Source organism: Mauremys reevesii, linkage group 5, assembly GCF_016161935.1.
Source record: "Mauremys reevesii isolate NIE-2019 linkage group 5, ASM1616193v1, whole genome shotgun sequence".
Lineage (NCBI taxonomy): Eukaryota > Metazoa > Chordata > Testudines > Geoemydidae > Mauremys > Mauremys reevesii.
The window spans coordinates 122,415,415-122,487,503 of NC_052627.1; the positions used below are offsets into that span (position 1 = coordinate 122,415,415).

The 72,089-nt window shown below is 45.1% G+C and overlaps 1 long non-coding RNA gene across 2 annotated transcripts; it reads right to left on the reverse strand.

Moving 5' to 3' along the window:
• Positions 1 to 1,465: 1,465 nt before the first annotated feature.
• On the reverse strand, positions 1,466 to 58,526 carry LOC120406574. 2 transcript variants are annotated; one of them, XR_005599367.1, is made up of 3 exons: positions 58,356 to 58,526; positions 4,904 to 5,131; positions 1,466 to 2,911 (listed from the first exon to the last, which is right to left on the reverse strand). It is a non-coding gene; the product is annotated as an uncharacterized LOC120406574 (long non-coding RNA). The 2 variants fall into 2 exon arrangements; XR_005599368.1 differs by lacking the exon at positions 58,356 to 58,526 and adding an exon at positions 11,134 to 11,148.
• Positions 58,527 to 72,089: the final 13,563 nt, after the last annotated feature.

Below are 72,089 nucleotides of genomic sequence, written 5' to 3' on the forward strand. Positions count from 1 at the left end.
TCTTAAGAGAGGAGGGAATGTGGTGTTTAGAGGTTGCTTGTGATTATTAGAACTGGGAGCACTGGCTGTTGGGAGTCTGAAAGGACAGGAAACAGGAAGAATGGGGGAGGAATTGAGGCGGCAGAGTGAAAGTTACAGAGGGTGCAGCAGCAGCCTGGTAAAGAGGTTTCCACTTTAAAAATAAAGTACTGTTGAAGTTTGTTAGTACCTTGCCTGGTTGATACAACAATAATGCTGCATGCTTCTAATTTACAATGTCACCAGAAAGTGAGAACAGGTATTTTCATGGCACTTTTGCAGCTGGTGTTGCCAGGTATTTACATGCCAGATGTGCTAAACATTCATATGCCCCTTCATGCTTCGGCCGTCATTCCAGAGGACATGAGTCCATGTTGATGATGCTTGTTAAAAAAAGAATGTGTTAATTAAATTTGACTGGACTCTCTGGGGGAGAATTGTATGTCCCCTGCTCTGTTTTACCTGTATTCTGCCATATATTTCATGTTATAGAAGTCTTGGATGATGACCCAGCACATGTTGTTTCCATGATCACTCAGCTTTTTCCCTACACATTTTAGATAGGTGCATAAGGCACCAATCATCCTGTTCCATAGCATGATATGGTGGTCTATAGCAGACACCAACTAGTACCCCCATCTTGTGCTTCATCTGTTTCTCTCAGCAATTCTGAAAGTCTGGCCGCCTAGAGTAGGACTTCACTGTAGAGTTAGCCTGCACTCTGACCTGGATGTTGCCCCTAATCCACCCACTCACACACACACAAAAACCTCTCACTTGAGTTAATAGTACTTCCAAGCCAGGCTAGCTTTTATTCAGAGCTGGTAAGCTGCCCACTTTGCAAAGAGGATGCAGGTTATCACTTGAATGTTGATAGTTCTCCAAAGCCTTCCTACAATTCCCCTGTGTGCCCAGAAAGACAGAAATTCTCCCACAATTCACTGGAAAATAATCATAAAGTGTCTCAGTTTATCACAGCACAAAGAAGCATGAAGTCCTGGTGCCACACACTGGGGAGTGCAGCACCAGTGAGGACCCAGTGACAAGGTATGGCTTTACAGAGCGAGGCTAACCCACGTACTCAGGCCCTGGTGCCGATCACCTGGGCTAATTCGGGATGAAAGATATATCTCTACTTAGGGTCCAAACGGGAGCTCAGCTCTTGAAATTCTGGCTCTCAAGTGCTAAATACGACCAAAACATGTTGAATCCTGAAACAAACTAACTGGAATGGAAATACACACAAATATAATTCTTTTCAAAGTACTCTCTGTGCCACAGGTTTTACTATTTGCAGTACCATAGCACCCGCAACCCACAGTCATGGTCCAGGACCCCACTGTGCTAGGTGCTGTACAAACAGAAATAAACACAGGTTTATGTTTCATCCTGTATTTTTGATCCACTTTCCTTTACATATTCTTCCCACAGACTTTAATGAGCTTGGACAAGTATGACTGTGAATGTTTGTGGATGCTGTTTTTACTTTTTTTTCCCCCAAAGATTGTGTTGCATAAGAAGTGAAAGAGTAAAAACAGTCACTTAATATAATTGCGGTTTTTACATCCTGCATCACAGTTAATTCATCTTTCCACATGAAGCTTTAATTCAGTTGTCTTCAGTGGATGAGCTACTTTGTGTCCATATGGCTAATAAGTGTTATTCTGCATTCAAGCTAAAGGGAAAAGAAAAAGTATTTTAACAGTGCAGCTGATCTAACAAAAAACACATCTGAGAAGGATTTTAGCATTTCAAAGGAACTATTTGCTCAAGTGAGCTGCCTTTATTATGAACTAAAAAGGAAAAAAAGGAACCTTCAGTAACATTTGTATTATGGTAGCTTAGATACTGGAAGTGAACTAGACTGTGTTGAATAGAAAAAATTCTCAGTTCTTGCGCTCAGAGATAATTGAAACTACTTTACCATGTGTCAATGATAACAAATGCAAAACTGACAGAGATGAATGATAATACAATGCTGTAAATACATTTTGGCAAATAAAAATATTGCTTGCTTTAACCATGGCATGTGAGAAAAATGATTTACCACAGAGCTTACATTGCAGGCTCAACTGTATCAGTATGTTTTTATGGAAGACATATGGCTTGTTCTCACTTCTCGAAAATGTGCAGCTCTTGTATTAGCCAATTGTTTCAGACAGAAAAACAACAGCACAACTTTCTCTTTAATTTAGATGAAAAACATGTCAAGTTCCCCGTGCCAGACAAGCCAGTTATTTTTTAATCCCTATTTCCCTCTATTTTTTTAACTTTGCTCTGCTTACAGCTGTTCCCTAGCTCTCTCCATTAGATGAGGAGGGGAAGTGGGCACCTGCTTGCACAATCAAAGCCAATGTTGCTCCTCCCAAGCCAGCTGGCACAGGGTGCCATGCATCCAGCATTTACTCCTTCCTCTCCAGAGATCAAATGCATCAACTGCACAGTCTCTATTACCCCAGGACCCGGGCCTGCAATGCCACAGCTGTGGGATCTGGCTATGGAATATCCTCTCAGCTACTTGCTTCAGAGCTGTGGACAAGAGCAGCCCCCAAGACTGAGGGGTCAGGGCAGCAAGCACTACACAGACTACCCAGACAAAACCTGTATATTCTGGGACTATAGGAAGTTAGGTGCTTAGATGCAACAGTGATGGAAGTCATGTAAGTACATAGATAGAGCCGGAACCATTTCAGCTGCTGGAGTTATTGTTAAGTCACATGTATGGTGCTTTATGGATGCATACGATGACAACATCCCCCCCAACTACATTTTCTGTTCTTAGTAACTCTACGCTCAGCTGCTGTCAGTTCAAGTCAACAAGGGCTCCGTGTATGGATCAGGTCATTAGTTTTTGTCAGACTTCCTCTTGGTCTTTTCAGCAGGACTCTTGATCCTTTCAACGAAATGAAAAACAGGAACAATGAAGAAATACATGAAATATTACAACTTTCCTGCCCTCAGTGGAAAAATCTCCCTCTCTCAAAAGCAGAAAACCCATCCCTCAGTTTACTATTGTATCTCATCGTTTCCATCAGCATGGTCTGTTTTCATAATCTGCTGTTATCTGCTTACTTTAGGGGACATATTCTACTCTCAGCTACACTCCAGTTTGAAATTCAGGGTACTTCAATTGACTTCATGGATTTACTCTGGATTTCAAGCAGAATTTAGTCCACTGTATTTATACAGCCCTAAAGTTTACAGTGCCTAAAGTTAGCCTTCCAAGTACATATTTAGGCACCTAAATCAGTGATCTGATTTTCCAAAGTGCTGAGCATTCAGCAGCCCCCACTGGAATCAATAAGAGCTGCTGGGTGCTCAGGATTTTGGAAAAGCAAGTCATTTATATGCCTATATTAGGATTAGGGCTCTGAGTCAGTAACATACCTAAGCACATGCCTAAATTTAAGCATGTGAATAGCCCCACTGAAGTCAGTGGGATTGCTTGAGTGCCTAAAGCTAAGCACCTGTTTTGAAAGCCTTGGCAGTAGGCCACAGAGCACATCTTCCTACGAATACATTAGAGGAGGAGAAAGGTTTTCCATAAATAGGATGTAGCTGTCAGTCGTGTTTCTACGTCAAAACATTTGGTTCAATTTCCAGTCGTTGGACAAAGGGTTCCAATAAAGTGTCTTCTTCCTTATGGATCATTTGGAACAAATTCTCATGATTCCTCTCTGATTAGAACTCAGTTGTGGCTTCCAGGAGCAGCCCAGAAAGCAGATTGTGACTCAGACCTCCTGGGTTGTCCAGAACAACTCCCCCACCAACTCCAGAGGGATATACCCTACCCCAGCCCTATACCTGGTGCAATTTACATCCTTCCAGCACACTGCTGTGACTGCGCTGGCTGGCATGTTGGGGGGTGGGGGTGGGGAGAGGGAGCGGAGATAGAGTCAAGGCTCTGTCCATCGATTGTTTCTTTCTGCCTACATGCATGTGGCATGTGGATGGGGGATGTAGCAGTTTCACACAGTCCATTCTCCCCTGCATGCTGCTGTCCATAGTGGAGTGAGCCAGAGCAGGGAATCAAGGAAACACTTTACACCCATCTTCTCCCCTGTGTGTTCTGGATAGGCCACGAACTGGCTCTGAATCTATACCATACTGAACTCTGGATGACCCTTCAATCTGATGCAAATGGTTTCCTCTGCTACTCTACGTCCTCTCCAACCTTGCTGCAACTATCATATCAATTGCTATTGAGTGTTTCTGGGTGTGCTTGGTAAAATGTATGACGAACTAGTCTCTTCATTCACCCCGGCATCTCTCATAGGCTCCACCCGCCTGAAGGCATTAGAAGAGCCATTGAGGGCTGTGAAAGCTAGGCTGACAGGAGCCACAGCAGGGCTTGAAGGGCAGTCAGAGTTCTGTAGATATCTCCTGATCTTCACAAGCCCAATAGGGACTGTAGGGTTAACTGGGCAGCTTTAGACTAAAGAATTAAGATTAACTTGTAAAATAAACAAATACAATAAAATACAAATACAAGAAGTTGGCAGTGTGGCCTAGTATGGCTTCAGAGCAGAGAGGCAGGCACCGATTTGAGCCAACCAAAGAGTATTTCATTTACTCTGCTCCTACTCACACAAAAATGCAACGGGGGGAACTTGTACTTCTGGTTTCAGACCTGATGGGCTCCATTTCTTACCTGAATTAGAAGTAGGCAAATAGTGAAAAAAATGCATTCATCAATTTATTAGAAAAAAACATCAACATTAAATAATTGACAAATATTATTTGACTAGCTCTAACCAGATCTGCGGCTATGGTTAGATGGAATTACGCTTTTTTGTTTCTTTCGAGACCTCCATACTCTTAACATACCATGAGTTTGGTCAATTTCAGCATTTTATTAGTTATTATTAATCATGTGAGCTCCCACCTGTGTGTTACTCAGCACCTGGATAATCCAATTCTTCTTCGCTTGCTCTCATGTATTCATATTGGGCCTGCTCCTGCAGTCAGTAGCAATTCTCCCATTCACTTTAATGGTGCAGGCTCTATCCATTACTAATGACGTTGCTGGAGCTATTCCAGGTTTAAAGTACTCCTGTTTTTTTTTTTACTGCTAAAACTGAGAGCCTAATTTCATCTGTGACCTACAAAAAGTCTGAAGGCAAAAAAGAAAAAAGCGTGTGGGAGACTATAAATGTATTTATAGCCAAATTACATAAAACAAAATTAAGCCCCTGATCTTGCTACTGACTGACTGACTGAGCACAAGAGTCCACCCAAATGGAATTAGTTGTAGGGTGAAGACCTTAGTGATCACCTGGCATCCCCAGGGCTCTCACTGTGGGTTTATGCATCCTGGGCAGAGAGGAGGATCTAGAATTGGTTACCCTTTTTATGTACCTATCATACCTTGAAATGACTCATTTTTTCCCCTTTAGATGACTTAGATGTTCAGTGTCTGATCTCATTGCATCAATAATTATTATTCCTACAACAGCACTAAGGGTATATCTGCACTGCTATTAGACATCTGCAGCTGGCCCACGCCAGATGACTTGGGCTCAAGGGGCTATGGGGCTCTTTAATTGCAGTGTAATCATTTGAGCTCAAGACTGAACCCCTGTGAGGGGGGAGGGTCCCAGAGACCAGATTCTAGCCCAAGCCTGAAAGTTTACACTACAGTTAAATAGCCCCTTAGCCAGAGTCAGCGGGCACAGGCCAGTTGCAGGTGTCTAATTGGAGCAAAGACATACCCTCTGAGGCCCCAGCTGAGATCAAGACCCCATTTTGATATGCACTGAAGGGACATATAGCAAAGGCAATCCCTACCCTGAAGAGTTTACAGCTTAACTGGACAAGACAAACAAGGCATGGGGAGAAAGAAAATAGCATTGTCCTCATCATGCAGAGATATCAAAACAAGAATATGCAGGAGTAACTATTAAATAGAAACAGAAGCTCTGGAAAGGATATAACCTCTCCTGGTTGAGGTCATAAGCTAAACTTTTACTATTATAGGTTTGATGAAGACTTCACAACCCATAAATGCCTAGATAGACCATTGGTCTGAACCACTATGGCAATATCTATCAATATTTTCACACGTATAGATTCTTCAGTGCTGTTTATGTAGCAACAGTTTCATAGACTGTAACTTTGTTAATATATAAACATCTGGATAATATCTTATATTGAGTCTCCATTAAACTACAAGTTGTGGTATTACTTCTAATATACTTTTGCATTTAAATACTTCTTTAAAAAATCAAATGCTTTCCCTTTGCAAATTCTTCCAACATAAGAATACTTTTCTGTTGTGGACTTTGAAATTAAATTAATCCCAAAGCAGTCATTTCACATTATCTTTTCTCTAATTTGCTTATCTTCAGTTTCTGTTAAAATATGCTGGGCCCAACTCTTAAGTCTCAGCAGCATAAATACAGACTCTGGGTTTACATTGGGGTAAACTGAGATCAGAATTTGGCCCATTTGTTGCATGTACTTCTTGCTAGTTTACTTTTGTTTACTTGTATTCTATCTGTATATTTATTGTATTTTAGTTACAGTATTCTTGCCAGCAAGTTAAAAAAGTATAGACTGGATGAATGGACTATAAGATGGATAGAAAGCTGACTAGATCGTCGGGCTCAGTGGGTAGTGATCAATGGCTCGATGTCTAGTTGGCAGCCGGTATCAAGCAGAGTGCCCCAGGGGTCTGTCCTGGGGCTGGTTTTGTTTAATATCTTCATTAATGATCTGGATGATGGGATGGACTGCACCCTCAGCAAGTTCACAGATGACACTAAGCTGGGGGGAGAGGTAGATACGCTGGAGGGTAGAGATAGGGTCCAGAGTGACCTAGACAAATTGGAGGATTGGGCTAAAAGAAATCTGATGAGCTTCAATGAGGACAAGTGCACAGTCCTGCACTTAGGATGGAAGAATCCCATGCACAGCTACAGGCTGGGGACCGACTGGCTAAGCGGCAGCTCTGCAGAAAAGGAGCTGGGGAATACAGTGGACAAGAAGCTGGATATGAGTCAACAGTGTGCCCTTGTTGCCAAGAAGGCTAATGGCATATTGGGCTGCATTAGTAGGAGCACTGTCAGCAGATCGAGGGAAGTGATTATTCCCCTCTATTCAGCACTGTTCCCTGACCGCCCCTGGACCTCCCACCCCTGAATGCCCCCCACCACCCCATACAACCCCATCTCTCATTCCTGACTGCCCCTGTGCCCCATCCAACCACCCCTTCTCCCTGTCCCCTGCCCGCCCCCCAAAATCCTGCCCCAAATTCCCCCCGCCACCCCATCAACCCTCCCTCCTTCCTGACTGCCCCCCTGGGACTCCTTCCCCCATTCAACCCCCCTGTTCCCTGACCCCTATCGATACCCCCACCCCCTGACCACCACCCCAAACTCCCCTACCCCCTATCCAATCCTCTGGCTCCCTGCCCGCTGCCTGGAGCACTGGTGGCTGGTGGCGCTACAGCCGTGCTGCCCAGAGCATCAGGACAGACAGCTGTGCCACCTGGCTGGAGCCAGCCATGCCACCGCACAGCACACTGGGGCAGGCCATGGCTCTGCAGCCGCGCTGCCTGGCAGGAGCTCGTAGCCCCGCCACCCAGAGGATTGCACCAGTGACGCAGTGAGTGGAGGCTGCAGGGGAGGGGGCTAACCTCCTGGGCCAGGAGCTCAGGGGCCAGGCAGGAGGGTCCCGCAAGCTGGATGTGGCCCGCGGGCCATAGTTTGCCCACTTCTGAGCTAGGCTGTTCTCAGTGGTGGCAGATGACAGAACAAGGAGTAATGGTCTCAAGTTGCAGTGCAGGAGGTCTAGGTTGGATACTAGGAAACACTATTTCACTAGGAGGGTGGTGAAGCACTGGAATGGGTTACCTAGGGAGGTGGTGGAATCTCCATCCTTAGAGGTTTTTAAGACCCGGCTTGACAAATCCCTGGCTGGGGCTGGTCCTGCTTTGAGCAGGGGGCTGGACTAGATGACCTCCAGAGGCTCTTCCAATCCTAATCTTCTATGATTATTAAGATTTAGGAGGCAGTGCCTGAGATGGAGGCCCAGGCGAAGATATGTGAATGGGTGTGTGTGGGCAGACTGTATATACACCCACACATATACAATATAAAATACACATTTAGAAAAATGAATGAAGGAGAATTCATGGTAAAAATAGACCTGAACAACCTATTTTCATTCACACCGAGTTCAGTCAACTTCAAAATGTTCTTAGCTATCTTTGGAATGAAGGGTACATCAATAGAATATAATGATTCTGGGCCTTTATTATGCCCCAAGGACATTCTCAATGCTATTAAAACCACTAGTCTCTTTCTGTTGAGGAGCCTGGTGTAAAAAAGTACTGATGTACTTCTAGGATGGCATTCTGACAGTTGCTCATTTGCAGCAAATTTGATACTACCATTCAAATTGCATTTCCAGCTTCCTGAGCTCTGGTTTGTCATAGTCGCTCTGTTGCAGACAGTTGAAGTTGGGGGATTTAAAACTGGTGTAGATTTTCCGCTAGATATGAGACATTTCAATGGCACAGACAAAAATCGAGTCACCTGCAGTTAAATACCAACACAATAGCACCGAACAGGTGATTAAATTATTTGGTAGCCCTACTGGACGTTACACTCTTTCCTGCTTTTCTACAGAGCTGCAATACCAGCTCTTTAATACAATGAAAAGAATAAAGCAATGCCAATTCCAATCTGCTATGCGCCCTGGAATTGACAAGACTCGAGTGCCTTGGTGCATCTTCCAGGCTTAAATCCAGTGGAAATGGATACCTCAAGGACTGCCCTTGTTTTTTCAAGATGACTTTTGGGGGGGGGAGGGCTCTGTTAAGCTTTATTCCCATGGGATGGGGGATTCCTGATAATAGGCAAGACCAGGACTGCAGGATTTGACCCACCAACATTTTACTTGGCATACACAACGGCTTCTTTGTTTTGTCTGATAACCTCTAATAAATACCATTTCTGTTATTCCTGTCACATGTTCTCTTTATTGAGGAAACCATGACCGACCTGGAGCTCTGTTAACTGGAACGGAGACCTTTGCCCCCTAGCAGAGTGACTATGAAAAGGGAACAGTATTGTTTCTGCAGGCTACAGCAACAAGCTGTGCATTTTCCCCTCTTCCTGCACTTATGGCAGGTGATGATACATTCTTCACCAAGCTGAAGAAAGTTCTGTTAAGGAATATTCATGTAGGTTTCTGTTTATGGCCCTCATCTATCACATTGCAAATGACTCCCTTAGTTCAACAGACTAGACGCACCATCACACAACGTCATCCTAGCTCCTTCAAAATGGGAGTCTAAGGCCTGGTCTACACTAAGAGGGGGGTTGAACTAGGGTACGCAAGTTCAGCTATGTGAATAGCGTAGCTGAACTCGATGTACCCTAGTTCAACTGACTTACCCGTCCAGACACGGCGGGGTCGAACTCCACGGCTCCAAGGTCGACTCCGCCACCGCCGTTCGCGGTGGTGGAGTTCCGGAGTCGACCGGAGCGCGCGGGGAGTTCGAACTATCGCGTCTTGATTAGATGCGATAGTTCGAACTCCGAGAAGTCGAACTCACCGCGTTGACCCGGACGGTGAGTATAGACCTACCCTAAGTGTTGTGATGAATAGGGCCCCAGGCGAGGAGTGAAAAGATCTGGGTTCTAGTTTTGTCTCTGCCAGAAGCTTACTAAGCAATGTTAGGCAAGCACATTGTGTCTCAGTTCCCCTGATACTTATCTTCTCTGTAAAATATTTACAGGTCTATGGAAGAAGAGCATCATATAGGAGCTAGGTTTTACTGTTAAAGCCATTACAATTGGGGCCTGAAATTCACCACAGGAAAAGCTGTTTAGATGGTTCTGTTTAGAAAGATTGTTTTCATTTCTGACTTGGTTAAAGTAATATTCTGCAATGCTTGTCATATCCAGACCTTCACAAACACAAAATCTGGTTGAAACAGAGGTAAAGTTACAAATATGTTTCAATTAATTTCATCTCATACTCCAAACCCATAGTACTTTCTTTGCAAAAATTCAACACTTTAAGTAAGAAGAAACCCCAAATCCCCGGAAACGAACAGCTAGGGGAGCCAGGTTGTTCTCCTTTGTTGAATAACCCTTTCTCATTCACCATCACTTCCCTTGATGCATACTGCCTCACCCACCAAAACATCACTTCGGGTGAAATTCTGGCCCTACTGAAATCAATAGCAAAACTCTCATTGACTCTAAGGGGGCCAGAATTCCACCTTAGGTGATTATAAACTCCTAGGGGGGAGGGCTAGCTCAGTGATTTGAGCATATCCCTGCTAAACCCCAGGTTGTGAGTTCAATCCTTGAGGGGGCCACTTAGGGATCTGGGGCAAAAATCAGTACTTGGTCCTACTAGTGAAGGCAGGGGGCTGGACTCAATGACCTTTCAAGGTCCCTTCCAGTTCTAGGAGATAGGTATATCTCCATTTTTTATTTATTATTTCCTGTTCAAGGGATTCATTTCCAATAATCACTTAGGGATCAATTGAGGAGTTACCTTCTGTAAGGGACACCTTGTAGCTTTGCTGCCCTGCACCAGCCCTGGGACATAATTATGATTTAGAGAGTCACGGTTTGGTGTCTGGTCTTCCATTGCTCCAGGGAGAAAGTAAGTTGTCCCATCCCTTTCCTTGGCACAGCTTACTTCCACTCTGTACTGGCTCAGTCGCACTGGCTGCTGCTTTGCTGCTGGCTGGAGTTAAGGCCCTGCACACTCCAAACCCCCATATGTGGCTCTGTGAAGACTATTTATTCCCCGCACTGTGGTCTGCGATGGGAATAGCCCACGCAGGGGCTTTATGACCTGCTACTTATGTACCATGGGTCACAATGTACTGAAGTGAATGGGGCTACCTGCGCGAGTAAGTACTCGCCAAAGACAGTAAGGGTTGCACATTCAGGATGCTTATAATTTGTTCCCACTAGAAATATGTTTAAAACTGACTCCGACCACATTTAGAAAGCATTATCAGACATGCTTTTTGGTCCAGACCATCCTCTGGAATCCTTGGCATTTAGCCTGTAGGTTCTTTGCATTTCTGCACTATTTATTTAACTACCTCCTTTGAAGTTGCAATACTTTAAGAACTTACTTTACCTTAATAAGTTTAAGAGGTACCTTGATCACAGGTTATAAGTACCTACACAGGGAGACAATATCTGCTAGTAGAGAGCTCTTAAATCTAGAAGACAAAGGCATAATCAGTTTTGTTGGCTGGAAATTGAAGTTAGACAAATTCAAATTAGAAATAAGTTGCACATTTTTTAACAGAGAGCGGAATTAAGCATTAGCAAGTATTGGTGACCTCTCCATCACTCATCACTTTTCAATCAGCATTGGGTGTCTTTCTAAAAAGACATGTTATAGTTCAGTTAAGGCCTGGTCAACACTAAAAAGTTAGGTCGACCCCAGCTACGCTGCTCCAGGGCATGAAAAATCCACACCCTTGAGCAACAAAATTAAGCCAACCGAACCCCTGTTGGAAGAATTCTTCTGTCATCCTAGTTACCACCTCTCAGGGAGATGGATTAACTATGCCAAAGGAAAACCCCTCCCATAGGTGTGGGTGGTGTTTACACCGAAGCACTACAGAGATGCAGCTGCCTGCAGTATTTTAAGTGTAGACAAGCCCTAAGAGTTATTGAGCTCAATGCAGTAATCACTGAGTGAGGTTTAACGGCCAGTGTTATGCAGGAGGCCAGGTTAAGTAATCATAATGGTTCCTTCTGACCCTAAAAATCTATCAATACGGCAACAACCCAAGCTATGTAAAAAGTCTGCCAAGATGCCACGGTGATGAGTGCCCTATAAATATTGTAATTATGAATAGTAATACATTGTATGGTTCCGTATTTCCATGCATTATAAGTATCTTTATTGTATATTTGGGAAAAGGCTCATAGCTCGATATTTATCTAATCGCTGAGGCAACTGATTCTTATAATCAGAGACGCAGTGGTTATGTCTATATTGCAATAAAACACCTGCGTCTGGCCCGTGTCAGCTGACTCAGTCTCCCAGGGCTTGGGCTGCACGTCTATAAAGTTGCAGCATAGACATCTGGCCTCAGGCTGGAGCCTGGGCTCTGGGACCCTGTGAGGGGGGAGCGTCCCAGAACTCAGGCCTGAGCTGGAACATCTTCATTGCGCAGCCCGAGCCCCCTGAAGCGGAGACAGTTGACATGGGTCAAATGCAGGTGTTTTATTGCAGTGTAGACATACCCTGCTATCTTCAGTTTATGGACTTATAAGAAACGTAATTGCTTGACTACTCAGTGTTACTTGTCTAAACATTTCCACACTGAAACCCTGGCATCTGCTTTCCTTTCTTTCTTTCCTTCTCAATTCACTCTCTAGACTGTTGAAAACAGATATTTAGTACACTGGGCCACACTACAAATGCTGTGAAAGGAGCACAGGATTTGCAGCTACAAGCACTAGACACCTTCTCATTTCAAACGCCCCCCAGTATAAATCTCCACAGTTTGATACACAGCGATGAAAGCAGACCCACAAGCTACCCACTGCCAAGGAGGTCCAAAATGCTAAATCCCTCCAGGCATGTAAAAACATTCTCATCAAAGGAGCCGTTCATAGAGCTCACGCTATGCTAGCACAACTTGGGTTTTTCCATGATTAATGGTAACTTTGGAGGAATGCAAAATTCACTATAGTCAGGGATAAACTGTTTGTCAGGCAAAATATATTGGGAAGAGGGCCAGCCGGGGCTGCTGGGTTACACATATTCATTTGTTATATGTCCTCTTCTTCTCTAGTTCCAGAAGTAAATGCAAAGGATGAGTGTATATGAGCCCTAGCAAAACCCCTTAAATAATAATAATGTACAGAAAGTCTATTTCCCCTGGCATAGAGCCCCCTATGTCTTCAGTAACACTGAAGGTCAAGCTTTTCTAAAGACATAATGGCTCTTCTTTTATTTTTACCACCAGTGTAAACTGAGCCTGATAGATTGAATTGCTGCGTTGTAATTTATACTCTTGCTTCACTTTAGGGCCCATTTATATTGCTGTTATTGCTTATTTCCTCTGCTATCCAGCTTCCTAGAGTTTATGCAAATGAGAGAAGTGGGATTATTTGTGCCAACAGTGGCTTTTTTATTGGAAAGTCTGAATTTGAAAAAGTTGTTTTATGTAAAAATCACATGTGAAGTCCCAGCCAGTTATGGTTGCAGTGCTGGAATCCTATCAGCTAGTAAAACCCTGCGGTCAGACCCTTGGCAGACATAAGTCAGCATAGCTCTATTAAGCTCTTCCATGGAGCTATGCTGATTTACATAAACTGAGAATCCGGCCCAGAAGACACTGTTATGCTCAGGTATCGCTATCCCTTTCCCTTTATGCTGTACAAAAGTATTCAGAGTGTAAACTTAATCCTGATAATATGCAACTGTGCTCAGGCAAAAAACCTGGTTTTTCACACTATGCTGTTTATTGGAGGGCAAGAGTGACACAAGGGTGAACTCCTGGCCCCAGTGAAGTAAGATGGAGTTTTGCCATTGACTTGGCTGAGGCAGGATTTCGCCCATTATCAGAGTTGTGGGAAGCCACCTCTCCCTTTCACTCCACAGCAAGGGACACATGCTGCAGACAGTGAACTTATTCACATGAGCGAGACATACAAGATTTAGCCCCAGTGGGAGGCTCTACGACCTTCATGCCAAAAAGCCAGTGGTTCCCTTGTCTAAAAACAAGGCTCGTCTCCAATTTACAAACCAGGTTGAATGGCACAAAAAGACTAAGAGGCCTGTCATATATAAATGGCCAGACTTTGCCCAGCCCATCAAGGGTGCAGTGTGGAGCTGCACGCCCAAGAGGAGCTCCAAGAGGAACTGTGGCTCAGAAAATGAGAGTAAAGTTCAGTTTCCACAACCTTTCAGTTTCTATTGCCTATTCAGCCATTGGTCTCTCTGCTAAGGCTGCCAACCATGGTGACATCTGTGATGGGGGTTATTGTGGTGTGGACACCTGTCTGCTAGGAACTGGGTTGAGACCCCTTGACCCATTTCACGAAAACCACCAACCGTCAGAGGATGAGAGCTTTCCTTACCTACCAACCTTTCTTGGTTTGTATTCTAACTGCTGACTTAGAGGTCTATGATCTGTGTCCCATTACCAGTTTTTCTAATTTCTCCTCCTTCCCGAGTCTTCTTCAGTTATTTTGATCACTAACATGTCTGAACCTTCTCTAACACAATTGACATTTCTCTGTGTATCAGATTCACATCTTCAACCTTTTGTCACCTGACTTTTTTTTTTGGTATGTGTGAAATATTCTTGATTGGAAAAAGCATAAGATAGATCAGACACCCCCCACCCCCCACAGAGGGCCTGCATGAAGTCTCTGATCCTCTTCAGACCAACGGGACTTTTGCTGGTCCTCTGGCATAGAAGTGAATTTCACCAGATAATAATTAACAAAATCAAACGCGGGAAACAAGGGTTACAATACCAGCAAGGGAGTCTGATAAGAATGTAGGTTTTCAACAAACCCCTGTTGTGGGATCTCAGTGTGGTATGTTTATGACATGACATATGCATGACAAATAACATTAAGCAGTAAGGGTGACAGATTAGATCCCTGCAGAAAAGAGGTATTTGTGAAAATCTCACATGATGTTTATGCGTCTATCACGAGAGGCTGCCACACTATAACTCATTGTTTGTCATGGCATATGTGACGCACACACACAATCATTTCATTATCGAGGGATAATACTATTATTGATGTGATGTTTCATCTTCAAAGCACTCTTCACACATTCACAAATCCTCCCAACACCCCATGTGAGGTATGCAAGTAATTATTATCCCCAAATTGGAGATGGGGAAAGCAAGGCAGAGAACTTAAGTGACTTGTCCTCAGCTAGAGAATGCATCAAAGTCAGAGCTGGGATAATAATTTAGGGGCTGCTGGTTCCCATGGCTCCCTCAGACTAGGCCCCCCGATGCCTTATTAATGCTTATCCCTACTGTATTCAAAACCATACATTGTCATTTAATAAGCTGCAACTTCTATAACATTTAATTACTTCACCCTGCAGATTTAAATTGTGAAGGGGCTGCAGAAAAAGGTGGCTTCTGTTAGATTTAATTAATTTCCCCGGTGCCTGGCTTGATAAAAAGCTTGCCTGCTAAACTAAGGCCGCTCCTACTGTACACTGGAAGGTAAAGACGACAGTGAAACAGAGGCCAATAGTCTCACGGCTGGGTGCCCCCTAAATATAAATGGCCTAATTTTCAGTAGTGCTGGGCCCCAGCACCCACAAGTGCCAGGAAAGTCAATGAGAGCTGAAGGTGCTGACCACCCTTGCAAATCAGGCCATTTTTTATTTACAGTAGACAGGTGAAAAGCTTGGAGAGTGGTTTATTAAGCATAATGTGAGCATTTGGACCCTGATTCAGCAAAGCACTTAAGCACATGCCTCACTTTAAGTATGTGAATAATGCCATTGACTTCAAGGGGATGACTCACATGCTTCAAGTTAGAATGCGAATGCACCTTGCTGAATCAGGGATGTTACTGTTACCATGGCCCTCCACTCATTCTTCCCCACTGCCACCCGTGGTGTCCTGTCATTTTGCCAGATGATGAACTCTCTGTGGCAGGGGTTGTTCTATCCCCTGGTTGTCTAGCACTTAGAACAAAGGAGCTCTGGTGCTGACTGAGGCTTTGAGGAGCTACTAGAGTGCAATTAATATGTGTCCCTACATATTTGAAGAACTTAACTTTAAATATCCATGTATGAAAATTTTGGCTAGCAGTTACCAACAAAGAGCAGCTTCCAAATGTAGGCCCAGAGGATATGCATATACACACTTATGCCTGAAATGTTGTAGTTAAACCAGAGCAACAGTCTTGGTGAATGCTAGCTGCGAGGGGGGAGTGTAAAGGGTTTGACTTGGATCCATGGACCCAAAATTGGATCTAAGATGGAGAGATTTCTCCTTTAGGAAATCTATTTACGACTTCCATTCCAATACCACGTATCCTCGCCCCCACCAGACAATGCTTTTTCAGCACAACCAGGCATGATTAAAGCATCCACTTCAGAAAATAATGAGGCACAGCAGCAAACTGGTTAATGAGCAGCCATATTAGGGCTACATTATTGTGCAGACAATGGTAGGCCACAACCCAGGCCCCTGCAGCAGTTGTTACAGTGCCTCATTCCAATCTGCCACCGCCAGCCCCCATAAAAGCCGCCATTGTTCAGCCCCTGCTTTCAGTTTCAAGGAGGAGGCCAAATTAAGGATAAAGAGGGAGTAAGGGTCCAAGATGACAGAAATACCAAGCGTGTGACATTAAATTGTTCTCATCTTTGCTCACAAATCAGCAACTGTGAAAAGAAAGAGTATTGGTTTCTATGCATAGGCGACGGGCACAGCAAAGGCATTATGTCCTGTGCAGACCTGCCCTCTGCAGGACTGAACAATGCATAGCTGAGCTAGGCTGAGAGCAAGACATTGCTTAAGAGACCACCTAAAAAAAATTGCACATAGACAAAGTCAAACAGAGACCTGTTAGATCTTCCACCCTCACTGCCATTGGAAGAGTGTCCCTACAGCACATTGTGCAGTGCTCTGTCCAGTCTAGTATTAAATGTCCCAAGCATTTGAGCTCCCACCAATTCATTTGGTTTTTTCCCCCCCATAACCATAGCCTATTGTAGTTCACCACCAAGGAGTTTCTCCTGATGTTTGGCTACATTTTCTCTTTCTTAATTTAATGTCATGAATCCTAGTTATATCCCCATGTTCTACCTTGAACATCTCTTCTCCTCCATTTTCATATGCTTCATATACTTGTAGATTGTTATCAGACCCGCTTCCCCATAGTGGTTTCCGAGCCAAAAATATACATTGATTCTTTTCATCTTTCCTCTTATATAATCTGTTTGTTTAAATATTGGGATCCTAATACCCAGGTAAAATATCCAGGTTTCGGATGTGGAATTACAAACAGGCTCAGGTACTTGATGCAGCATCACATACTCTCTCTCTCTCTCTCTCATAATCTAGCCCTAATGCGGTTTCAAATACATGATCTGGCTTCAGGCATGTGCAACTGGGTAAGGAGGAGTAAGAATTTCTCTTGCATGTTCCATCGGCCCACTGGGATGGAAAATGGGTGGAGCCTTTATATCAGTCTCTCCCCTTCCCAGCACACCAGCCAGCCCAGATGAGCCAGTGCAGGAGGTGTTCCAGTTTGCTGCTTATGTGGACCAGCAGCAAGTTACTACCTCTCTAGAGCCAGGGAGTAGCAGACAGAGAATTGTGCCTCAGACGATGTTTCTCAATCACGCCTCCTGGGGTCACTCTTGGGCTGGTGCCATGAACATACCACCCTTTGTGCCTAAAGACACAGTGTATGTTTTAAAGATTGCTGCAGAAGTAGAGGAATATGTATCTACTGGTTATTGAGCATATAAAGGAATATGTGACATCTTTCTAGTCTAGTGCAGGGTCTTCCATCACTTCAGTCCCAGTTACCGTTGTTCTTCCCTGAAATCCTTTCTGTGGTTCTGGAGTTCTCGGATATAGAGATAGTACTTGTTCCTGCCACAAGTGCTGGGGACTGAACTAGATGACCTCTCGAAGTCCCTACCAGTTCTATGATTCTGTGCCAAGAACTGAATAATAAACACAAGCTGGTTCCAGTGCAAAAGAAATATCGACTACTGCTTCAGAAGGAAGATCTGGATTTATCTGTGATGGTGTAAACATGTGTGTGTTTATTTTAAATGGTACTCGATTTGTTTTTGGGACAGAGGGCCACTTGTCTGAATGAAATAGTGGCCTAGGTTGGAATCTTCTTTTTACATTGGGCCCAGTCCTGCACCCTGAGCAACTGTGGGAGTGAATTTCAATTTAGGGGGGAGCTGAGGGTACTCAACACCTCACATGACTGGATCCCTAATGTTTACAGCTGCCAAATAACTGGTGACATAATGGACACTTTGAATCTCATCCTTGAATTTGGCTGGGAAAGGTTAGAAAAGCAGAGGAGGCAGGAACTGAGAGCTGCTGCATGTGCAGAATGTTTTTCTGGCACTGACCCACAGATGTCTGGCTCCTGTGTTATAAAAGCCAGGGGACATCTCCTCTGTACCTACCACATATACAAATACACAGGCTGTATTACAGATAGTGGCAAAGATGACTACTTACTGGGAAAGAGCTACTACTTCAGTACTGGGCTGGGGAAACGGCACACTTCACCAGAAGGTAAATTCTCCTCTTCATTCATGAGCGGTCACCAAGACAGGATAATGGCTGTGTACTTCTGTAACCTGTGAGTGCATATGAACTCATAACATAGGAAATTTCCTACGTCATTCATGAGTAAAATCATTCCAAAGTCACAATGTCTGTGTATGACACTCACTCCTCCTCTCCCACCAAATGGGGCCACACCTGCATATAAACTTTTCATAGAGGTTAGAAGGTACCATTAAATTAGGTCATCTAATCTGACCTATTGTTTATCACTGGCCATTACATTTCACCCAGTTACCCTTCAGTTTAGCCCAAAAAGCTTGGGTTAAACTAAAGCATTTTGCTCAGTAGACAAAATTGCTGCACGCCACAGGCATAGAAGAGGAGAGAAGGTGCCACCACTGCCTGAGACCTTTGCGACCGTAGGGGATTGATTAGGTGAGATATGCCCAACTGATCCTAGGATCTTGAACGATGAGAGCTCACTGACATTTTGGAATGATCCTACCCAGGGCCGTCCCTAGCTATTATGGTGCCCTATGCAGTCCCCCCATGGGGGAGGCTGTGTGGGGCCCCAGGCCTCTGTGGGGTGGGCTCCATGGAGGGGGTGGGGGGCTGGCTCCAGGCCTCCGTGAGGGACAGGGGCAGCAGGGGGGGACTGGCTGCTTCCTGCGGGACGTGGAGTGACCCAGTCCCAGCCTGCTCCACTCCGCTGGCTACCAGGCTTGGGGGAAGGGGGAACCGCCCCCCAGCACTTGCCAGTGGCACAGCTGGGAGCCAGGGAAGCAGAGCAGTCTGGGGCCTGGTCGCACTACTTACCGATGAGTGCAGGCCTGACCCTTCTGGAGTCCTCAGGGGAGTGAGGGCAGGGCAGGGCAGAGCAGGGGGCGGGACATGGGTGTGAAGAGGTGGGAGTGGAGCATGGGCGGGGCAGAGGCCCTGGGGAAGAGCTGGAGCAGCACACAGCTGTGCAGGGCACCAGGACATTTGGTGCCCCAAATCTCCTGGTGCCCTACGCAACTGTGTACTTTGCGTATGGGTAAGGACAGCCCTGATCCTACCCATGAATGCCACCAGGAATTTCATATTTATGTGTTCGTATGTACCCCATTTGTGAAATGATTGGATTGATTTAAAATAAAAGAGGATTCAGTTTCCTGTGATTGTCCCATCAACACATCTAGCTCAACAGAGGACAGCTGAGGATATTTTATCTAGAACAGAAATCCACAGCTGCTTTGACAAGTCTTCCATTATTTGGATTAACAAATCTAAGATATCCCTTTGCAAGGTCAAAGTTGAATTGTTTCTGATCTTGCACTACAGGGTAAAGCCAAACAATCATTTTAAACATAAGATAGATTGTTTGCATATTTCACCCAGCCAGGGCCTGGTGTTCATTGTTTAAAATGTTTATTTTATGTATTATAATATATCCATTGAAGCAACATTTGATTTCCAAGAAATAAAGCTCACATGATGGGATAGGTGGGGTTAGAATATTCTGAACTAATCTAATCATTGTTATAACAGAATGTGGAATACAGTTAATTTATTCTACTGCCAAATTACAATATGGCCCTTCATCTGTATGGCCCAGGCTAAGCTGTAGATAATTAAAGTGAAAATGGGAGTTGAAGGCACAAAGTACCTTTCAAAAAGCATTCAGGACATTCCAGAAAGAGCAACACTTCTGTTCACTTGGTTTTAGGCTACAACGCTTGAAACTCATCTATTTCTTTAGCTATTAGCTGGTTCAGTTTGCCACTTCATGATTTTATCATGAGTTTTGAGAGGTTTAGAGTTATTCTTAAAGCCCTGGCTCCTGGAGTCATGTGATTATGGGAATCTCAGCTTTCATTAAACAAAAAAGTTTCTGGCCCTCAGTTGCAGGGAAAAGCTTGAAAATGTGAATCCTAAAAGGCTCAAGAAACAGAAGGTAAATGAAAACCCAAGATTTTTTTTAAAATGTATGATTTTAAAGACAATCTCATGATGTTTGGGGCCTGACTTCAGATTTTTGAACGCTTGGGGGTGACAGTACTGTTGATTCACAGAGTCACACATGATGGAAGATGCCCAGATTTGGGCCTATTCTACATATTCAGGTGCACTAGAGAGCTGTTGTGTTTCACACACGTAGTTTCCATGCTCACCTATTCACATTTATTTTCCACAGGGATCGAGCAGCTGCAGATTTTATAAGTGTGACAGGCTTATGAGAGAGCTAAAAACCCAGACTTCCAGACAACAAAGAAAACTTTATACAGAAAAAGCCATGAGTTTTCCTATGTACTGAGGAGCTGTAAAACTTGGGGGAAAATATTTTCATTTATCGAAAGCAGGGCATGAAAGTCTCTGATATACACACACACACACACACACACACACACACACACACACACCATCCAATTCTACAGTTTTCATAGTCTGTATAGTATTCGTCTCTCTCTAAGATCTGAGCCTTGGCTCCAACAGCAGTATTTCTAGGACCCAATCTTTCACCACTGAAATCAATCGGGATTGTAACTTCGGGTATAACTTTACAGCAGCTGGGTGGTGAGAGTCCCAGCTCCAACAGACATTCCCAGCTCTGCTCCAGCTAGCACGCTAAAAACAGCAGTGTGGCCACAATGGCATGTCAGGTGGCTCAGGCTAGCCACCCAAGTACATACCCGGACAGTTGAGCAGCACTGTACTCATGCCACGAGCTTGAAGAGCTGCCCATGCTACCATGGCCACACTGCTATTGGTGTGCTAGCATATGTACATCTATCGGAGCTGGGAATCACACCTGCTGTGTAGATGTACCCATAGACTAATGACTATAGCATCAGTCCCACAGAAAGGCTACAACCCTCAATCTGCTCTTCCCTCCATGAGGATTATGATTCCCTAGGTGGACAGTCTCCTTTTTCCTTGTAGAAAAAGCTATTTCATTTGTGTGTCTATACAATTACGTTGTTTGCTAAGTGCGCCATTGTTTGGGTGCTGGCTCTATACCTAGGGGCTTTCCCATTGCTTGTGTAGATTATTTTCCCTTCCTTTTGCACGGCCCACTGAACAACATATTGTATCCTCAAGTCATTCCTGCTCAGTTCCACCGCCCTGTGGCAGGACCTTTAACTCACGGCATGATTTAAATGTGTTTTGTGTAATGCTGGGGGAGCAGGGGGCAGAATTGCAAGGGTGCATATCCCTAAAAGTATTTTCTAACTCTCCTCCTCCACCCTGAAAACATCTTTTTTTTTTTCCCAGTTATATGTATTGTGGCTGGGTCTAAACATCCCCCACTCAAGGATCAGAGGACTGAATGTGTGATGTGCTTAGCGCCTCCTTTAAGCGCTAAACTGGATCTCAGTCCAGTTTTACACAGGGATAACACCAATGTCAGTGAAATGACATCAGTGTATGAATCAGGAGTAGGCCCCTATGGACCTGAGGGAGTGAAGGACATTCAACACTTGGCATTGAGCCCTTCACATAACTTAACCCATAAACATACTGTAGAGCAATGAACACATTCTAAACTAACAGAACTTTCACCCGAAACTAGAATGGAACCCAAAGCAAGCTTTCTCCAGCCCACAAATATGTTAATTCTTCTGATCAATTATTATTACTAGTTATTCCTTTTCAAATGCTGGTAGTTCTTTTCTCAGCACTGTAGAGAGCAGGGTATGACACAGCCCTTGACTTAACGCCTTTGCAATTTACGGCCTTACATAAGCAAGCAGTGCTGTTGCTTTCAATGGGAACTATTCTCCCATGGAAAGTGAACACGACTGGTCATTAAGCTTATTTTTTCATGTCTCTGAAAGTTCTGGCTTTGTCTGGGAACAGAAAAGACCTGTTGAAATAATGGACCACACTAAAGGCCCAACTGGAAGGAGGAAATACCAGGAAACTTATGAGAACTATTCCTAAAATAACTGTCTCCAGCCCTGTCTTGTAGGCACAAGAGGCTCAGATACTTCAGATCAGATTTAAGTAGCCACATTTTTGGATACTTACGCAACCTCGAAGCCTCTGGAAGGTCACCTGCTCTTACCAGCCAAGCTTGCCTTTGCCTACTGCTCAGTTTTTCCTAGCAAAGCCTGCCTGTGAGCAGTGCCGGTGCAACTCTTTAGGTGCCCTAGGCAGTCACCTAGGGCACTAACATTTGAGGGGTGGTGGCTGCCCTGGTCGTTGGCAGTATTTCGGGGGCGGGACCTTCCACCGCCTCTGTTGGGGGTGCCATTGCGGGGATGGGACCTTCTGCCGCCTAGAGTGCCAAAAAAGCTGGTGGCGCTCCTGCCTGTGAGCGGTGGTCAGATATTCAAATTGACCACTCAACTCTCTTTTCAAATTTAGGAAGGGGACAAGGCTGAGTTTTTATCCCATAGTTTTGTCACTTAGCAATATTGCTATTTCCCCATTCCTTGATGGTATTTATTGCCCCATAATTAGCATCTGAGTGGGGGAAATGGAGATCATCTTTCAAGTACAAGGTCAGTTAGAAAACTGTTTTGCCAATTACCTCAGCCAGATCAACGTAATCCGGTGTCAGAACAGGGAAGAACTTGTTGTAACAAGCATTGGCCCAATGAACCCTACGTGGAAAACTTTTTGTTTGGTTGGAGGGCATGTCTTGTGCATGTGACTTCTTGAAACAAGGTCAGTAAGCCTCATGCGTTGATGGGGGATGAAAAATAGCGAGAGGTCAAGGTCTGTAAAAGAAATCAATTTCTTTAAAGAGAAGACACTTCTTGGAATCAAGAACCCCAGGGCTATGGTATAGGTCAGTTTTCACAAGGTTAGAGCTGCTACCTAGCATCTGGATTAAGCAGAATTTTTGCTTGTAAAATCTCTTAATCCAGTTGGTCGATGTTTTTCTTTCTCTGATGTCAGTGTGCTTGCTAATTCTTTTGGCAATGTTTGCTTGCAGTGCATCTCTGCTGGGCCTTTGTTTCATTTGGGGGGAAAAGTCAGGCAAACCAGAAAAATATATATGTTTAAAACAAAACAAAAACAACACTATTATAGCTTGTTCTGCTAACAATCTAAAATGAGGTTTTAAACAAAATTTTTGGGTGCGGTCTGAGAACCTAAACAGGACAGAATCCATTAATCAGTATTTATCAAAAGCTTTCACTTTACTGGAGGTCAAACAATAGAAGCAATTGCTTTGTCTCCAACTATCCCAGCCAAGGTTCTGGGGCAGTGGTTCTCAAACTTTTGTACTAGTGACCTCTTTCACATAGCAAGCCTCTGAGTACAACCCCTCTAATAAATTAAAAACACTTTTTAATATATTTAACACCATTATAAATGCTGGCGGCAAAGCAGGGTTTGGGGTGGAGGCTGACAGCTCATGATCCCCCAGGAAATAACCTCGCAAACCCCCTAAGGGGTCCCGACCCCCCAGTTTGAGACCCCCTGTTCTGGGTGACTCAGCAACTTGCCGAGGTGGAGTACCATGGAGTCAGAGCGCTCTATGTGCCTTGCCAGAGTGGACGCGTCGTGAGTTAGAGTGCACTGGGTGCATCTACACTGCAGCTGGAAGTGAGCCTTTCAGCCCACAGACTCACACCAGCAGGTCTTGAGGTAGCACTCTAAAAATAGCAGCAATGTTGTGGCCCTGGCAGAGACTAGGGCTAACCACCGAAGCTCAGACTCGGGGATCAGGTGGGCATGAGAGCTTAAGCAGCAATGTCCACACTGCTATTAACAAGCATCAGCTTGAACCCTACTAAGGAGAGTGTCTACATGCGCTGGGAGGTCACTCCCAGCTGCAGTGTAGACATACCCTAGATGGCCTATATTATGCAGGGAGGTCAAGACTAGATGCTCAGAATGGTCTCTTGGAGCCGTAGAACCTAAGAATTTGTTTTTCTATTTAATTTCATAAGAACAAATTTGTAATTTTGAGTGAAATGTGAGGCTATTCTTGTATCTGAACTGATCCGGTGACTGCTAATGCAAACATCACTGGCTTGATTTTTAATGGGAACTGCAGCTGCTCTGAAAAACAGAGCCACATGCCATTTACCACTTCAAATAGCACTAAGTTCTTTCCAGTACACAGACAATCAGTGGCGGATTAGCCGCCAGGTCAATAGAGCCTGTCCTCAGGGACCCCGGCCAATTGGGGGCCCCTGGAAAAATGGGAAACCCTGCACCCCAAGCCTGCTCTCCAGCTCTGCTCACACTGGGTGGGAGAAGAGGGCTCTGTCATTCCCATGCTGCAATGCCCCCACTCTCCTCCCCCACCGGGAGCAGACAGAGCAGCTGTGCTCTGGGTCCTGCCTCAGCAACTGGACGCCACCTCTTAGGTCCTAGTGCCCAGCTTCTTCCTCTACAACTGAGAGTGCAGGGGTCAGATCAAGGGAAGTGGGAAGAGGTGAAAGTAAGCTGGTCCGGGCCAGTATGGCATACCAGTAAGAGCCGGTAAACAGCCGACTGCAGCGGCCAGAGCCCCTGGCCCTTTAAATTGCCACCAGAGCCCTGGGGCTCCCAGCTGCTGCCACAACCATGGGTTTCCAGTGGTGATTTAAAGGGCCAAGGGCTCCCAGCTGCCACTACCACAGCTGGAGCCCCGGGCCCTTTAAGTCGCTGCTAGAGCCCTGGGGTAGCACTGGCAGCAGCAGCAGCTGGATGCCCCAGGCCATTTAAATTGCTGCTGCACCACACTAAAGGGCAGGCAGTGGGAGTCTGGCCCCAGCCCCGCCCCTTCTGCCTGAGGCCACGACCCTTCTGATTGAACCACCTTCCCCCCACCTTTCTCAGGACCCCGGCTGCCCTGAGTACCGGTAAGTCCCTTAAGTTACTTTCACCCCTGGAAGTGGGGTGAGGAGAAGAGAACGGGAGAGGACGGGGGGAAGGGATGAGGAAGAGAAAGAGATACAGGAATGGGTGGGGAGATGCAGGAGCCCAGTGTGTAGCATTCCCTGGGCAACTGCATCAAAGCAGGGCCAGCACTTCAGCTAGAATGTTTGCCAGTAGCAGCTGGGGCTCTGCTGGGGATCCCCCATTACACCATCCTGCCTCCCAACAGCCCAGGTACCACTGTAGGCGGTGGGAGAGACAGACAGTGAACCAAGTGGTTTGGCTTCAGTGTGCACGGGTGTGCTTTGTCCCCCCAGATATAGCAGTCACTATGGCTTTTGCAAGATTTCAGAAGCAAAAATTACAGGGTTTCACTTGCATTTACAGGCACCTGTTGGACTAGAAGAAGATTTACAGCCAAGGGTATAGAACAAGAGAGTTTATTTAAGGATTTTAGAGACACTGTGGTCTTGATACCTTCTCTTGTAGTCAGAAATAAACCAAGGAGCCATAGGCATCAAACTACACACATTTCAATGGCAGAGATAAGAAAACATCTGCTGCTTAGGCTATAGGTGGTAAGCACAGGGCTAAGGAGTTAACTTATACCATCTTGAGACCAGAGCTCAAATACAGGCACAGGGAACGTGGGGAAGTGCTCTCACTCTTGTACTGCACATCACATAACATGATTAGCAACCTATGCACAGGAAAGAACTGGGGCTCACATGAGAATACTGGTAATAAAGTCTCATGCTCGGGGACATAAAATGTTTTCCTCTAGACAGCACATGAGGTTCATCCAAATATTTGAACCAAATCTCCAAGACTTTTGAGGTTCAACTGGTGTAATAATAAAGCAAACAGATGTTTGATGTAAAGACACAGCTGACCAGGTTACGGCTATCAGAACACCTGAAGATTTCATTGACCTCAGAAGGTCGCATTAATATTATAAGTGGATTTGTTTGGCTGCAGTACAGTTTCTCATATGGTGGGAGTGACATTTTTCTGAGACAATGAATTTGGGCTCTAAGAATTTGTGGTAACAATCTCCATGCAAGAAAGCATATTAAACACAAAATGTCCCATAAAGAATTTGCTGTGAAGTATTTCCTGCTTTGACATGAGGTAATAGGGATGGGGGCTTTTAGAACTTCAAAAAAGCTCAACTAATTCAGAAAAATATTCTCTTTTCAAAGTCTTCCATGTTGCAAAAACTATGTTAGTCTTAGAAAAGCAGAAGGGCAGTGAAAGGTGTCCCCAGCCCACCATGCTGTTCCGTAAGGAGAGTAGCTTCCATCCTCAGTCAGAAAGTACAATAAAATAATGCTAGTTGCATATTCAGGTCCAAGATTCTCTTGGCAAAGGATGCAAGGGGAGGAAAGCCAAGGCGCCCTTTGCCAACTACCAGATTATCAGTGCAGGTCTGCTCTGGGGCCTGTTTCAGGCCCAGCCTGGGGGCCTCTGTCTATGGTCTCTAGAGGACAACATGCCAGTTGATAATTAGGTGAATGCAGATGCATTCCTCACCCCTTCTTGCCACCTTTATGCACAGATGGCATAGGAACAGGTTTTTCAGCAGAGAGCTCTGGCATGACCCTATGCCACTTGGAGACATGGAGGAACAGTGGATGTGCCATAGGCTTGTTGCATTATGCCAGCTGAGATGCCTCCTTGCTCATTCCTTTCCCCTCCTTCCCCCCCTCCCCAATTCTTAGCTGATGAGTTAGAACCATATTTGGCCATTATGTGCTGCCTGAATAGGGGGGGAGGAAGAGAAGTGGGAAAATTGCTTAACTTTGGTGTTGGGGACGGGACAGCTGCAGTACATAGCACCCCTTACTCACAAGCTAGTAGATTTGTAGTGAGTAACAATGGAGCTTCATATTTGAATGATTAATTGCTTAAATTGCAATAAAAAAAATCTTTAAAATGCTGATAATAGTGACCAGTCACTGAGAATTTTGCATTGATTTAGTTCAATCAGGCTCTTCCCTACAAACTGTTTATGAGAGAGGTGGGGAGCCAAGGGTCATCATATTCTTGCAGTCATGGAAAAGTATAGTGTCTTGAAAACAATCACACAGTGTAGCCTTTGGCTTCAGCAAATATCCCCAGACACCAAACACACTATCATCAACTTGCCTTTTCATACTTTGGAAAAAGGCTTGTTTTTCCTTCTTGAAAAAAGGAGCCCTGACCTGTCATTAGTTCCTTCCCCTAAAACATATCAAATCGCAGACAGTAAAAGTGATATTTTCATTCTAAATTCTGTGGGAAAAATACGGAATAGCCTTTCTATCAAGGAAATAACCTAACAAGACCACAGTGATTACAACAATTGGCTAGAACATATCAGAAAAATGCAATCCTTGCTCCAAAGCAAAGAAAGAAAATTCCAAGTAACATGTTTATATGCAGCTTATCATAAAAAAGCTGCTTTCTTGGTTCTTCAAAACCGGATCCTTGAGTGCTGTTGACAGAATATGTCCTCAATAAAATAAACCACATGTTTATAATGTTAAAGATCTATGTGTGGTTCTTCAGTTCCTTTAAACCATTTGATCAGCTTATCCAGCAGCAACTCATACAAATTCTCCCCTCCCCCACCCCCAAATAAAAGACAACCTGGAGATAGGCCAAAATTCTACCCTCAGGGCTTGTCTACACTACAAAATTAAGTCAACCTTATCTAATTCAACCTCAACCCTCCAAATTAATTAAGTTGACTGAGCATGGTGTGGCTATGCACATTGTCTCGATGGTGTGCATCCTCAGCAGCAGCGTCTGCATCGATGCACAAAGCAGTGCATCGTGGGTAGCTATACCAAAGTGCAACTTGCTGCAGTGTTTCAGGCAGTGCCTCATGGGACCAAAACATTGTTGCAGGGAAGAATGAGAACATTCTGTCAGCATCCCATGATGCACTGTGCTCCCTCCCTCATATCAACAGCAAACAACCCAGTGGTTTTCGCACCTTAAAACCACAGTGTGTACACCATAACCCTGGAATCATGGAGCCTGCTCAGCTGTGCACTCTTGCTGTGAGCATTTCAAACACCCTGTGCCGTCTCCTGCAGTATTTCCAGAGCCGAAGTAGGGTGTGCCGTGTGGAACATAGCAATGTCCTGCAAGCAGCCCTGCTGCAAGCCATTGAAAAAAATAAAATAAAATTCACAGTTGCTGCTAGCAGTCACGGAGCAGCTACACTCTGTTGAGTGCCATTTCTGGTCCTGTGAAACAAGCACTGACTGATGGGACTGTATTGTTTTGCATGTATGGGATGATGAGTGGTGGCTGCAGAACTTTTGAATGTGGCAGGCCACCTTCCAGGAACTTTGTGCAGCTTTCCCCTGCCCTGCAGTTCAACACCACAAAAATGAGAACTGCTTTGACAGTGGAGAAGCGAGTGGCAATCACTATTTGGAAGCTTGCAATGCCGGTCAGTGGGGAATCAATTTGGAGTAGGTACATCAACTGTGGGAGCTGCTGTGCTCCAAGTGTGCAGGGTCATTAATAGACTTCTGCTACAAAGGGCAGTGAGTCTGAGATATGTGCAGGACATAGGGGATGGTTGTGCTGCAGGAGGGTTCCCTAACTATGATGGGGCGATATATGGCACGCATATCCGCATCTTGGCGCCTAACCACCTTGCCAAAGAGTAATAAACTGAAAGGGATACTTTTCAATGATGTTGCAAGTGCTGGTGGATCACAGGGGACATTTCACTGACATCAACGTATGATGGTTGGGAAAGGTTCATGACACACATCTTTAGGAACTTGGGTCTGTTAAAAAAGCTGCATTCTGGGAATTTCTTTCCAGACCACAAAATGAACATTATAGGCATCTCAATGTCATCAGTTATCTTGGGGGACCCAGCCTACCCCTTGCTCTCATGACTCATAAAGCCATACACCGGCCATCTGGACAGCAGTAAGGAACGGCTCAACTATAGACTCAGCAAGTGCAGAATGGTAGTTGAATGTGCCTTTGGTCATTTGAAAGGGTGCTGGAGTAGTCTACTAACAAGATTGGACCTTAGTGAGGAGAACATCCCCATGGTTAGCGCGGCCTGCTGTGTGCTCCATAATATCTATGAAAAAAATGGAGGAAATTTTCCGCAGGGGTGAGCTCATGGCAGCCATTTTTGAGCAGCTAGACACCAGTGCAATAAGAAGAGCACAGCAAGGGTGCTGCATATGTGGGAGGCTTTGAAAAGCTGTTTCAGTAATGAGTCACAGTAATGTGAGCTGTGTGTGTGCGTGCATGGTGCTTTCCCAAACCTTCACCTGGCTTGAATCACTGTCTCTGTAAAACCAACCCTCCGCCCAAGCCCACTACTTCTACTCAAAGAACATTTATTTCTCGAATCTATTTACTTTAACATACATAAGTAGAGAGGGAGAACAGGAAAAAAAAAAGGGTAACCTTGGGCAAAAAGGGATTGTAAAGTTGGAACGGGAGAAACATTTTCAGCTGTGTAACATAACACCGCATTCCAGACCATCAAAGGTCTGAATGGGCACCTTCTGTTCCTCATATCCTCCCCCTGAGTTAAGTGAAAGGGATAATGGACTTTTCGCCTATGCCTCATGGAATGCTTTGGGGAGGGTGATTCTGCACCAGGCGCTGCTGGCTGGCCATCCACCAGGGTCTGTAGAGGGACTCTATTCTCCTGCTTCTGTTCCTGCCGTTCAACCAGATGCCTCAATGTGTCTGCTTTGTCTCTCATAATCCGAAGCATCTCATCCTGCACCGCACGCTCTTGCTCACTGAAAACTTTCCTGCTCTCCATGTCCATGTTTAACTTCACAAACAGTGCAATCCTCCATGCTCTCAGCTCTGTGTCAGCTGTCCTGGAGGTGTTCATTATCTCAGTGAACTTTTCCTTCTAATCAGGTGTTGATGAAATGCCAAAGGACACTTTTCCAGCTGCCAGTCATGGGAAGAATAAAGGGGCCATTATATGTGAATAAAATGTTTCCCTAGCAAGGCTGTTTGCATAAAAAAAACCACCCTTATTACACTAGGTGCAAGCCAGCCTCATGGCAAGGCCAGCCCTAACTGAGGCAGCTGCCTCAGGTGCCAGACTGTGGAGGGGCGCCACTAGGACCCAGAGTGTAGAAAGTTGTGTCTGCTGCTGGTGCATATGTATTCTCTGTGCTCTAGATGCACAGAGATGGGGGAGTGCTGTGCTGGAGGAAGGAGGGCACAAAAGACATAAGGTGGCAGGCTGGTGAAAAAGTGAGGGAATAACAGACAGCAGCAGGAGAGGAGGAGACAGCCTCTTATGTACCTCTCTAGCATCCCCAGGAGCCTGGACTGGTTAACACCAGCTTCTCAGGGACCTTCCTGTTTCCTGCTGCTTCCCTGAACCCACTTGAGAAGAACAGGCAGTCAACTGAAGTAGTAGGAGCCGGTTAACCCTTAAGATGCTGATATCTTCCCTCACTCAGGCCCTGCTATCAGCCTGAGTATTTGTCCCCTTCAATTGAGTGTTGAGAGCCACTATAGCTGGCACAGAACAGCAGTCATGAGTGAAAGAAGAAAACGCCCCTCTGGGGCAACATTCAGAAATGAAAGCAAGCAAAGGAAGCTTTTCTATTGAAGGAGCTCCCCTGAGATACATAGACACAAATGTTCACGGTGAGCTTTCCAGACCCAGTGAGGATGTGAGTGGGAGGAGATGCCTGATCTTCCAGTTAGTCAGAGTGCAGGTGACCTGGCAGCTACTGCAGCATCCATATCTCCATCTCAAATGGATGTAACTATGCACGTTCCTGAAGAAAGGTGTAGATCAAAGAAGAGTGTGGTGGAGGTGCAAGAAACAGCTGCTGCTGCTGAGTTTAGTTCCTTAAGTACTGCATGGGCCACAGCAAGTGAAAAAAACTTCATGTTCCCCAAAGACAATGAAAATAGAAGTTTCCATCCAACACATTATTGGAGTCAAATCCTCAGTGGTGACAAAATGGAGAGGCCAGGGCTTATGTACTCAAAAACCCAGAATGCTGCATACTGTTTCTGTTGCAAACTCTTCCAGTCTAATGTTCCAGTGACATTGGGTTCTACAGGAACAAAGGACTGGAAAGATCTACTAGAAATCTGGCATGCCATGAGATGGCAGCAAATCACCAGAGAGCATTCCATAGGTGGAAAGAGCTTGAGATGAGACTAAGGTTAAAGGCCACCATAGATGATCAGCATCAAGGGAAGACTGCATCAGAGTCTCTTTACTGGCAAAATGTTCTGAAAAGGCTCATTGCCATCATGAGAATGCTTGCTACCCAAAACCTAGCACTGCGTGGCACTTCAGATCAGCTGTATGTGCCAAACAATGGAAACTTCCTTAAAATTGTGGCGCTGATGGCTGAGTTTGATGCTGTGCTCCAGGAGCATCTAAGAAGAGTCACCACCCAAGAAATGTACACACACCACTACCTTGGAAAGAATTCAAAATGAGATCACACAGTTACTGGCAACAAAAGGCAAACTGAAGATTGTGGCAGATCTGAAGTTAGCAAGATATTACTCTGTTATTCTTGACTGCACACCTGACATCAGCCATATGGAACAAATGGCTTTAATGGGGTGTTTTGTAACAACAACAACAACAACAGAACCTAGTGAAAATGTCCCTGCCAATGGTGGCTGTCATAGCATTTTCTAGAATGTATTGATATTGATACTACAGGAGCTAGTATGACAAATGTGCTTCTTAAAATGCTGGAAGATATGGGAATTGCAATAGCTGACATGAGAGGTCAGGGCTACGATAATGGTGCCAACATAAGGGGAAAAAACAGAGGAGTGCAGACACAGATCCGAGAGTTAAACCCTCGAGCTTTTTTTGTCCGATGCAGTTCTCATTCATTGAACTTGGTGGTCAGTGATGCAGCATCAGCTTCTAGTGAGGCTGCTGAATTTTTTAATGTAAATTCAAAACATCTATGTATTTTTCTCTGCATCAACTCACTGATGACAAATTTTGAAGCAATATCTGGGAACATCCTCTGACACTGAAACCACTGAGTGCCACACAATGGGAAAGTCGAGTGGAGGCGATAAAGCCTATCAAACACCAAATTGGGAAAATAGATCATGCCATAGTTGCCATTATGGAGGATAATGCTGTGACAAGAACTGTTCCTGGGAGAACAGTCAGGGGAAATGGAATCACCAGAAACATACATAACTTCAAATTTCTGCGTGGCTTAGTGTTGTGGCATGACATACTGTTTGAAATGTTGTAAGCAAGAGACTCCAAGGTGTTGACCTTGATACATCTGGAGCGGTGGAACAACTGGAAAAAGCAAAGTCATACCTACAGTCTTACTAGTCAGATGAAGGATTTCAAAATGTTCTGAAGAGTGAACAGGAGTTAGCAAAGGAACTTCACAGTGAAGCTATTTTCCCACCCATTCAAGAGTCACCAAAGAAGAAGACATTTTGATTACGAGGCATGGAATAATCCCATAAGAGACCCCAAACAACAATTCAAAGTTGAATTCTTTAACCAGATGCTAGATTGTGCAATACAGTCGGTCAAAGAACATTTCATGCAGCTCAAGGAACACAGCAGTATATTTGGGATGTTGTATGATATTCCAAAACTCCTCAGTATACCTGAAGAAGACCTACACCAGCAATGTAGGGTACTAGAGACAGTGTTGAGACATGATGACATGCACAATATTGATGCGAGTGATTTAGGTGATGAACTGAAAGCCCTTTCAAGATACAGTTCAGCATGGTCAACTCCACAGGCTATTCTGAAATATATGTGCACAAAGAAGATGACTACCCTCTTTCCAAATGCTTTTGTTGCTCTGTGCATACTTCTAACACTTCTTGTAACAGTTGCCAGTGGAGAATGCAGCTTCTCCAAGCTGAAGTTAATAAAAACACATCTACGCTCCACAATGACACAGGAGAGGCTGGTCAGCCTTGCAACCATCTCAACAGAGCACGAGCTGGCCCAGACTGCGGACCTTCAGGAAGCAGTTCAAATCTTTGCAACCAAGAAGGCTCGGAAAGCACCATTTGATTATTCAAACAGATAAAAATGCCAGTGTTTACTATGCAGATAAGAAGTTAAGTTTCAAACGCCTGAACAGTGAAAGTGTTAACTTAAAATGCCTTGCTCAAAATTTTTAAGTTGTTCGTTCTCCTTTATTGGAGTAGGTAGCAGAGCAGTACCATAAGAAGAGTACAACAGGAAGGCAGCAGAATTGAGATCTTTCAAAGTTTGGCCCAAGCAAGGGGGCATTTGAGCTCCAAGCCTCAGGTTCCAAAATGTTGTGGGCCGGCCCTGGCGCAAGCCATAACAACCAGAATCTGGAACCGTTCACTGTGCTGTTTTGCTGCTCCAGCCATGATGAGTACCTCCCCCGCCCCAGGGTCATGGATTACTGCACTTTTAATGAAATTTATGGCAGGCTCATGTCAGGAGTAGAGGTAGCTAGTCAAACAATGGCCCTTCCCCATAGCACCACAGGAGGCTGTTTATGAACAGGGTGGGGGGCAGGAGGGGGAGAAACATTTTCACTCCCAAATTGTGTAATCTCTCATGTGAGGCCAGAGGCCCCTATCAGCTTTAAATTAAACTTGCCGACCCATGGCAAACACAGTAAAGGCACATTAGCGGCCGCATGGTTTGGCGATCCACAGGGGCGGCTCTAGGAATTTTGCCGCCCCAAGCACGGCAGGCAGGCTGCCTTCCGCGGCTTGCCTGTGGGAGGTCTGCGGAAGCCGCGGGACCAGCGGACCCTCCGCAGGCACGCCGCCAGAGGCAGCCTGCCTGTCGCCCTCGCGGCACCAGCAGAGTGCCCCCCCATGGCTTGCCGCCCCAAGCACGCGATTGGCGTGCTGGGGCCTGGAGCCGCCCCTGGCGATCCAGAATGTGTGTGTGTGGGGGGGGGTCTACATGTCCTTTTTCCTTTGTAAGAGCACTTTTAAATGCAAACTTCCCATTTCCCCTAGGCAATCCTATGTGAGATCAGTCTTCTGAGGGTAACAGAGGTGGAAAGGAAGGAGATGCTGCAAGCATCTGGGTATAGACCTGGTCCTTATGCTGTATACCACAATGATGCCAGCAGAATTAATTCAGGAGTTGCATGGGAAAGTGTCCTACCATGATGGAAGAAGTAAGACTGCCCTGCCCAGAAAGCTTCTGCGAAGGATTGCAGAGTACCTCCATGAAAGTTTCCTAGAGACAGACTGGGAATCCTCCATGGATATCCCAGCCCACATAAACAGTCTTTTCTGGGGGGGTCACCCTCTGCGTAGCTGGAGTGGCCTCTTATAAGCAGAGAGCCACAGCACCTTGCTTTTTCTTACAGTAAACCATGCAATACCACCAATTGTGTGCTCCCACTAAAGCTTAACTGGATTTTGATTGTAACTGTATACTCTCCAGAGGTGCCTTCCATGGCATCATGGTCAGGCATTGTGATGTCCTGCGACCCACAGGGCTCCAGGGTTAAAAAAAATACATCCTGGGGAGAATGGATCCACCACTCACCTGTCTTCCATTCTCCTCCTTCTCTTCCTCATCCACCATATCATTCTCCTTGTTCTCCCTAGACTCTCACACCTGTGAGGTGTCCATGTTGTTTGTGGGGATGCTGGTAGGGTCACCCCTGAGAATTGCATGCAGCTTGTTGTAGAATCGGCATTTTTGGGGTTCAGCACCAGAATGACTGTTCACCTCCCTTTCCTTCTGGTACACTTGGTGAAGTTTTTATTTTCTCACAGTACTGCTGTGTCCCCCTCAGGTAGCCTTTCTCCCCCATTCCACGAGCGATCTTTCCATAGGTGTCAGCATTTCTTCTGCTGGATCGGCACTCTGCCTGCACAGACTCTTCTCCCCACACAGCGATGAGATCCACCATCTCCTGTGCAGACCAGGCTGGAGTGTGTTTGGGACGTGTAGGCTCCATGATCAGCTGTGCTCAAACTGGCACGCTCCCAATGCTGATCAAAACAGGAAATGGGAAATCAAAAATTCCCAAGGCTTTAGCAGGGGAGGGGCTGTTTCCTGTGTACCTTGCTGCGGTGCAACAGCGTTGAGAATGAGCTCCAGAGCAGTCACGGATGAGCATTGTGGGACACCACCTGGAGGCCAATTAAGTCAAATTACACAATGCTGCATCTGCACTACCATCCAGGCCTAGATCCTCAAAGGTATTTAGGCACCTAACCCACACTGAACAGTGGGGGTTAAATGTCTGTATCTACCCAGGCTACAATACAGACTAATGAGTAGCAGTGTCTTCCCTGCCCTGTAACCTGGAGTGCCCTTTACAAGACTTTGCTCCTGTAGTCTCCAGTCTGGCCTGCTCACAAACAGCCTCCAGCATGCAAGTCACTCCCAGTGGGGTGTGTGTGCACACACACCGCAGCCTACACTGCAGGATGACCCCACCACACTCCCAGTCTTCGATTTCCCCCCAGAAATGTCTGTCTTGCATTTCCCAGCCATCTCTTAGACTAAGAAATAAAGTCCGTATTTCTAGTACTACAGATTCAAATAATGTGCACAGACCTTGTTACCCCAATTGGAGTTTCACAGACACTTCAACACACTGGATTACATATAACAAGTGTATTAGCCACAAAGAGCTTGAGTACAGGTAATGAGACATAAAAGTCAGAAATGTTTACAAGAAAGATAAAGATACAACTGGGGCTTAATTTATACTGTTTAAATTTAACACAACGTTCTCTCACCACATGCTCTCAGCAGTCTTACCTACCAAAATTCTTAGGTCAGGACCCTTTTCCAGTTCAATGGCTGCTTCCTTTGTCACTTCTGATGTGGTGACTTGAGAGAGAGAGAGAGAGAGAGAGAGAAAAAGAGGGGTGCTTTGAGGTGTTTGTCCTTCTTTTTTATAGTGTCAGTCCCCCTCTTGGAAAACATTTCCAGCTGAGATTCTGAAAAAGTCTATGGAGAAGGATGTTCCCTGCTCCTTTTCTTCACCTGTTTTAGGATTCTTTGCCTACCCTTCATGCTTGATGACTCTATTTACTACTTAAATGCAAACAAAGCAGAGCACACGATTCTTTGCTCGAGACAGACCTGTTTGCCAACTTCTGCTGTGGTTCGGAACATTTTATCCAGAGACATTTTAACTTCAAACAATGTTGCCACACCTCCTCAGGATAGTATCAACCAGTAAATTAGGAGTATTCAGAAGATCTCACACAAGGCATACTTTGGGCCAAGATTAATAGAACAGAACAGAGTGTGGACACAGAGGAACATTCTGTTAGTGTCTCAATATCTTTGAAAGCCAAGCTGGGGCCTAGATGTTCAAAGGTGTTGACGGTCTTCTTTAGCTCCTCCCAAAACCCATGGGAGCAGAGGATGCTCAACACTTTTGTAAAAAAGGTAGACACTGAAGTTTGAAACTAAATAAAACTTCTGACCCACACCTATGAGATACAGAAGAGCAATTTTCCATCACTGTGTCTAATGTATAGGTAAGCTGAGTAAATACGTCAGGTAGAGTCAGAGGACTATCCCCACATTGACTGTTACAAGTCAAGCCAAAGCCTTTTAATACCAACTGTTGATGCGATGTCCATAGAAGCCTAGAGGCTGGAGGGCAAAAGCTCCTTACTTCAAAAAGGGAAATTGTGTTTTAAAACTGGATCCATTCCAGCCCTCTCAACAGGACAGCTCTCTATTATCTCAGATACTTAACAACATTACAATTCTTGAGAGGCTTCTTCTTTTTACGGAGTTGAGTGTATTCTCCCCCGCCAGCAAATGACAAAGTTGAAAGAGACCCATAGGTTTTGCTATGGATTTAGAAGTTTGGCAAATCAAACAGCTCAGTAGATGTTGGGCTTTTGTGACTTGAAGGCTGTTCTAATCTGCAAACAAAGGAATCGGGGGTGAGGAGAAAAGGGCAAAAAAAGGCTTTTGTGGAAAATATCGACCAGAAAATTGCACTGTAGACAGTGCTTTGTCACTTTGCTGTTGAACGGTGACTCAGCTGGTTCGTTTAGCTCAGCAAGCTGGATTCTAATTAAATGCTGGCTTGTTGACAGTGGGTTCAACATTTCCTAAATGTGTGCTCCTCACGTCATTACACCCCTCCTCCCCCACACATACAGAAAAGCATTGATGTGGGGGCAAATGGCTGGCAGAAAATTGGGCTTGGCTGATTTCCTGTATAACACAAAACACACAACACAGCCACCCACCACACGCTAATTCCAACAAATGCCCTAGAATGAAGCGCCAGCAGGCTCCTACATGGGGTTTACCAGCTGAACAGAAAACAGTTTTACTGAGTTTCAACTGAGTTCTTGTTTTGGTGCCAGAGTAACAGCTGTAGCAGCTGCGGTTGCCTTTTACCACCCTGCAGGGGCACCTGCTGTGGCCAAGGAAGTGAAAACCCACAAAGATGCAATTTTCTTTTAATTACAGTGGTCTGTGTTTGGCACCCAGCCATGCAAAACAATGACTCTACTCTCAGATGAATCCCTCAGATGGGCTTTTTTTTAAAAAAAAATAATGCCCATGGGCAATAGGTTTGGGTGGCCCTGCTGTTATTGGGGGACAGAATGGGGCACCCTATATGTATGGTCACTGAGAAAAATAACCAAAAAGCCCCAACAGTATTTGTGACATGATATTTGTGTAGATTGGTTAAGCAACTTACTGTGCCTTTCAGAACAGTTTGGCCACAACTACACCTGCACCTCCATGGGTATAGCAGAGAAGTGGCCATATGGTCGCCTTCCCCACAGAGCATCCTCACAGAAGGCAGCCGTGAGTTGGCTCTGAGTATTTCAGTGTGAAGAGGAAGGTTAACTGGCTAGAGGTCTCTGACTGGCACGATGCTGTGGAAAGGGCACTGCTAGGTGGGACCACATCTCCATCCTCTGTGCAGTGGGATGGCTGCACCAGAGAAGCACTTGCTATGCCTTTCAAAAGGCGCACAATGCTTCCCCTCACCTGCCTCATACAAGCATAAGGTCCCCAGCACTGCCACGTGGGTAGTGCTCCTGCTCTCTCCTCACTGAGCCTCATAAGAGGTATTATTTGTCCCTGTAGGTCTCCTAACATACAGCATAGGTAGTGAATCAAGGTCTGTAGCCAAACTGTAGATATTGCGCCCCCTACTCCCTTCGCACCAGGCCTGACTCTTTGTTTTAACCCTTCCGGCCCAGGTTAAGATGCATCACCTGGCAATACAGATTGTGGTGGAAAGCTCAGAGGGAGGAGGCTCTCTCAAACGCTGCCAGCAGGAAACAGAAGAGCTGGTAGATCATTTTAATTTGCAAGTGCTTTAAAACAAAGTGGTGCAGTTTACACATCAAGTTACCTTCTGGTCCAAATCAGCAAAACTCCATTGAAGTCAAATTAACCCATTTATACCAGCAAAGAATTTGGCCCCATAAGCAGCTACCCAACTGCTTCCATCCACAGTGTTAGAGGAATGGATACATGGGACAAGCTAAGTAATTATCTAACAAAAAACCTTCAGTCTCTGTCCCCCACCCCTGAGCATAACTCACCCCCACCCAAAACCCAACATTATTTTATTCACTTGACTCAATCCTTACTGAGTCAAAAGTGCCTGGGATAAGGTCAGTTGGCTCAATCCTACTGTACTCATTCCATTCAATGGACAGCCAGGGTTCCTGGACACAGTTCAGTCCCCATCTGCATTACAAAGAGAACCTTGTCTACAACTAGATCCCCCAACATATTTTTCATTTATATTGTGGACATGCCCTGGAACAGTTGCAGTTGGTTTTGGCCTATGGAAAGGGCTGACCTAATTAGAGTGGGTAACGTTTCCAAAAGCACCTTAGTGACATGGGACCCTGAATTCTATTTTCTAAAGAGATTTATGTGCCTAAATACATTTGAGGATCTGGGCCTTAAGGATGTCAGGATTGCTGAAAGTCAATTGAAATTAGGAGCCTAAGTTACTTGGGTGACTGAAAAATTTTCCCCAGTCTGCTAAATTCTGCTCTCAACTTCACCTGTGAAACCCCATTGACTTCAGTAGAGTTGCACACCTACAATTGCCTGCACTCAGCTTTCCTACAAGGCAAGTAGTCATCCTGCATGGTGCTCGGCCCGTGTCCCCCAATAGGCAATGCTGGCACAGGCCAGTATTGGGGCAGTGGCAGAATTGTACTGCCACATGGGTGTTCCAGGAGGAATTGGGCAGCAAGAGGTCCAAGTCCTTCTATAGCCCCCCCGGCCCCCAAGGTGCACCATACACCTCTCCATGCAGCTGGCCATGTCAGCCAGCCTGTGCTGAGGGGAGGAATAGGAGCATGGATCTGCATCTGCCTGGCCCCTTCAGGGTTTCCTGTACCTGCAGGGGCATAGAAGGGAACAATTGTAAGCTGCCTGGAGTGCAGACGGATTATACCACCTTGCACAAGGGCCAGGCACAAGCAGGGAAGGCTCCTTGGGTCTCCCTCTCCCGAGAGCTCACAATGCATCCATGCAAGGGCCAGACAACCTGGCCCTCAATAGCCATTCCCTCACATATGGTCATATGAGGGATCATTAGCCTGTGCTGTAATGAGGGATATTCACTGCATTCATCAGCCTACCACAAAGACTAGCTTTCACCAGCCACTGACTGGATTGGATTCATGGGGCAACTGGATAGAAGAACTGTTATTCTCAGCACATTCTGCCCGTTCAATCGGCTGACACATCCACATCCTCTAGGAGGTGAGACAAGGGGCGTGTGCTGGATCCTCACATGCCAAAATGAGACCCATCAGTCTCCCAGTCTTCCCCACTGCCAGAAAGGAGCTAGTGTTGAAGCCAATGCAAACATCCTGCCAGTATTCACTCCACAGCCATGCAGTATCACATGAGATATGGAGACCCTGTACTCCATCAGCATGTACTGCTATGGGACAGAGAGAAACCACTGTCAGTGGACAGTGAGCTCTTGCTTGCAATGGCAACAATGACTATGTTTGTTCAAGGGAAACAAGTGGTGATAGAAGACGAGCTATAGAGAAAGCTTCTCGCTTCTTATGCTCAATAAATGAGAGGAATTATTCACTAACGACTGGAGCTAGACACTGAACTGAGTGGGCTTTTGATACGTCTGTAGCTATGATTCAGCTTCTGAAGAACTTTATTCCAATGAAATGTAATACACAGCACTGAACAGCACTCAGGGTTATTTTAGGAATGTAAACAGTGGATCTGCCTTCCTTCCTTTGGCGCAGTCATTACTGACTTCATTACAAATAATGTTTTCCATTCAGAATGCCTGCAGGATTGTTCATTAGCCATAGCTATAACAAGGAGCATCGTACCACCATTAATGTAGCTTTTATGAAGATAATAGGCCTAGTTCTCCTCCCACACTGGAGAAAGTCTATTCAAATCAATGGGGTAAATGAGGGGTGGGGGAAAAAGAGTCAAGGCCATTGACTTCAGTGGAGTTACTTCTGATCTACAGCACTAGAAGTGAGAGGAGAATCAGGCCTGAAGCACGATAGGCAAATTATCCAAATAAAAAGTCAAAAATTGGAAGACAATTTTATGGCTAACCATCCTATTCCTCCCTCTGTTGAGATATGTGAGGAGACGCCTCACACTGTGCAAAATGGCTGAAACACGTGCCCATGGGCACAAGGCATTCACCTAGCTGTTATCAGGCTTTGGACCAGGGTTGTATGTGTGGAGGGGGAAGGATATGGGCGATGAGGGAATGTATGGAATGAAACAGGTCTCAGTCTATATGATGCATCAACATGCTCACTAGAGGCTCAAAATTACGTTGTGAAACCTGGCCTCCTGGAGTGAACAGGCTGTGCAAGACAGAGCCTTCCAGTGCAGTCTAGCAGACCCTTTCATGGAGGTGGAAGTTTTAATATATTTATATAAATAAAAATAATTTCCCCTTTTTCCAAAAAAGGATAGCAAACCATTGCCTCATTCACAGTGCACCCTGCTACTTGGCTGATGAACAACAGCCCTGCAGAGAAACCAACAGCATTATGGAAGAGTACAGGCCAGATTCTTCTGGATGATGGGGCAGCTTTGCATCACTCGGCCAACACAAAGCTACCCTACAGCCAGCTTAGGCTGCAGCTAGAGAGAATTTTCCCAAGGCAGAGGCTTCTCAAGCAGCTAAGAGCTGACTGTCAGCTTCTACAGTCTCCTCCCCAGCCTCTGGCACAGGTGGCATGGCTAGGAAAAGGTGGCATGGCTTTAACTGGAGAGGAGAGACTCTCTAGCTGCAGAAATGTTTTCTTACTCTAATTTAGACAGGGGATTAGAAAGGCACTTAAGTGACTCCATGACTGGGAGCAGGGCATCTTTGCACTTCATCTCCTCAGCGGAGCCAAGCACTCCTCAGTCACAGCTGAGAATCTAGGCCTATATTGTAATGCACATACACCAGTGGGCAGAGTCAAGGTGACAAAGGCTACCTTAACTTTCGTGTTTCATGAGTTTTAAGTACTTTTTTTGCACGCAAGGTTCTTCAAATGCAGTTTGCTGCATACAACTCTGCATTATGCCTATTTGCTATCCCTAATTTTAAAGCATTACCTCCCCAGGTAATCCCACAACATTGTACTAAAAGTTGGGCCAAATTCTACTGTCAGTCACACACCCACAACCCTGTTATGTTCAGCACCAGCACAAGAGCCAAATGTGCTCGGTGTCTTTTACCCCATTCTCTCAGGGCTGTCTCCTAACCCTAGCACACAGGCTAAGTAGCCAGGATGCGCTTTAAGAAGTGCCTGGGGGAGCAGCAGGAAAGGAACACTTCCTATTCTGGCCTCTGTGAGGCCGCTACAATAATCCCTTGATTCAATAGCAACAAGCAAAGCAGCAAGCAGGCTCAGTCATGGGAAAGATCCTTACTGAGAGGCCTATGCGTGTTTGGTAGCAGCATGACCCAGCTTGCATGGTTGAGCCCTAGCATCATACCAAAGTCCCTTGAAGCCTGACTCTTTCAGACCATACTACAGATCCACAAGGCGAAACAGTCAGTAGATCCATGTAAAAAGAACAGGAGTACTTGTGGCACCTTAAAGACTAACAAATTTATTTTAGCATTGTTAGTCTTTAAGGTGCCACAAGTACTCCTGTTCTTTTTGCGGATACAGACTAACACGGCTGCTACTCTGAAAATAGATCCATGTAGTTGCAGATACATTAGCTCAACTCTTATCCCCAGCCCCACCCCCACATGGCAGAGGCAGGAACTGAACTCAGCCCCTGAGGCCCAAGGTGGTATCTTAGGCTGGAGAGGCCCTGTGGTGATTTGTCAGTTTCTTGTTAAAAGTTACTCCTCATAGGAGAAGCAAGGAACTTCCTTCTTTTCCTTCCATTAAAGTAGCATGTGTTGTAGATAACATCATAACATTACTTGAATATTTTATTCTCTCTAAGCATTTCCTATAGAGGGGCAGGAAACTCAGAGAACCTCAACTACTGAAGTAGCATTCTTTACTGATCATTCTTTACTGATCAAAACGGGATCATTTTTGAGAGCAACCAGTGTCTGCCAATACTCATAAGCATCAATGTTTCTGTGAGGGAGGTTAAAGACTGAACAAAAGGGTACATGGTACTGAGCCACAGTTTGAGCTGACTTTGGATTTAAGTGCAGCCCCCACCCACACACACACACCACTGCTGGTTAAGTGTAGTGTTGGACTTTACATTTAACAGATCCACAGTCAGCCAGCTCAGTCTTCATTTTGTTGACAGCTGCAGTAAGAGTCCCCTTGCATACAATAGCTGTGTGAGGGGCTGAAAAGCCTATTGACATGAGGGCTGTTCCTGAGCCAACACACTCCCCCCCACCCCCCTTCATAGTTCTGTTTAAACTACTCAGAACTCAGGCTTTGGCTCCAGTTTATTAGGGCTCTTTCCCCAAAGTGCGTGACTCTGGGTGACTCCCTGCTTCAGGCTGGACTCACCCCTCCAATAACAGCTGTAGAGTATTGGGATGCTCCCCAAATCCCATTTCCATCACAGTGGTGTGGAAATAGTACTGGGATCTCAATACAAAATGTGGGCAAGCACTGCATTTTCTTTTGCAAACAGATGCTGTGACAGCTGTTGGGGTACTTAGGTCTGAGAGTCACTCAGTCAGCCCCTGCCTTCAGAGAGATGGTGTCTTGTCTGTGATAGCTGGGTGTCAACTCCCCAACACCACCAGCCTTTCAGCCACTCAAGAACTCTCCTCTGGAGTATGTCAGCCATGTTGTTGCCTTGCAAGCTAACAGGTGCATCCTAGTCCCCTTGAAGTGTTCCCCCAGGATGTCTGGCCCCTGGCACTCTCAGAAATCCCATATCCTTTGGTCCTAAAAGGAGCAGTGTACTCCAGTTGAAACTTATACCATTTTTCCATATAACTCGCAGCACTTGTAATGAAGCAAAAGGTTTAAGAAAGAATAAAGATTCTACTAGGAAATGAGAAAGTGATGGAAACAAATGATAATGCAAAACAAAGTCATTAAACATGACCTAGGGGGAAGGGAAAGCTCAGTGGTTTGAGCATTGGCCTGCTAAACCCAGGGTTGTGAATTCAATCCCTGAGGGGGCCATTTAGGGAACTGCAGTAAAAATCTGTCTGGGGATTGGTCCTGCTTTGAGCAGGGGGTTGGACTAGATGACCTTCTGAGGTCCCTTCAACCCTAGTCTTCTACAATTTATCAATAGTTTACTAGTAAAGTAGGTTCCCCCACAAAGTTCAGTCTGTTGCAAAACTGCCTGGCTTCCCAGGAACCAGGATCCAACCTTTCATGAAAAAACTCCTGCCCCCAACCAACAAGCTGTCTCTTCAGTGAATGGATCCAGAGTGCCTCTTCCCACTCTGCTTCAGTGGGACAATCTTGTCTTTATTCATAGAGGATGATCCCACCTGTTATAGTGTTCCTGTTTTACATCCAAGTGGTTTCAATTGTTTGCAGCGATCTCTGTTGGTTTTCCCATTGACTGTTTTGGGATGAGGGAAAATGATAGACAATTGAGCCTGGTTAGCCAGTGATGTAATACAAGGGATTGGAAGTCACTCTCTCCTGCATTAATAGGCAATCACTAAGTACTACGATTCCCTGGTTACTCCTTTTTAACTGCAAGACCATACGAGCATCAACTTACTTAAGGAATAATGTAACTATATTTATCATCACCTGTACACACATCATGCCACAATTACAATCAAGTTGCAAGCTTTCAAGAGACCTTAATGTTACCCCTTTATGAGCACCTTGTAAGCAGTGCATTTGATGTAGTGAGTTTGTCACATCAGAGATGAGAGTTGTTTGCAAAGAACAGGGGACCCCATGCCAAGGGGCCTTTGTGTCATACTAATAGAGCAAAATCACTGATGAGACATGAAAACTCACCACAAAGAGCAACAAAAGGAGAGGGTGTGTACATCAACCTGATCCCACAGAGTGCTCCTGCTCCATGGAGCTGTACAAGTACCTGTCAACCAACTAGGCACCAAATCTAAGGAATTTACAAGTTATTTTGTTTTCTAAGACAAGTGTATTAGAAAGGTGCTGGAGTGACACAATGGAGAGTCATGTCTTTTGTCCATGGGACAGGTGCAATACAGGTTGCAGAAGGCCACTACCAAGAAATTAATGATTTCTACTGCAGTAATGCCTAGAGGCTCCTGCGGAGATAAAGATCTCCTTGTTCTAGGTGCCACATACACACACAGTAAGGGACAGTCCCGGCCCTGTGGAACCTATTAAGATTGCTATGCCCATTTTGCAGCTGAGAATTTAGGCACAGAGATTAAGTGATTTAGTCAAGCTCCATAGCAAGAGCCAGGAATAGAATCCTACTCTAAGACCGTGATCAGAACCATACCCATAAAACCATGTTTCCCCTGTCAACATGCCCTAACTCAGCCATGGATTCACCTCAACCTGGAGAGGCTACTTCAAGGGACTGAGGGCAGTTTTTCCATCCCCATTTAAACTATGGGGCCCATGACATGGCATCTAGTTCTGAGGCCAGATTCTGGTCCATGCTAAGGCTATTTTGGGCCTGGGATGGAGGATAGCAGTCACATGGGGTGAATGATGCCATCCTACAGTCTGGGGAGGGCATGTTTTGTTAAGGACACCAGAGAATAGCATTATACACCTATGAAAAGTGCAAGAGTGTATTTAATATCCAACATCACCCGACAAGAGTTTCATTTTAAAGGTCACTTTTTGTAAAGACATGAAGATTTAGAGATTAAGGCCAAAGGTGACCATTAGATCATCTAGTCCAGGGGTTGGCAACCTCTGGCACACAGCTCAGCAGGGTAAGCACCCTGATGGGCTGGGCCAGTTTTACCTGCCATGTCGGCAGGTCCGACCGATCGTGGCTCCCACTGGCCGCAGTTCAGCGTCCCAGGCCAATGGGGGGGTGGCGAGAAGCGGTGTGGGTGAGGGATGTGCTGGCTGTGGCTTCCCGCCGCCCCCATTGGCCTGGGACAGCAAACCACAGCGAGTGGGAGCCTCGATCGGCTGAACTCGCCAACGCGGCAGGTAAACAAACTGGCCCAGCCCGCCAGGGTGCTTACCCTGGCGAGCAGCGTGCCAGAGGTTGCTGACCCCGATCTAGTCTGACCTGCTGTCTAACAAAGGGCCACAGAATGCCACACAGTTACCCCAGCACTGAGCCCAATAACTTATGTTTGATTAAGGCATTTCTTCAAGAAAGGCATCCAGTCTTGATTTGAAGCCATCAAGAGACAGAATCCACCATTTCCCTTTGTAGCTTGTTCCAATGGTTACTCACCCTCACCGTAAAAAAAAAAAAAAAAAAGAGAAAGACTTATTTCCAAATTGAAAAGCATAGAGAGTAATGATTGTGAGGTTAATGATCTAGACAGCTGTTCATGAAGCATTAGGCAGATCTCCAAGTCGTTCCACAGAGGCCACAGGTGGTCTTGTGCTGTTCGTATTACATTGTTATCCAACCATGCATGGAACAGCTTTGTACGCTCACTTGCCACTTTTGCCTTTTTGAAAGAATTCCTCAGGTGCCCCTCTGACCTGACTGGCTAGTGCTGCACACTGCACACGCGCCACCCTAGTCAGATGCACCTCCTGTGTCTGGATTGCTTTCTGAGGGAGTGTATTCACTGTTACTCCACCTTCCTGAACACATCTTCCACATTTGTGCTGAGAGGAGTTGTGCACCATTTTGTGTACACGTGCAGACTCCCTCCTTACCTTAAGCCCCTCAATCAGATCTTCATCCAGAGAGAGAGAGAGAGAGAATGCCAAATTTCCTCAGTGTGTGTGCGTGCTCAGCGGTTTGGCCGTTACAGAGATGGGACCAGCCTACATCTCAAGCTGTCCGGGTCCAAAACAATTGACATACACCGACAAGCAAGGATGTACAAAAAGCATTCCTGCAAGACACTAACACTCTTCTCTTTAGCAGTTGGTAGGGTGCTTCCCAGAGTGGGTAGACAGACATATGCCAGCGCTCTAAAAATAGCAGCATGGCTGTGGCATACAGGCAGCGGCTTGGGCCTGCCACCCAAATACAATTCCACCTGAACATATTCAGGCAGCTAGCCGGAGCAGCCACCTGCGCCACCACAGCCATGCTGCTATTGTTAGTGCATCTGTCTATCTGGGCTGGAAATCACCCTCCCAGCTCTGTGCGGGCGCATCCTCAGGGTCAATTTATTTCAGTCTCATGATTCTTTATTTCTGATGTAAATAATGTTCAGTGATCAAAGTGAGAGGACACCACGTTTGTGTGGAACATAGGTAGCTGTGGGACTAAAACGAGTTGTGCCCTTTGGTATAAGTTACACTTGAAAAGACTGGGATGGAGTACAGTGGTTTGGATCTCAAGTTCCCTACGATGGGGGGAGTTTTGGTTTGTGCCTATATCAAAGGGAGTAAGCATCAGTTGAGCCGATAACAAGAAACAGGGAAATTGGGGCTCCCTAATTCTTTTACATGAAAATATGTAGTCATTCGTTTCACCATTAGGTGTCAGTAATGTTCTTTCCACTTTAATCCACAGAAGCAGCAGCTGAGCTAAATTCGCCTTTGGTTTTATACATGCCTCCTTTTTGAGATCACGACTGAAAAAGGCATCACAGCGCACTCCCCTGGCACGCTAGCTGAAGAGGTTCACAGCATGGTCTGACTGCCTGTTCTCTACCTACTGTACAGTAACTCAAGACCTGTATCTGTCCTATTTCTGATCTGTCTCCAAATTAAGCCAACCTGAGTAATCAGCTTGCAGGGAAGAAAGACAAATATTGGAGGAGCTGGTTAAGCAGACTTTAGCTTTTCACAATTTTTCCATCAAAGCAAAGGGCTGTCAATATTCTGTCACCTGACAATTACTGTATGTACATCCACTTGCCAACACAATTAAAAAAAAAAAAAGCCTTATAATAAAATCCCCTGCTAACTTGTAATGGCTCCTTTGGTAGAATACTGGGAATCAAAGAATCTCTTTGTAAGCAAAAATAGAGAGAGAGAGGATCTGGAAGGCAACATGCATACACAGAAGCCAGGAAGCAGCAGAGGGAGCAAAACGGCCAGGCCAATTGTTCTGGGAAGTCACAGACATGACAGGCATTGCACAGTAGAGGCAACAAAACATGGTCACAAGGTACAGTGGACATGTGTGTTTGTATACAGTCTCTACAATCCCCATCTCAACTATTCCTTCTCTTCAGAAGGACAGATACATGTGAGAGTACTGAGACCAGGCAAGTATAATATAGATGCAAAGGAGTATCAGTATATCCTCACAGCAGGGCTTTCATAACACTACTTTCATAATACTAGCCAAAGTTTAGCCTGGGGCATGGAACATATTAAATATACTGATTAGAGCCCCCCCTTCCCCTAAGCAAAGCACTCAAGCACATTGTAACAAAATGACCTTCCCCAAGACCCTCACCAGGTGTACTCTTGCCTCAGTTTCCCCACCTGTGGCCTAGGATACTTGTATCACAGCTTTGCCATACTTACCTAACAAGCCTCACACTTACATCACTTCTGCCTTAGTTCCATCCGGCTCTTTCCTCAATCCTACCCTCTCTCAGATTCAGCCAAGACCTTTGCCTCATATAGTCTCACGGGTAGTCATATGATCTCCAACCACATGACTCCTTAATCACATGCTTTACCTGATTACTTAAATTCCCCAAACTTTGGCCTTAAACCAATTATGGCTTACAGCTGAAAGGATCAACACCCTGATACACAGGTGCTTAATGTTAAGCATGTGAGCTGTCATAGACTCATAGACTTTAAGGTCAGAAGGGACCATTATGGTCATCTAGTCTGACCTCCTGCATAATGCAGGCCACAGAATCTCACCCACCCACTCCTGTAACAAACCCCTGACCTATGTCTGAGTTACTGAAGTCCTCAAATCATGGTTTAAAGACCTCAAGGTGCAGAGAATCCTCTAGCAAGTGACCCGTGCCCCACGCTGCAGAAGAAGGCGAAAACCTCCAGGACCTCTGCCAATCTGCCCTGGAGGAAAATTCCTTCCCGATCCCAAATATGGCAATCAGTTAAACCCTGAGCATGTGGGCAAGATTCACCAAGTAGCACCCAGGAAAGAATTCTCTGCAGTAACTCAGATCCCACCCAATCTAACATCCCATCACAGGCCATTGGGCATATTTACCTGCTAATAATCAAAGATCAATCAATTGCCGAAATTAGGCTACCCCATCATACCATCCCCTCCATAAATTTATCAAGCTTAATCTTGAGGGCAGATATGTCTTTTGACCCCACTACTCCCCTTGGAAGGCTGTTCCAGAACTTCACTCCTCTGATGCTTAGAAACCTTTGTTTAATTTCAAATCTAAACTTCCTAGTGTCCAGTTTAAATCCATTTTGGTGTCCACATTGGTACTAAGCTTAAATAATTCCTCTCCCTCCCTGATATAATTGCTCTTTATAAATATATCAGAGGGATTAATATCTCCCCTCAGCCTTCTTTTGGTTAAACAAGCCAAGCTCTTTCAGTCTCCTTTCATAAGACAGGTTTTCCATTCCTCAGATCATCCTAGTAGCCCTTCTCTGTACCAGTCCCACTGAAGTCTACAGAACTATTCATATGCTTAGCTTGGCTGAATCAGAGTCTAAATTACCAGGACTGGCAGTTTAAACAAAGCATATCAATAAATTCAAGAGACACTAAGACCCCAATCCACAAAGGTACCTAGGCACTTAAACTCCAGACTAAGTCCCAGTTCTAAACTCCCATCCAACCCTATAAGTGTTGAGTCAGTTTAGATGCCTACATTTCAGGGTAAAAGTTCCCTAGGCACCTACGTTTCTGCCTCCTGGCATATGCACTGCTGCCTTACTCTAGATGTCTGTCCTTCTAGCTCCTGCCTAAGACCCAGAGCAATTCACTTCCCGGGAGGTGATAGGTGATCACCCACCTGTTTCACATGCAGGCCTGAATCAGTACATACTTTGAGGTCACCTACCAGATTGGGACTCATTCAACATCTGGCTGCCAGAGGAAGAGCCCATGCTTTCTTTACAACTTTTAGCCCAGTGGTTAGGGCACTCACCTGTGTTGTGGGTGAGCCAGGTTCAAGTCCCCTCTCTGCCAGACGAGGTGAAAGGATTTGCAAAGGGGTCACCTACATTTCAAGAGAGTGCGCTAACCCCCTGAGCTATGGGATGCTCTGAGAGAGGGGAGCTTCCTCAACATTGCCTATTGGAGCTGTTCCACTGTGGCAAAATTAAGGGGCTTATGACACACACCCCTCTCATTGCCATCTCCTATGGGCTATCTTAGGTGGCTTCCTGCCTGGTGTGTTGGCTTTTGTGCTCTGCATTCTAAGGTGATTATCTCTCCCCATTTGTTGTATAGGGCATATAGGTGCCTAACTCAGGCACTGTGAATCACAAGTGTTGTTCCTGTGATTTTCTAGGCATCTACAAGTTAGCGTCACAGCACATAAGTCCCTTTGTGGGTCCAGGACTAAGATTTTATTTTTGGAGCAGAGGAAGGTTGAGACGTCTGCTAGTAAAAAAGGAAAGTGGGATTCCTAAATGGGGATTTAATCGCCAAAAGCTATTTCACGTCAAATCGATACACACCAGAACCAAAACCCCAAAACACCAATCAACCCCATGTGTCCTCCCTTCAGCAAGAAAGGGAAAAATAACTGGTTCTTATCAGCTGGAAGAAGAAAGAGATACAGCCAGTTGCAAGATGACCATCTCAGGACTGCAGCTACTTGACTCTCCCAAATTGAAAGGGCCAGCCCCAGAAAAGCAAGATGGGAAAAACTCCTGTAAGAGGGTATTTTTTATGAGTTAGTTGGGATCAGCTATTCATCACTGAGGTGCTGCTCAGGAAAGTGGTGGCCACTTTAGAGTTGTAAACATCATCCCTATACCACAGGTGGGAGAAGGAGTTCAGAATCAGCAGCGGATCTAGGACAGACATTCAGAACTGTCCCTAAAGGAACGCTGGTCCAGTGGTTAGGCACAATTCCCTGCTCTGTCACAGACTTCCTGTGTGGCCTTGGGTGAGTCACTTAGGCTGAGATTTTTAAAGATGCTGCTGTGCTCATTGTTGTAAAGTTTAACTGATTTAGGAGCCTAAAATCTAATTTTTGAAAGGAATTTAGGCACTTAGAAACCCAACAGACTATCCCACTGCCTAGTGGCTAGGACTATCTCTTGCCAGATGGGAAAACCCTGTTTGAAACCCCTTCTCCCCATTAGGCAGAGGAGAATTGAACCTGGATCTCCCACAGCCCAGCTGAGTCCTCTAACCACTGGGCTAAAAGTGATGGAGGGGCATGCTTGCCTCCTCCTCCATCCATTTAGTGTGGAGGGAGGCATGCACCTAACTCATTCTCCCAAGAAGCATCTTAGCCATCCAAGCTGCCTAACTCCAGGAAATGGTTCCCAGCTGTGGCTCACAAGCAGCGATAGGTGCCTCCCTGTGTCGCAGACTTGGGCATTGCATTCAGAGGGGCGGGGCTTGGGACATATCCCTCTCATTGGCATCTCCCATTGATTAGAATAGGCAGCTCTCTACCTTGTGTGAAGGCTTTTGTGGATCCCATTCTAAGGTGTTTATCTCTCCCCATTGATTGTAGAGGGAGCCCAGGTCCCTAACTCAGGCTTTGTGGATCCCATTGTTGTTCCAGGGATTTTTCCAGCCACTAAAAAGTCAGCCAAGTCCCTGTATGGATCTGGGCGTCAGTTCCCCCTCTGTAAAGTGGGAGTAACAGCACATTCCTACCTCACCAGCTGTTGAGGAAGTATACATTTTTAGAGTATAATGGGGCCAGACCAACATTTTCAGCCAAGCATCCTCATGCTCAAAGGTTCAAAATACAGATCCAAACTTTGCAGCTTAAAAGTCTCTCTAATGTCTAATTAACATTATTAGTGTGATTTAAATCCACAAACTCCCTCAAATTTCTGGTTGATTCTCCATGGTCTTGCAGCTCATGAGATCATTTGCATCTGTGCAAAATCAGTGCAAAACACTTCCACAACAGGATAGTAGCCTTTTGCACCCTTTTTACACAGATGTACAGAGCATACAGTGTGCAAGGCAATGAAGAATCAGGTGCTTTCTTTTGAACTCATTCCATTTGACTGCTGTCTGGAGACCTTTGCAACAGTGATACATAATGAGCTAAGTTAGGTTTCATTCTCTTCTCAGAGTCCTTTTGTGTTGTATATTTTTGTCAAACCTTGAACTAGATTCTAAGGCCAGAAAGGACCACTGTGATCACCTAGTCTCACCTCCGGCATAACCCAGGCCACAGAACTTCCCTGAACTGATTCCTGCTTGTATTAGGGCAGATCTGTTGGGAAAACATCCAATCTTGATTTTAAAATTGCCAGTGATGAAGGATCCACCATGACACTTGGTAAGTTGTTCCAGTAGTTAATTATCCTCACTGTTAAAAGTTCATGCTTCATTCCTGTCTGAATCTGTCTAGCTTCAACTTCCAGCCATTAGATCGTTATACCAATTTTCTGTTAGATTGAAAACCCCTCATTATCAAATATTTGTTCATCCTCATTTAAGTGCTTATTCTAGACTGTGATCAAACCATCCTTTAACCTTCTCTTTGGTAAGCTAAATAGATTGAACTCCTTGAGTCTATCACTATAAGTCATGTTTTCCAATCCTTTAATCATTCTCATGACTCTTCTCTGAACTCTCCAGTTTATAAACAACCTTTTCAAAGTGTGGACACCAGAACTGGACACAGCAGCAGTTGCACCAATGCCACATACAGAGGTAATATAACCTCTCTACTCCTACTCGGGATACCCCTGTTTAGATTTTTCGCTACATAAACTATATAATCAGTTATGTCTTTGATGAAAGAGTCCTTATGTATGTAGATCTTTTCAAACATATCAACAATTTTAAGCTCTTCTTTTTTAAAATAAACCATCACGTATTTAAAATATCTTTTAGATTAATTTACCATAAAAAATTCCTTTAAAAATCACTTGTGTTGGTTTTATTTTCAAGGAACTGACACTGGTTTTCCTAGCTAGATATTTTATTTGGGTTTTTCATTGCTTTTCCAGCTCTTAAAACAACAGAAATTAATTTGTCTGAGCTTTGCATAAATTCCCTTTTTCATTCTTGCTTAGACATGAAAGTAAAGTAGATGGATCTTACAGTGTATAAGTATCTTCTCAGGGAGCAAATACCATGTACTAAAATGCTCTTTAATCTAGCAGAGAAAGACATGACATGAATCAATTTATGGAAGCTGAAGCCAAACAAATTCAAAGTAGAAATTAGGCACAAATTTTTAACAGTTAGGGTGATTATCCACTGAAACAAGCTATCATGGGAGGTGGTGGATTCTCCATCTCTTCACATTAAGACTAGATGCCTTTGTGGAAGATATATGTTACCCAAACACAAGTTATGCTTTAGTCAAACAAGTTATTGGCCTCAGTCCAGCAGTAAGTAGGGGTTATTTAATGGTCTGTGATATAGAGTAGGTCAGGCTAGATAATGTAGTGGTCCCTTCTGGCCATAAACTCTAAGAAACTATGAATTTATTTATAAATGTATACAACCGAGAAATAAACAAGTCTAGTCAGACTAGGGGCTAGATTTGCAAAAGGACGTAGGCATCTAACCACAGGCACTGATTTTCTCATTTCCCTGGGGGTGCTCGACCCCCACTCTGCCCCAGATCCTGCCCTCATTCCACCCCTTCCCACAAGGCCCCACCCCTGCCGCACCTCTTCCCACCCCCGCTCCACCCCCACTCCTGCCTTTTCCCACTCTGTTTCACCCCCCTGCCCAAGTGTGCCCTACCCTAGCTCCACCCACCACCCAGCGCCTCCTGTCCGCTGCTGAACAGCTGATTTGCAGTGGGCGGGAGGCCCTGAAGTGGAGAGGGAGGAGCTGACCTATAGGGCTGCCAGTGGGTGCTGACCCTCCACTATTTTTTTTCCGTGGGTGCTCCAGTCTCAGAGTCCCCACGGAGTCGGTGCCTATGCACCTAACTGCCACTTACCGGGCCTAAATCCCAGAATCAGGCCCCACTGGGATTCACGAAACCCCAGCTGAGCTGCCGCTGAACCCTGGAGGCACCTAAATGTGATTGGCACCTAAATGTTTGCAGTGAAACTTCCCTAGGCACCTATGTTTCTGCCTCTGAGCATGTACATGGCAGCCCCACGCCAGGCATCTGGATGCCTAAGCCCCAGAGCGATGCATGAACCAGGGGAAGACAGGAGTTCCAACAGTTAAGTCACCTGCGGAGCCCAATCCAGTAAGTGTGCACAGAGCTCACCTACTGGATCGGTTGCCTAGAGGTGAGCTTATATAAAACAGATGAGGGGGGTATGAGGATGACTTCTCTTATAGCTCAGCCGTCAAGGCACTCCCACAGAATCTGGAAAACCCCTGGTTCAAGGCCTCCCTCCACCTGAGAGGGAGAAGGGATTTGAAAAAAGTTCTGCCACCTCTCAGATAAGTGCCTTAGCTAAGGGATATTCTGATATGATGTTCCCTCGGTCTCTCCTGTTGAAGCTGTTCCACTGTGGATAAATAATTTAAAAAAAGATACTGGAGCAAGGTGACCGGATCCCGGGTCTCCCAGGTGAGCTCGCCAAACACCAGGCTGCAGCCTCATTCTCATGCTTGCTTTCTCTCTTTCATTATATATGCACAGTGGAACAGCTTCAACAAGAGAGATGGACAGGAGGGGGAACTTGAATTGGGGGTTCCCCACATCTCAGGTGTGTATTTGAACCACAGGACGAAAGGTTATGAGGGAGGTCATCTTCAACCCCTCTCCCCACAAAAGGCCATAGGAGCCTAACCCCAAGAGAGGTTTGCAGCTGAGAACCCCAAGTGCTGAACTCCCTGAAGGGGTGGAGCTTAGGACACACCCTTCTTGTCAGCATCTACTACTGGCTAGATTAGGCAAGGAGACGCCAAGCCTGCTGGCTTTTGTGAAGCCCATACTGAGGCACCTCTCTCTCCTCATTCATTGTAGAGGGAGCCTAGGTGCCGAACTTAGACTTTGTGAACCGTAGTGATTTTCTAGGCACCTACAAGTTATGTGTGGTGACACACAGCACGGCCCTGCCTAAGTTTCTTCATGAATACGGCCCTATAAATTTCAGAATGGATTGAATTTTTAAGGACAGTTCCTCTACTGGTGTAAATCAACTTAGCTCCATTGACTTTGCACTTTACTGACTTACACAAGCTGAGGATTTGGCCATTAAATTTTATTCAAGTCCTACAACTCTCAAAAATCAAGTGTGTTCTAGGAACTGACTAACATGACCTTCCCCCAAGCTGCATCTGCAAACGCTGCTATAATAACCAGTTATCAAAAACAGAACATTCAAGCGTAGCTTCCACTGTTTAAAAGGTTTACATTGGAAGCTGGTTAAAACACTGGTATATGTTATTTTATCTGCTTGGCCTTTGCAGCTACATTTTGATAGCCTCCCAAACCAGGGGAGAAGACTTTACCTCATATATATGCTAATGGTATGACCTCAAATCCCTATTTGTAACAATAAGATCTCCACAGTATTTTTGTCCTTCAGACTTACTGCCACGTGATGGCACCAAAGAACACTGAAAAATCCAGCTCAGAGTGGGTTGCTGTTGGGGCTAGGTTAGGAATCAACTATCACTTCTGTTACCCTGCATCAGTGTTAAAATAGATGCATTATAATTTCAATCATCTATTGACAATTGGAAGCAATTTTTATTTTCTGGTTTTCAAGCCCACAAGGTAACAATCCTAAGGACACCAGCCTGCTATTAACCCAAACTTTGGGTCACACTGAAAAGTTACATTAATGCATAAAAGATCTCTTGGCTGGGTGAAACAAATCACAGTATTTCTGGACTGACACATCAGAAAGTTTTTCTTTTTCCTAATCTCTGTCTCTTGACCTCTCTTAATTCAATATTCAGGCAGCTTCTCTGTGGTGTGAAACAGATGAAGGACCAGATTTTAAAAATTCCCAGCAACTTTTGTGTGACAATTTGTGCTTGCAGAAGTGAAATGCAAGTGCAATCTACACCTGCAATTCAACTGCAAGTGAAAAATCGCAGATTGACATCTCATTAATTACCTGCAGGGTGCTTAGAGGTGCTGGTCATTTGATTTGTGACACCCTCAAACAGGGGTCTCAGCCTTTTGAAAGTATCAGTCTTCTGAAAATCTAATCCCAAAGCAGTTTACGGATAAACATCTCTTCCCATGCAAAAAACTACATGAAACTGTTGAGGAAACCCCTTGAGGTTCTGCTTGTGGAGATTCTTTTGGGTTAGGGCCTTGCAACCCAACCTGAACCTGATGGGACCTGACTAAAAGTGCTGGGTTCAGGTCAGGTCAAGGCTGAAAACCCCCCAGCCCTCTCGAGCTTGGGTTGTGTCTGATCATCTCCTCCTGCCTGTGGGGTGGGTTGGGGTAGGGTAGCTGTAGCTGCATGCCCTGTTCTTGCTGTCCACTGCCAACTCACTACACTCTGTGTGAGCTGCGGAGTGAGTGTGCTGACAAGTCAGGGAGCCTGGGGATCAAGAAGCCCGTAGGCCAAGTCTCAAGGATGAAGCGGTGGTGGTGATACAGTGGGAAGGGTTGGGGTCAAAATGATTCAACAACACTCTCTGAGTCTGGGTCACCTGTGCTCAGCTTGGGCATAAAATTAGGCCCAAACAAACCTCTGTTTTGGATTCTTCTGAGGTGTTCTTCCTGGGAGGGGAAGGCCGGAGAGGTGGTTGCTTATATTTCTCCTTGCAGCAGGTGGACAGGGAGGGATGAGGAATGGGTGGAGCAGCTGAGCTGGTGTTGGAAGGGTGATGTAATCTATTCATGGTGTGGGTCAGTGGCAAATTATCTCAGGAGCAAGGGACAAGTGGGGGAGGAAACTGTGCATCCCAGAGGCACTTCTTCCCTGTGTTGATCGTAGGGCAATGCAGCTATGTGCTATCCCCTACACAAGGCTTATGGTAAAGCCACATAGTCTAGCCCTGAGCAAATAATTTGTAGGGAATATTTTACTGCATGAATTTAGCTCTCTTTCTACATGTGGAATGCCCATGAGCCGATTGCAATTCCCTCAGGTTTACTGGTTATTCAGATGTGCTCAATGGCATTTTTTCCCAACTTTTTCTTATAAATTGAGCATTGACAGTTCAGTGCAAATATCTGATACTTAGTGTCCCAAATTTCAACTGTGTGTTGGCCAGCTAGCTGGCTCCCAGCAGGCATTTCCAGGGCACCCACCATCTTAGTATCCAAACATCCCTCCTGTTTTAGGATTTCAAAATGCTTTACATTGCTATATGGTAGACAATAGTAGCAATATTTCTTCTTATTAATTATCTGTATTGTGGTCACACCACCCAGTCATATACCAGGGTCCATTATGCTAAGCACTCTTTAAACACCTAACAACATCTCCTGACTTCTAGTCCTGGGCCTTAACATAAGGCCTGTCTTCTCCTAACACTGACTCGGTTCTGCATGGCTGGATGCCAGTGACTCTTTTCATGCTTTGCTAACGTTATTGTTTCTATACAGCTAGATTGTGACTTGGAATGCGCGCACACACACACACACACACACAAGAATAAAGTACAGAGCCAGTTTTATGCCCCCTGCTCCTGACCCTCTCTCTGGCATGGTGGGCATTTCAGGGGAGAGCCACCCTGACCTGCTGCCATCCCACTCTTCCTTTTTGGGCATGCCCACAGCCCAACTCTGTCCAGGGCTACTGCAGAGGTCACAATGAACTAGCAGAGCTGGCTCTGCCATGAGGCTCAGAACAGCCCTGTGCCAGCAGCATTCAGCCTAGCTCAGGGGTAGGCAACCTATGGCACGGGTGCCGAAGGCGGCACACAAGCTGATTTTCAGTGGCACTCACACTGCCCGGGTCCTGGCCACCGGTCCAGGGGGCTCTGCATTTTAATTTAATTTAAAGTGAAGTTTCTTAAACATTTTAAAAACCTTATTTACTTTACATATAACAATAGTTTAGTTCTATATTATAGATTTATAGAAAGAGACCTTCTAAAAACGTTACAATGTATTACTGGCACGTGAAACCGTAAATTAGAGTAAATAAAGGAAGACTCAGCACACCACTTCTGAAAGGTTGCCGACCCCCGGCCTAGCTATTTGCAAAGTGGCTTCAAAGTTCTGAGTGCTTGCCAGTATGATGGGCTTCCCCAGGGTGCAACCTGGAACTGGGGTACAACCGAGCCCTCTGACTCACCAACCTGGGCTCCCTCTCACACTGTCTTGCTATGACAAGCTACAGACCGCTCCTCCACTTCCACAAACCTGGAACACACCCAGCTGCTGTTACATGAAGGCTTTCCCCCGGCCCCCAGCTCCACAACCTAGGACCCCAGAGCTGTACCATCTTTCCCTGGTCAAAAGCCTGACAAGTGAGTTTATTTCCCAGTCCGTCCCTCCCTCAATGTGGAGAGGACAATGCACCAGTTTTTGGTAAGGTAAAGGTAATAATTGGAGATATACCAATCTCCTAGAACTGGAAGGGACCTCGAAAGGTCATCGAGTCAAGCCCCCTGCAGATTCCCCAAGCACTCCTAGCAAAACACACTGTTTTAGGTAAAACATATAAAACAAATATATTAACTACAGAAAGATAAATTTTAAGTGATTTTAAGTAGTGAGCATACAGATCAGAGCAGATTACCCAAAAAGAAATAAAACAAAACACAATCTAAGCTTTATAAACTAGTTAAGATTTGAATCAAGTTGTGTCTCACCTGTTAGCTGGTAAAGCAGGTTATTGCTTTTGCATACACAGGCAGGAATTCTTCTGTCCCACCTGGGACCCTGCTTCCCCAGTTCAGTCTTTATTCCTCAGGTGTTGTCTTGCAGGGGGAGTGAGGCCTCGTGGTAATGTTATTTCCCCCTTTTATAGCTTCTTGCATGTGGAGGGAACTTCTTTGTTTCAAGCCAAGCCCCCAGCAGTTTGTGGAAAAGTACAAGCAACAAGATGGAGTCCAGTATCACATGATTTAGTCACATGCCCTTGCATGCTTCAATGAGTCATGGCAGCCATTACACATATTTTGGCTGAAGCGTCCACAGGAAAGCTTATCAGGCGAGGCAAAACTTTTCCCATGGCCCACTGTTTTCACTGCTGAGCCATTATCTTGGGTAGCCCCTTCACAATGTGCTGGCTAGACTGGGTGTAAACAACTTTGTTGGTGTTACCCAGGAGCAAACCCATTTGAAATATAGATGCATAGTCAATATTCATAACTCCAGATAGAAAAATGATACATGCGTACAAATAAGATAATCGTATTCAGCAAACCATAACTTTTCCATTGATACCTCACGTGCCATATCTTGAATAAGATGAATCATAATTATATTATAATCATATCACGATGGTTAATCTGGGGTGCAGAGTGTTACTTTGAGGCACAAAGTGTCACAGCTGGGATGGAGTTTTTATGGTTGTTGTTCATGCTCAGCACCTCCCAGGAAGTGCACATGACATCACAGATGTGGGCTCCAATGGATTAAATCCCTCTTTATCATTGTTATTATCATCATTAGAGAGACAAGGTGAGTGAGGTAATGTCTTTTTTTGGACCTTCTGTTGGTGAAAGTGCTCTTCTTCCGATCTGGGAAAGGTACTCAGCGTTTCACAGCTAAATACAAGGTGGAACAGATTGTTTAGTGTAAGCAGTTAACACATATTTCAAAGGACCATTCAAGATGAAGTGGCCGATTATGCCCTAATAACAACTATGTGGGTGAAACCAGACAATCATTACACTCTCGAATGAACTCACACAGAAAAGTGATAAACTGTCGGTGAACACTGCATAGCTGACCTCTCAGCCCTCATCCTCAAAGGAAACCCGCACAACACCTTCAAAAAACGCTGCTGAGAACTTAAATTCATAACTTTGCTAGATACTAAAAATCACGTACTGAATAGAGACACTGGATTTATGGCTTATTACAGCAATCTATGACCCACTAACCACTACACGCAGCTGTTTTTTCCTCCCTTCCTCTTTCCCCCTTATGACTGGAGAGTTGTTCACTGGCCTTTTTGCCTTGAATGGTGCCTTGGAATATGTGTTAACAACTTATGGTAAACAAGCTGTTCCACCTTGTATTTAGCTGTGACACTCTGAGGGCTTGTCTACACTTAAAACAATACAGTACCACAGCTGCGCCACTGTAGCACTTCAGTGTAGACACTGCCTATGCCAATGGGTGGGGTTGCCCCTTCAGCATAGGTCATCCATCTCCCTGAGAGGTGGTAGCTAGGTTGATGGAAAAATTCTTCTATTGACCTAGGGCTGTCTAGATTGGGACTTACATTGGCTTAATTACGCCACTTGGGGTGTGGATTTTTCACATCCCTGAGCAACATATTTAAACTGACCTAATTTTGTAGTGGTAGACAAGGCCTCAATACATGTCCCAGACCTGAAGAAGAGCTCTGTGTAGCTCGAAAGCTTGTCTCTCTCACCAACAGAAGTCTCTCACCCCCCTTGTCCATCTAATATCCTGGGACCAACACAGCTAAAACAAGACTGCATACAGTATCATTATTCAAGTTCTTCAAAAATCTTACCAGAGTCCTCTATCAGAGAGAAGGAAGTGCTATTTCTAATGTAAAAAGCAAATAGAAAATCAGGCTTTCCTTTTTTGAATGATACGGAATTGGAAAATAATACTAATAATGAATAATATAGTAAATAGAATGTGCATCTGAACATAAAAAGTAACATTCATTTAATGAGTCAGATTTCAATTATATTGGTGTAATTCTGTAGTAAAATTTACAGTATACTGGTGTAACTGAGATCAGAATCTGACTCACAGTCCCCGTATGGAGGGATGTATATAGTGGAACTGCAAATATATTACCATAATTAGTCCAAAATTCCAAAATAACACTGTTCCATTTCAGGATTGGATGAGTACTAATTTAGGGCCCAACCCTACAATCATTTAGGGCCAGATTTTCATATCCTTACTAACACTTATTAGTGTTCTCCTCTGACCCTGATGCTGCAAAACACTTACTCATGGCCTGAAAGTGACGTAAATGCTTGACCCCATCCCCATTCAGCACAGCACTTAAGCATGTGCTCAACTTTAAACACACGCTTAGGTATCGTTAATTTCTATGGGATTTAACCATGTTTAACCATCAGTGAAGCACATGCTTAAATTCTGCTGAGTCAGAGCCTCTGTGAGTAATCTCATTGACTTCAGCAAGGCTATTTGCAGGTTAAGGTATTATTCATCATGAATAAGGGGATCCGAATCTGACCCTTAGGGTGAAATTCAGAGAGCTTAAGTGGTGCACAGGAGTACTACTGTCTTGCAAAGGGATGAATTGCTATTAAGAGTAGTGCTTACTACTGAGAGCAACCCCATGAGGTAAAGTTACTTACATTCATAGGATTTCTCAGAATCAGGCTCTTATTCTGTATCTTAAGTTGTTTGAGTGTAACAGTGACATCTGCTGGCTAAGCTATTGCACACGGAGCTTAGTTCATGTAGCTAAACTGGTAGTGCTCTAGTGATAACAATTGGCGGTCCCTGACTTAAACCTTCAAATCCCAGGACTTGCCATTCATTGCAGCCTCACCAGGGGGTTTCTGATTGAATCGCAGTCCTTGAAATCAGCAGGTTTATCAATTCCAGTCTCCTGTAAAATCAAAAGATCAAAAAATCCTTCAAACCAGAGTAAAAAATCGTTGGCCAGTAACAAATAACAGCAAACCAATCCCTTATAGACCTTTCTTTGCTCAGGGATACTGTAACACAGAATATTTGCTAGAGTTAGGCATCCCAGTACTCAAAAATATCACTCCTTTTCAGTGTATTGGATTGATTTTATGAGGGAGATGATCATGGAAATAGATCCATCCTGACTCTTCTTCAAACACCTTAACATGAGCCTTGAGCACTCCTTTCCCACTCACTGCAGTACAGTGAAGGGCAGTGGTAGGAACTCAGACATTGTTGAAGGATTTTCACACCTTGATCCTTGGATGTATTTTCTGTGTACTTCTGTCATCCCTGGTAGCTGCTGCCAGGAGCTAGGAGCATAATATGCCTGCATAACAATTACTCACCATTGTGTGTGAGGAGTTCACAATCCATCTCAAAGCTTTTAAAAATGAGACCCACATCACGCATCAGTGCTGCTATAATCTGGTACAATTTAAATAGGTTCTAATTGAGTAGTTTCACATTAAATAATCAATAACAATACTGAGAAAAAAGACAAAATATTTTTTAAAAAAGCATATAGCTAAATCACATTTGGTCTAATTAAAGTACTCCAAACCCTTTGTGTCAGATTATTATTATTATTATTATGGTAGTGTCTAGAGGTCCTATTCTGAAGCTTTGTGCTGAAGAAACACAGGCCACAAGCCTACAGCCTTAATCCTACAAAGCATTACACACATGCTGAACTTTAACCATCTGAGTAGTTCTGCTGAATTCATTGGGACTACAGATGTAGTTAAAGTTAACTGCGTAACTAAGACCAATGTTCCTTCCTGTCTTATTAGAATACTAATGGAGATATAACAAGGAATCAAGATATGGCTCGTCCAGACAGAAACCCCACAATGAATTACAGTCTTTGTCCTGGTTTTAAACAGGCTACATTGCTACACTGTGGAAGTTTCATTCTTCTTTATGAGCCTGATCAGCAGATGCTTTATGGTTAAGCATGTGCCTAGAGTCTTTCCAAGATTGGGACTTATATTAACTAACTAAGGGCTCATTCTTCCAAACACATACACTCACAAGTGTCTTTACTCTTGTGTGTGTTTGCAGGATTGAGTTCTAATTCTTTCGAACTAGCCTGTACTTTATCTATATTTTTCCTACCAGTCCTTCTCGGAAAACTTCTGTTTTGTGGTTCCCCAAAGATAGTATTGTCTTCAGAAGATCTGGGTCCGGTTCCCTACTCGGCTCTAGACTTCCTGTTTGATGCTGGCAAGCTGCTTAGTCTCTCTGTGCCTCAGTTTCCCATCTGTAAAATGGGGATAACAGCAGTGTTGTGAGGATAAATATATTAAAGCAGTGGTGGGCAACCTGCGGCCTGCAGGACGCACGTGACCCATCAGGGTAATCCACTGGCAGGCAAGATAGTTTGTTCACATTGACCATCTGCAGGCACAGCTGCCTGCAGCTCCCAGTGGCCGCGGTTCGCCGTCCCTGGACAATGAGAGGTGGGGGAAGTGGCGCGGGCCACAGGGACGTGCTGGCCACCGCTTCCCGCAGCTCCCATTGGCTGTGGGACGCGGGTTGCCCACCACTGTATTAAAGAGCTGTGAGGCTCTTGGATGCTACAGGGATGAGGGCCAAAGAAGTACCAGAAATAGATGAGCAAAGTTTCCTAGTTTAGTATTTCTTTTCATTCAAGCAGGTCTGAATGATAACAGCAACAACCTGGGATGATTATCAGAGAGAAGAGCCAATTCCGGTGCTTATTGACCGGCTGGATTTATTTCATTTTTTTTTTTTTTTTTTGCTCAGCCACTGAGGGGCTGAAGGTAGGGTGCCGAAAACACCCTGGACAGAGCAAAATGGTTTGGGCTGATCACTTTCCTGACAGGTGAATGTTTTTAAGAGCCAGAGAGATAATCTTAGTGCTGGAAAATGTTTCTCCAAATTATATCAGTACGTATTAATTTTTATGCACTCAGTCACGATTAAAAATATTCCAGCAAACATTTTAAACAAGTTGGCTGGGTTTGAGCCTTACCTGGGAGCTGTCGGTAGTTGATCTATAAGATTCAGTAAGAACAATACTAGTAAAATGTAATACAGATTTAATTCAAATTACACATTTTAGACACTGATGAAAACTGTGAACTCTTTAAATCTCACAGAAAAGTCCTTCAACTTGATTTTTTAAAATCGATTATGTGATTATTGGATAAATAAACTATGTGATTGTTCAGCACATAAACACCCTTTGTTAAATGTGTCCGTCAATAGACAATTCATATAAATGATACTAACTATCATCAAAGGAGTAATAACGCCTTTATTGATGAATAAATCTCTAAAAGACAGATCAAATGGAGGTTAACTAGCCATGCATGACATTAGCAGGAATTAGGCTGAAAAGAGCCTCGCAGGCATGCTAGCATATTGCACCTGGTTGGGGAAGCTATATGGACTAAGTTTCATGTCAAGACCTGCAAGGTCAAAAATGTAACACCTGTAAAGACCATACTGATTCCTTTACATTTCACCAGTTTATTCACACTTTGCATTTCGGTAGCACCTTTCATGTGGGGATCTCACAAGGGCTTTTCACACATTTCATCTGGAAGGCTTGTTACATCTCTCTGAGGTTGGTAGATGGGGAAACAGAGGCACAGAGCGGTTCCAAGCAAGATTCTGAGACCCTTACTCATCTTGAGTCTGATCTCCCTACATAAATAGTCCCAGTGAACTCAGTGGAGCTAAATATATATATATATATATATGGAGAGAGAGAGAGAGAGAGAGAGAGAGCAAGAGCAAGACTGACTTGGAATAAAACAAGAGGAAAGGTCAGTCTCTATGACAGTGAGAACGTACACAAAAAGGAGCTAATTTGGAAAATTTTACTGGAGAATTACTATCTGCTTCAGTGGCCATTGAACAGATAATGTTGGGCTGTATTACAAACCAGCCAAGTTTCCTTCTCTGATTTAAGCAGGTATTTCCCAAGTATCTATGATAACAATGTGCCTAGTGAAAGCCAAGGTAGAAATGTATCTCTTTGTGCTAAGTTCTCTCTTTGCATTTTTAGTTTCTGTTTAGGCTAGGATTTTCAAAAGGAGCCTTAAGGAAATTCCATGCCCAAATCCCAATGAAACTCGGCAGGAAATCACGGAAGCAGGGCCGCCCAGAGGATTCAGGGGGCATGGGGCAAAGCGGGGGAGCTGCGGTGCTTGTACTCACCTGGTGGCGGTCCGGGTCTTCAGCGGCATTTCAGCAGCGGGGGGCCCTTCAGTCACTTGCCCCTGCCGCCGAAGACCCAGACCGCCGCCAGGCCAGGGCTCGCGGGGCCCAGGGCCAATTGCCCTACTTGCTTCACCCCTCTGGGCGGCCCTGCATGGAAGATGCCATACTGATAGTCCTGGAAACCGATGTGCCACATGTAGTCACAAACCGAGTACAGCAGGGAAAATTTCCCTTCCCTGCTCCCTGCCAGTGTGCCGCTGTCCTGTTCCAGAAGGACAACGTCTAGATGTCAGGGTGTAGTTTATTCATTCCTTGAGCTCTCTGCTGAGAAAACCAAGGTCAAATTGTGACACTGGATTTTGTGATGTGGACACATGTTCACTGAGAAGTGGATGGAGACCACCGAACAGTGGGGACATGGCAACGAAGTCCAGTCACTGCACTGACCCAGAGCAGGCTCAAACCAGTGGTTTAGCAGTACAAGGCTCCATAATACATTACCAATCCATTAAGTCAGCTGGTCTCCAGTTTGTGCTCCAAAATGTATTAAGGTGTGACTTTGCATGGTTTTGCAGCTATCTTGGCTTTAGACCTCCATTAATTTTTTCTTCATTATGGATTAATATGGGTGAGGTATTTCTATCTTCAATATAAGACCATGTTTCTCAACTGTCAATGTGCAACATGCCTCTGTCACTTTCCTGTTCTTACAATAATGTGATTAGTGAAGACAAATCTCCTTTCTCTGAAATGGGCCAGTCATATATGAAAACCAAATACACTAGCTGGCCTCTTTCTAAAATATAAAAATCTCTTTTGCCAAAGAGAAAATTAACCCAGTGGGAGAGGAGCAGTGCTTTCGGCTATATTACTACCTTCTCCCAACTACCTGGTTTTCATTTCACTTCTTGCTACCTCATTCTGGGTGTCAAAGTTAGGGCTAGTTGGTTCAGGTAATGAAAGATAATGCTTTTCATCCCTGACTTTCTTGTAGTAAATGAAACTTATTACCATCTGATGCACGTTTGGTAGCTAATACGAAATGAAGCCAGTCCTAGTCCAGTTTCCAAGAGATTGGTGTCCACTCCACATAAACCACAACATTAACTGGCAGTCTTGTTGGCTGTCTTAGCAGAGAGGTCAAGGACTGAATAATCATGATGAATGATCAAATCTTTTACCCCTAAGGATGGTTTCTCTAGGTCAAAGTTTAAGGACATTAGCAGGACAGCAAGCCAAATGTTCCTGTCACTAACATCAGTGCAACATGGCTACCTGTGATAACTAGATAGCCAATTTTGAAGGTACTTATCTGTCCCCATTACTGTAGTACCAGAGCATTTCATAATTTTTAATGCATTTATCCTCACAACACCCACATGCTATTATCCCCATTTCACAGATGGGGAACTGAGGCAGGGAGTGACTTGCCCAGTGTCATACAGGAAGTCTGTAGAAGAGCAGGAAATTGAATGCATTTTTCAAGAGTTCTAGGCAGACACCCTGACCACTAGATCAACCTTCCTTTCTGGAAACCATTGAATTCCAAGCCAGCATTAAGAAACCCATGCAGAATCATTTGTTCACTGAATTTAATCCTTTATTTCTGTTCACAAATTATCAATGAACAGACTTAGATTTATTTATTTGTGCTTTATTCAGAATTGTTCAAACACTTAGCCCCAAATCCTGGCTCTGCTTGTACTTGGCATCCACACTTTTGCAACACAGAAGTACACAGAAAGGGATACACCATGGAGGCTGTTTTCTGCTCTATCTTAGATGCATGCTAAGGCTTGGGTTTGTGGCTATAGCTAGCTTGGATCGTGTATGGATATGATGATGGTAAAATCTTGATATCTGTTTTCCTGAGATTTCAACCCCAAATTATGGAAATATCATTAGCTTTCTGCCAGGTTGCATTGTGGAAATCTCTGAAAAGGACCTACTCCCATGAAATCTCACACAACAGTTGAATCTGAGCTGAGTCTGGAAAACAGGGATCTAACCTGAAACAAAAACCAAAGGGGTCGGATCTTGAGATTTAAATCTATATTCTCCTGAAATTCAAAGCTGGTTACATTTCAGGTCTTGATTCATCTCTTGTTCCAAGGCTCATGATTATTATTATTATGGAGTAGGCTATAGTGATTTTATGTAAATTAACAGCCTGCAAACTTGCAAACCATGCGGAATTAAACCATATGATACAATGCTGTGACTTTTCCCGACCGATTAACGTAGACAACGTTTTGTATTCCCTTATGGGCTGCTTTGAGGACAATTAGTTAAATCCACTGCTCTAATCATGTGGATTTGTTTAGGAGCAAGGCAGCCTCATAATATAAAATGCCTATTTCAGTTTGAACAAGCAGATTTATTGACGCTTTTACGTGCACACTATAGCTACCGCCTGCAAAATTAAAATCCATCTAAAGTCAAGAGCGACTACATGCAAACTAAACACTATAAGAACAATAATAGCACTAACACTCGCTGCAGAATAATGTCAAGCATATAGCAAGTGTAATATTTGATTATCATTCATAGTAAAATAAACTAATAATATGTTTCACAGAGGGCCAGACTATGATAGCCGTACACAGCGGAGTAAGGCTCCAGTTGTTCAAAGACTTTTGTATGGGCTACTTTTTTGCACTGTGAATGGTCCCACATAAACTATGCCTTAAAACAACTATGTCACATAAGTATCCTTATATCCATATTATAGAGGGCAAACTGAGGCACAGGCAAGTTACAACTTGTCCTAGATCATTCAGAGAGTCAATGGCAGAGTTGGAGTCGACTTCCTGACCTCTGCTATAACCACTTTCTCCCTCACTTGTTATACTAACTCAGCACAACTTCCCACTGAATTATACTGTAAGAAACTTCCCATTCAATGATACAGCAGGATACTTCATTTGGTCTGATTAAATACAAAGGAACAGTATCTAATCCCCAAATTTAGAATGTTGACCACTTCCTAATTATATCATATGAAAACTTAAACTTCCTCTCTCTATATACACCAGCTTAAAATAGATCATACAAAATTTACCATTTTGTTACCATAGTTAACATTCAGTAACCAGACGAAAACCTTGGTTACTTACTCACCTTCTTCGAAAGAAACTTAACCTTTTAAGTGACAAATGATTATACAGTGTTTATTATTGTTCTATTAATTTACCAATTAGTTGCTTAGCAAGAGAATGGCACCTTCCTATTTCAATAAAAGAAATATAAGATAGTTATATCAAGTTACTTACTATCTAAGGGACCTCAAAACACTTGTAGAACAGAAAACAATTCACCCCGCCTAACATAGGAGGGCACTTGAAAAATACGGGGTATTTAGTAAAATTTTTAGTCCTTTCAATATTGACAAACACATCAGGTCAAAACCTTATCCCTGTCACATAAGTGTAAATCCAGATTAAATTCACTGGTCTAAATTCTACTTCCATTAAGACTTATATAAATGCAGAGTAACTCCACCAGAAGCCTGATCCATTTATCAGGAGGTAGGAGCCAGACTTCTAAAGATATTTAGGCACCTAAAGGTGGAGATAGGCTTAGTGGGATTTTCAAAAGCATCTAGGCACCCAACTCCCCTCGATTTCCTAAATACCTTTAAAAATCTGGCCATAGGTGATTTAGTGCTAAACTAATCTGGTCCTTTTGGGAGGTCTCAATTTAAATCCTGAAAATGGACCTGACAGTTGTTAAATCCTAAGCCCTGGTAGACAGTGATTCACATCAGCCAATCAGGCACAGACCCTACACACAGGGCCCATACACATTGAGCAAGGTGGTATGTTCCTGTAGACCATGATCCTACAAACACTTATGCACACACTCAACTTTAAACATGTCCATGAGAGCAAGATCAGGACCACAGTCCCTCTTCAGACCAGATCCCCACTTTAAGTGTTGCTAATACTGCTGCTGGCCTTCCGACTTGATTTATCTTCTCCAGTGCACCACATCCTGAACCGTGCACCTCCGGGTGCAGTCAGTCTCGTCCTTGCTGCTCCAGTAGTTTCTCTTATTCCTTTATTTGGTCCTGTTGCCATAAGTAATGAGTGAGAACACCTAGACTCACCCATTTTCTTCTTCTCACGGTTCCATGACTTAGGTGCAGCATGACAAATTGTTGCTTTGAGTAAAAATATTCATACCTGATACTTAGTGCTTTTCATCACCAAAGCACTGAACTGTCTTATATTTATTTTATTGAAATAGGATGGTGCGATTCACTTGGTAGGCAACTTGTGGGTAAATTAATAGAACAATAATAAATAACTGTCTGTTCAGTGCAGGGGCGGCTCTAGGCACCAGCAAAAGAAGCTGGTGCCTAGTCCACGCAGCCGGGCAGGGCCGCGCCCCGGCTCGCTTGTGGGAGAGGGATGGCCTGCAGAAGACGGGCTGCTCCTCCTCCGCTTGTTCCCGGGTCCTAAACAGCCCGGCAGCAGGAGCCGGGGGTGGGGGGGGGGCCACAGCTCCGGGCCGAGCGGAGGCAGCTGAGCTCAGCCTGTCCCCACGCGGCTCTGAGCCGGGAAGAGCTCAGCCGCTGCCGCGCGGTGAGCCTGGGGTAAGCAACGGAGGATTGGGGGTCTCAGGGAGGTGTTTGTCAGGCACCCCGACCCCATTACCCCCAGGCCCAGCCCTGACCCACCTGGGCACCCCTGGCCCCATCCCCTCACAGCCCTGACCCTCTGATCCAGACACCCCTGACCCCATTCCCACAGCCCTGACCCCTAGCTCTGAGCCCAGCCCTCTGAGCTGGGCACCCCTGACTCCATTCTCCCCACAGCCCTGACCCGCCCAACCCCTCTGATCCAGACACCCCCTCACCCCATTCCCCCACAGCCCTGTCCCCAGCTCTGAGCCCAGCCCCTCTGATCCAGACACCCCCTCACCCCATTTCCCCAGCCCCCAGCTCTGAGCCCAGCCCCTCTGAGCTGGGCACCCCTGACCCCATTCCCGGCCCAGTCCTCTGAGCTGGGCACCTGACCCCATTCCCCACAGCGCTGACTCCCAGCTCTGAGCCCAGCCCTTCTGAGCTGGACACCCCCAGCCCCATCCCCACAGCCGACCCCAGCTCTGAGCCCAGCCCTCTGAGCTGGGCACCTGACTCCATTCCCCACAGCCCTGACTCTGATACAGACACCCCTCACCCCATTCCCCACAGCCCTGACCCCAGCTCTGAGCCCAGCCCCTGAGCTGGACCCCCCTGACCCATTCCCTCCACAGCCCTGACCCCAGCTCCGAGCCCAGCCCCTCTGATCCAGACACCCCCTCCCCATTCCCCCCACAGCCCCCCCCCAGGTCCGGCCCCAGCCCTCTGAGCTGGGCACCGCCTGACTCCATTCCCCACAGCCCTGACCCCAGCTACGAGCCCAGCCTCTGATCCAGACACCCCCTCACCCCATTCCCAGCCCAGCCCTTCTGATCCGGACTCCTCCTGACCCCATTCCCCACAGCCCTGACCAGCTCTAAGCCCAGCCTCTGAGCTGGTCACCCCGACCCCATCCCCAGCTCTGAGCCCAGCCCTCTGAGCTGGGCACCCCTGACCCCCCCCCCCCAGCCCCTGACCCCAGCTCCGAGCCCAGCCCCTCTGATCCGGACACCTCCTGACCCCACTCCCCACAGCCCTGACCCCTAGCTCTGAGCCCAGCCCCTCTGATCCAGACACCGACCCCATCCCCACTGCCCTGACCCCAGCTCTGAGCCCAGCTGCTCTGAAGTGGGCACCCTCCGACCCCATCCCCACCCCAGACCCCAGCTCTGAGGTGAGCCCCTCTGAGCCAGACAACCTCCGACCCCATCTCCTCACAGTCCTGAGCCCAGCCCTGTGAGCCGGCACCCCCAGAGTTCAGCTCCCACCCAGCCCTGGGCAACATCAGCACCACCTCCAGGCAGTGACAGCCCTTTGGCACCATCCATCACCATCACCGAGCAACAGCCCATTTTGTAATTGAAAATTTATTCAGTCCAGTATAGCATTTAATGTTTTTTAATAATGTATTTGGTGTATTTTCAAATTATTACAAATTAATTTTCACTAGTTATTTTTTACATTTCCAAATACATGTTACTATAGTATTGCAACTTTTTTTATGGAAGGAAAATTGCTTTGCCCTGAATTACCCAGTGTGTCTCCTGGAGTGTGTGAGGAGGTGGGTGCTGAGCAGGTAGCCAGATCCTCTCCTCCCTGCAGGGCTGGGCCAGGGCACCGTGAGGCTGAAGAGCAGCAGGTCCAGGGGCTCTCCAGGTCTTTGGCTGCCAGCATGTCGGGTGAGCGCGAACTGATCCACCTTGGCCACCAGCAGTGCGCCACCTGGAAGTACTAGCAGCTCCACCCGCATGGGGACAGAGTCGCAGCTGGGCCAGGGCTGCAGTGTGCTGGTAGCGGATCCCACATTTGGGGCCCAGTGCTGGGGCAACAGGGGTGGAGTGGGGGCACTGATGGGTGGGGCCTGGTTCAGTGCTTTGGTAATGAAAAGCACTAAGTATCAAGTAGGAATATTTTTACTCTCACAACATATTTGCAAAGTATTTTGCTTTTCACAAATGGGGAAACTGAGGCAGGGCCGTTGATTGACCTAGCCAAGACCACAAAAGAAGTCAATGCCAGGATTAGACGTTAGAGATTCCTATTTATTATCCTAATTTAATAAATGAGGCAACTGAGGCGCAGACAGATTTAAGGCCCACATTTTCAGCTTGGGTGTCTTCAATTAGACATCAGTGGTCTGATTTTCAAAAGCATTGTGAGTAAAGAGTGAAAATATGTAAGGTCACACAATAATGATGGCAGAATACAGAAATCTTGACTCCCTGCCTTATACTTGTCGACACACACAAGCTGTACTGCTTTACCCACACTAGGATAGTTAAAATGATAAAACCCACCTAGTGTGGATGCAATTATATTGGTATAAAGGAACCTTATACCATACTAATAAAGGTGTAGCTATACCTCTAGTGTAGAAGAATAAGATATACCAGTATCAGGTATTTTTATATATAACTGCAATAGGGTGACCAGATGTCCCGATTTTATAGGGACAGTCCGGATTTTTGGGTCTTTTGCTAATATAGGCTCCTATTCCCCCGCCCCCCCATCCCGATTTTTCACACTTGCTGTCTGGTCACCCTAAACTGCATCCACACTGGGGATTGTACTGACTGAACTTTTCTGGTTGAAAAATCACACCCCTAACCAAAATAATTAAACCAGTATAAAATCTGTATGTAGACAAGGCTACAGTTGAACCAAGGGGTAGCGTTAATGGTACAGAAGCACACAAGTCAGCACAAATGGTTTTGGTGGGAGATTAAACATTTAAGTAAAGCCAGGACTTTTGAGAACAGCAAACACTTCTGAGATTGCTTTTTAGCTGAATGAATGTTATTTATACAGCTCAGTGAGAAGCAACTGGATTCAACAAGGCACAACTTAAAGCTGCAGAATCATCAGCTGTGCTACTGCTGACTTACACCAGGAGTGACGAAGGCCCAGC